This window comes from Hirsutella rhossiliensis, assembly GCF_020360975.1.
Source record: "Hirsutella rhossiliensis strain HR02 chromosome Unknown scaffold00012, whole genome shotgun sequence".
In the NCBI taxonomy this organism is placed as follows: domain Eukaryota; kingdom Fungi; phylum Ascomycota; class Sordariomycetes; order Hypocreales; family Ophiocordycipitaceae; genus Hirsutella; species Hirsutella rhossiliensis.
Genome location: NW_025408678.1, coordinates 2,343,935 through 2,412,887, shown reverse-complemented (window position 1 = coordinate 2,412,887; position 68,953 = coordinate 2,343,935). Strand labels below are relative to the sequence as shown.

The 68,953-nt window shown below is 53.8% G+C and overlaps 12 protein-coding genes and 1 non-coding gene across 13 annotated transcripts; 7 read left to right on the top strand and 6 right to left on the bottom strand.

Moving 5' to 3' along the window:
* Window positions 1–395: 395 nt before the first annotated feature.
* HRG_09486 (uncharacterized protein) lies at window positions 396–1,631 on the top strand (the record flags this gene model as incomplete). The annotated part of the gene is made up of 2 exons (XM_044867957.1): window positions 396–472; window positions 527–1,631. 2 exons carry the CDS (start codon window positions 396–398, stop codon window positions 1,629–1,631), a joined length of 1,182 nt encoding a protein of 393 aa, XP_044717217.1.
* Window positions 1,632–2,972: 1,341 nt separating this feature from the next.
* HRG_09485 (fungal specific transcription factor domain-containing protein) lies at window positions 2,973–5,228 on the bottom strand (the record flags this gene model as incomplete). The annotated part of the gene is made up of 3 exons (XM_044867956.1): window positions 2,973–4,507; window positions 4,561–4,647; window positions 4,715–5,228. The coding sequence occupies 3 exons, from the start codon at window positions 5,226–5,228 to the stop codon at window positions 2,973–2,975; spliced, it is 2,136 nt and encodes a 711-aa protein (XP_044717216.1).
* Window positions 5,229–12,508: 7,280 nt separating this feature from the next.
* On the bottom strand, window positions 12,509–14,719 carry HRG_09484 (uncharacterized protein; the record flags this gene model as incomplete). The annotated part of the gene is made up of 1 exon (XM_044867955.1): window positions 12,509–14,719. One exon carries the CDS (start codon window positions 14,717–14,719, stop codon window positions 12,509–12,511), a length of 2,211 nt encoding a protein of 736 aa, XP_044717215.1.
* A 5,722-nt stretch (window positions 14,720–20,441) lies between these two features.
* HRG_09483 (uncharacterized protein) lies at window positions 20,442–22,892 on the top strand (the record flags this gene model as incomplete). The annotated part of the gene is made up of 2 exons (XM_044867954.1): window positions 20,442–20,947; window positions 22,430–22,892. The coding sequence occupies 2 exons, from the start codon at window positions 20,442–20,444 to the stop codon at window positions 22,890–22,892; spliced, it is 969 nt and encodes a 322-aa protein (XP_044717214.1).
* Window positions 22,893–29,783: 6,891 nt separating this feature from the next.
* HRG_09482 (geminivirus rep catalytic domain-containing protein) lies at window positions 29,784–30,916 on the bottom strand (the record flags this gene model as incomplete). The annotated part of the gene is made up of 2 exons (XM_044867953.1): window positions 29,784–30,113; window positions 30,311–30,916. The coding sequence occupies 2 exons, from the start codon at window positions 30,914–30,916 to the stop codon at window positions 29,784–29,786; spliced, it is 936 nt and encodes a 311-aa protein (XP_044717213.1).
* A 2,162-nt stretch (window positions 30,917–33,078) lies between these two features.
* On the top strand, window positions 33,079–34,582 carry HRG_09481 (AAA ATPase domain-containing protein; the record flags this gene model as incomplete). Its single annotated transcript, XM_044867952.1, has 2 exons — window positions 33,079–34,092; window positions 34,166–34,582. 2 exons carry the CDS (start codon window positions 33,079–33,081, stop codon window positions 34,580–34,582), a joined length of 1,431 nt encoding a protein of 476 aa, XP_044717212.1.
* A 672-nt stretch (window positions 34,583–35,254) lies between these two features.
* On the top strand, window positions 35,255–38,066 carry HRG_09480 (myb-like DNA-binding domain-containing protein; the record flags this gene model as incomplete). Its single annotated transcript, XM_044867951.1, has 2 exons — window positions 35,255–36,619; window positions 36,681–38,066. 2 exons carry the CDS (start codon window positions 35,255–35,257, stop codon window positions 38,064–38,066), a joined length of 2,751 nt encoding a protein of 916 aa, XP_044717211.1.
* Window positions 38,067–38,711: 645 nt separating this feature from the next.
* On the bottom strand, window positions 38,712–40,022 carry HRG_09479 (lysine-specific metallo-endopeptidase domain-containing protein; the record flags this gene model as incomplete). Its single annotated transcript, XM_044867950.1, has 1 exon — window positions 38,712–40,022. One exon carries the CDS (start codon window positions 40,020–40,022, stop codon window positions 38,712–38,714), a length of 1,311 nt encoding a protein of 436 aa, XP_044717210.1.
* Window positions 40,023–44,031: 4,009 nt separating this feature from the next.
* On the top strand, window positions 44,032–45,840 carry HRG_09478 (cytochrome p450 domain-containing protein; the record flags this gene model as incomplete). Its single annotated transcript, XM_044867949.1, has 2 exons — window positions 44,032–45,550; window positions 45,605–45,840. The coding sequence occupies 2 exons, from the start codon at window positions 44,032–44,034 to the stop codon at window positions 45,838–45,840; spliced, it is 1,755 nt and encodes a 584-aa protein (XP_044717209.1).
* A 675-nt stretch (window positions 45,841–46,515) lies between these two features.
* Window positions 46,516–48,568, top strand: HRG_09477 (ABC transporter transmembrane domain-containing protein; the record flags this gene model as incomplete). Its single annotated transcript, XM_044867948.1, has 2 exons — window positions 46,516–48,439; window positions 48,504–48,568. The coding sequence occupies 2 exons, from the start codon at window positions 46,516–46,518 to the stop codon at window positions 48,566–48,568; spliced, it is 1,989 nt and encodes a 662-aa protein (XP_044717208.1).
* A 164-nt stretch (window positions 48,569–48,732) lies between these two features.
* Window positions 48,733–50,043, bottom strand: HRG_09476 (UDP-glucoronosyl and UDP-glucosyl transferase domain-containing protein; the record flags this gene model as incomplete). Its single annotated transcript, XM_044867947.1, has 1 exon — window positions 48,733–50,043. One exon carries the CDS (start codon window positions 50,041–50,043, stop codon window positions 48,733–48,735), a length of 1,311 nt encoding a protein of 436 aa, XP_044717207.1.
* A 1,018-nt stretch (window positions 50,044–51,061) lies between these two features.
* On the top strand, window positions 51,062–51,819 carry HRG_09475 (uncharacterized protein; the record flags this gene model as incomplete). Its single annotated transcript, XM_044867946.1, has 3 exons — window positions 51,062–51,506; window positions 51,577–51,601; window positions 51,672–51,819. The coding sequence occupies 3 exons, from the start codon at window positions 51,062–51,064 to the stop codon at window positions 51,817–51,819; spliced, it is 618 nt and encodes a 205-aa protein (XP_044717206.1).
* Window positions 51,820–64,937: 13,118 nt separating this feature from the next.
* HRG_12122 lies at window positions 64,938–65,008 on the bottom strand. The gene has a single exon. It is a non-coding gene; the product is annotated as a tRNA-Lys (tRNA).
* Window positions 65,009–68,953: the final 3,945 nt, after the last annotated feature.

Genomic DNA, 68,953 nt, shown 5'->3' with positions numbered 1-68,953 from the left:
GCAGCACTTGCTCGCTCACTTTAGGTAATTAGTAGCAGCATCCTCCTCTTTCCCTCACCTCTTGTCCTCCTCCATTGCCTCTTCTCCTCCCCTCTCCCCTCTCCCCTCTCCCCTCCGCATCATCGACGACGAGACATAGCCTCTGCCGCACCCAACTGTCCTAAAAACCGACGCAGACAACCAGCTTCCCCGCCTTGCCTTTGGATGCAAGCCGATTCGCAGCGTCGCATATGCGCGCCGCGTCCTCCCACCCGCCAGTGACGTTGACCAAGCACCTCCAAGCAACAATCCTCGGCTCCATCGCCGCCGTGACAAGACCTGGGACTGAATAGAGCCCGCGACAGCACCCGAAAGACGTCATACCGCCGCCACTCCGTCCTCGCCAACCCGTCGCCATGGCTCAGCCGTCGCACCCGACCCTCATCAACCTCCCGCCCCCGGGCTCCAACCCTGACACGCCGTCTGAGATGCCGTACGTTGCCTCCTTGTGCTGGATCTACATACAAAGGCTGACCGTCCACTGCAGCGGCACCCCAACCAGCACAACAACCTCGCTGTCTGCCCTCTCCACCACCGCCATCAAGGACGGCCACCGCGGCCATTTCCCCCCCGGACCCCTCGGTCGCGGCCATCAGCACAGCCCCTCGGCCACAAGCCTCGAGGCCGAGCGTGCCGATCGCATCTCCCGCCTCGCCGGCCTCGAGCGCGTCTCGACCCTTCGTGCCGCCCCCCAGACGCCCGCCCAGCCCGGCTCCAGCTCCTCCCACCTCTCCCCACAGACAACGCCCACTTCGACCACTGGCTTCCCTGCAAACTTCCCCGCTTCCCAACACCTGACGGCCGCCTACTTCGATAGCAATGGCCAGCCCGTCGCCGTCACCAAGATGAGCACCGTCGGCTCCGCCAGCGCCACGGAGAGCCACGTGGGCGAGGGCGAGGGCGAGGACGCCCGCACCACCGCCGGCGACCGCGACGAGGACATGCTCAGCACCGGCACAAACTACCGCGAGGCCGGCTCCGTCACTAGCATGGCCCAGGACCAAGACCCCATGGACGAGGAGCTGGACGCCCTGGCCGCCCGCTCCCTTGGCGGCTACGACGACCGCATGAGCGACGACGGCTCCGCCTCCCTCGTCGGCTTCGGCGAAGGTGCCGGCAGCACCGTCTCCGGGCCAATTTACCAACGCCGGCCTCCCCCGACCGCCTCGGCCGGCGCCCAGCTTGCCTGGAACCTCGAACGCACCAGCTCGGGCCTCGGAAGCGACGCCCGACGAGACCGTGACACCGTCATGGGAGGAGCTGGTGGCGGCGGTGCACCGGGTGGCGGCGACACGCCAATGAGCGCATCCGCAATTGAGGAGAGCCGCGACGCACGCATGATGGACGGCGTGGCCGCTGAAGCCCCTCATCCGGGACACGGCCACGGCGACGAGGCTTTTGTCGACACGACCTTTCGCGGGCCCATACAGGCTTCAGGGCGGCAACCGAGCAGGGAGACGGCCGAGCGAATCGTGCAGCAGCTGGACCGCGGCGAGCGCAGCGTCGGCTCGACGGCGCTGGGGAGCCCCGGCAGGGGTGGCGAGCCGCTCGGCAAGTTTTACTTCGAGGGCGGAGAGAGGCGAGAGGATTAGGATTGCCCCCCTGCCCAGTGAATGCCACGGCTGCTCTTTGCGGAGCTCCACGGCGGCCGCTAGACTGAAGGAGATGAGTGGATCGGTGGTGGGCTCGCTGGATGGTGTTCTTTACTTGTCCTGTCCTCTTCCGCGAACGTGTTGAGAACTGTAGGGCTCATGGGGGTAACCGAGTCTGTTTTTGTCCTTGTCCGTCATGACCTGTTGGAGAAACTGAGCTGGACTGCCGAGAACATGCGCAAGAGGGAGTGGATGGCGTGGTAGGGGTTGTCTTGTGTGCAGTGCTGGCAAGCTGACGTCGTCAACGGAGCGGCAGAACTGGATGCAACTGCCGAAGCTCGTCCTTATCATGGGATAAAGGGGTTTTGAAGAAAGACAGAAGAAAAAAAAGATGAGAGAGCTGGGAGAAGGTTATAAGCCCGGCTTTTTAAGAAGTTGGGAGTATAAGCCATTGACGCCTCAGGTTATTACATACAGGGATTTCTGTGCGCTGCGCTGTACGATAGTATATGCACATTGGCTGGGCACGCTCGCTCGTGGCGAGAGCCGCCAATACAACCCCCCCTACTGCGACGGTTCTGTCCTGCTGGCAGGAACTCATGGTCTGGCTTCGGAAGCGTCCTCGGGAAGAAGTCACAAGAAGGCGAAGCTAATAGGACGACGGGGAGAGAAAAGGGGCCATGCTACACCATCCCCCTCGTGGTGGTCGAGGAGCGAGAATGCTCCGTCTGCCATGCAACGCCGGGGTCGCCCGCGGGCACTCGAAGCTATATAAATCAACGATAGGAGAAGAAACAGACGAGAAAGCAAGGCCAAAACCACCCAAGATAAGCGGAAGAGCGCACCCCAGGCCACCAAAAGCCGTTACTGGTGCCCGTCTCGAAGAAAACAACCTCCCGCACCAGACATGCCGCCGTCTCCAATCGACCTCGGCTAAAACCGCCTGCAACTCCCTTTTGCCCCATCCCAGCGAGCCCGGCCCAGAACAAAATCAAACACGGGGCCGAAGATTCCCGAGGCTATGCCGTGCTGAAAAACAATCATCTTTCCCGCCCCTTCATAAACGTGGGTGGCACTGCGTTGAGAAGCACCTGAAAGCCTTAGCCGGTGTCATTCAGGGAGGCATCCAAGCCAGTCTGCCCGACGCCCGTGGCTGATATCGCGGGTCCGGCACCTGGGCCGCGGACAACAGTCGAGGCATCAACGCCCCTTCGTGTTCGACTGCGCCCCGTCCCTTGCGATCCTGCTACTGGGCGTCCGGGCTTGTGGCATTAGAGCCGCCGTGATAGATCAAAGCAACATAACGTATAAATGCAGGCCGAGCCGTGGACCGTCGCCGGCTCAAGCGCAGAGGAAATCTAGACCCATCCGTCTCGCCACGCCTTGCCAGTCCCAAACCGAGACCCAGTCGCCCTCGTCCATCAGCGCCCACACCTTCTCCAGGACCTCCCTGACACGGTCACAGTTGCGCAGGCCCGTGTAGCCGCGGACAAGCCTGACTGCAGTGCGAATGCGGTTGCGCTGCGCCGGCTCGAAACACGACGTGCCGATGATCAGGCAGGGCATCAGGAGCAGGGTTTGAGATGGATCCGACGGCTTGAAAGACTCCAGGATGGAGAGCGATTCTTCCACGGCGAGCGTGATGCGCCCATCGTCGTGCGTCGGGCATCGTGTCGGGGGTGGAGATGGAGGACCAGGGCTGCCACATGCTGGAGCCGGGCCGGCTGCCGCTCGCGAGTCCAGCTCATGCATCGAGCTCGTCCGTGAGGGCTTACGAGGCGGCGGAGAGATCTTAGCCAACGGGGAACCTCGAGGCGAGCCGCCGACAGTCGCGTTGGGCGCGGCGACGGCTCTGAACCTCACGCTGGCCGCCATCGAGGCGCGCCGCTGTGGTGCCGACGACGTTGGCGGCGCCACCGGCAGAGCCCCCAGCGTCGAGCGTCGCGGCAGGTTTGTCGACGGCGGATATATGGTCCGGAAGAGATAAACCCACATCATTTGCTTGTACAGCGGCGCCACTCGATCCCGACTATCCCCCGGCGGCCATCGGGGAGACCACTCTCTGATAGCGGCGTCAATGTCGACGGCTTGGAACAGGGTGATGTAGTCCACGAGAGGGACTACCGAAGCATCCATGTTGGCCCGGATCGTGTTTCGAATGTTGGTGATCTGCGAGAGATGCTTGAACAGGCCATCGGCGACCCCGAGCAGGCGAGGCGCTTCGATGGGCACCGACGGCTGCCAGCTCTCAGACGACAATCGCTTGGTCAAGGACTCTGGGTGCCAGAATAGGTCGTCGGCGTAGACGTGGTATTGGAAAAACTCGGTGATAAACGTATAGAAAGCTGTGTCCTCGGGTGGTGACTGCTGAATGAGGCTTTGGTAAGCCTGTAGGTGAAGTCTGTGCTCGCCTCGCGGATTGCCATCGGCTCGAGTCCGGAGGAGGAGGCAAAGTATCTGCCCGTACCTGGCAGCGAGCACGGTCTGGTACTCGGGGTCGTCTTTGCCAATCGACTTCCCAATGTCCTCGCAAAGCCGCTTCAGGGCTTCGCCGTGGTGGAATTCTGCCCGCTGCTGCAAGGACTCCCGGCTTGTGCCCGGGTTGCCCTGGAGAATCCTGACGCCGTAGGGCGAGCCAAAGTCAATGTGTTTGCTGCTCAAAGCGAGCACCGAGTGCATCAGTCCCTGGTGCTGGTTGGCAAGCTGCAGAATGACGTCCTTGAAGGCGTTTTTGGCTTCACCCTCGACGGTCAAAACGTTGCTGAAGTGGTTGACGTAGTGCCGCCAGAATATCCAGTCCTCCTTCGTCTCCACACCCTTGAATATTGGTTGCAAGGTAATGGTGGGTAAGGACTCGAGCCTCAGTCGTTCTGCCTCTGCAATTAGCGATGACCTGCGAGCACCAGTGGGGGGGGGGACAGCATCGTACCCTCTTCCGCCCTTTCCTTTCCGCTCCTCCACAGTTGCTTCTCGTGATATCCTTCGCATACCACAGCGTTCTTCTCACAGTTCATACCTGATGAGACTCGGTCAGCGGCGAATCTCGACGAAGAGGCCGAGAGCGCCTCGAACCACCGACATACATCGCGGCTTAGCCTCGTCGCACTTCTTCTTCCTCTTCCTACAGGTGATGCATCCCGTCTTGGAGCGCCCCTTGGTCACCTTGGTCGCGCTGACCGTCGGGGTGGTCAACGAGTTCTTCCTCGGTCGCCCCCGCGGCCGCTTGTGCTTCGCTTGAGAGCCGCTGGAGACCGGGCTCCGTAATGCAGATGCCGTGCATGGGGCTAGCTTCACCTCACTCAGGTTGACATCATCGTCCGTGGGCTCCAGCTTGGGGATGGCTCGCGCATCTTCCGGAACACGGTCCAAGTGATCCCAGTGGGCATCGTCATCGCCGTCGTCTTGATCCGCATATCCAATACTCCATGAGTCCGTGCAGGACGACGAGGCCGAATGTGCCGTCGTCGGCGCAGAAGAGCCATCCATGGACAGGTCAAGGCCGGAGCTCACCGGCGACAACTGGCCAGTCTGGGCTGATGCCGCCATGGATGGTGCTTTCCAGGCCGGGTCGGTTGGGGAGGGCGATGGCAGGATCATGGCACTCCAGGTTCTGGCGTCGGGCGACATGGCCTTTCTATTAGCAAGCCAGGTCAGGGGTCCTCTTTCGGTTACAAGGGCGAGTGACGGCTCCATGTCGCATTAATAGCGAGGACATGCCCACGCGGGACTGAGCTCGAGGGTCGCAGTGCCTTTATCAGATCCGAAGGGGAGACTCCTGCGAGGACACCTGAGGCGCCTGGCTGGGGTGCAGTTGGCAGAACTTGCCCCCGGAGATCATATGTAAGTCAACGAGGAGGAACAAGCATGCAGGCGAACTGTGGAGCGTCCAGGCAGCATGTGCAGGCAGAGGCGTCCGCTGTCGCCGGGTCCGACTGTCGGCGCGAGCAACGGCGGCTGCGGTATATGGACAAGATACGAGGCTGCGGGGCCAGCCCGGACGAATATCAGGAACGTCTAGAGGCGATGGAAAGGGTCAGGAGAGGGAGTACAGTATGTAAAAGGTCGACATAAAATTGGCCAAGAAAGGATGGTGTGGTGACAAGTCTTATCACGCCGCGAACAAACAGGAGCAACCAGAGGCTGCCAGAGTACTTGGACTCTCCACGTCAGGCCATCGGCGCCGGCCTCTCTGCTCACAGATGGACGAGTGAGAGCGAGCGATCGACGCCCCATGCTTTCGACCGAAGTACACGAGGCATGTATCGTGGACCTCTAAGCAGCCGTCTGGAGCCAGAGAGACCGAGGGCCAGGAGATGGGTGGCTCCGGGGGCGATCAAGCGAAGGGTGCCCGCCAAGAGGGTCTATCGAGCACGTGTGCCCGAGTTATGCCGTAGTTCCCGTGCAGTAACGATGCGTCCGAGGGTGCAACCGTGGAGCCCGAAGGCCTTTGGGCGCCCGTTGTTGGAAGACGGCATCAGAGGGTGAGGTCGAGGCTTGGCGTCCGTCTCCACACCACGAAGCCACGCGGGGGCCACCACTCCATCCCTCCCTTGTCGCCTGCGTATGGGGCCTAGTCCCTGGACGGGTAGACAAGAGTACGGGTACAAGCCTGTACATGCAGTGCAGTACGCGTCCCTGCTGCCATACCCCTGCCCAGACGCATCACCTCGTCCTCTCTCGCGAGCCCTGGATCTGGTCAACTAGACATGGTTTGGGACAACCGAGCCGGCACCGTGGCCAAAGTACTTGAGTCGAGCGGCAAAGGAAGAGACGGAAAGATGGAGAGAGACTTCGAGAGCGAGACAGCAAAGGAGCGCATGTGTGAGCGGCAGCGTGCGCCCGAGTTAGTGGGATGCAGAGACGGTGAGCGGAATAGCCCACGATGCAATATAGAGACGGAGAGAAAGGGAAAAGGGGGACCGTCTGTGCATGCGGTGAGGCGTCGGGAGCTGATTCCACACACACACACTGGAGGTGACCGGCGCCGAAGGTCGTCAGCAGATGGCTCGAGGCGAAGAGAGGGTGTATCGACGAGGTCCCTGGGCCGGAATGTGGCATGTTGCGGGGAAGACATCGGAGCCGCCGCCATGTGCTCGCTCGCAACACTCCCCCCGTCCTCCGCTTCATCTGCACATGACGTGTACAGTAGTGCAGTGCAGTGCATCGCCCGCGCTGTCACTCTTCCCAATGATGGCTCTCCCATTGGAAGCGGACTAGGACCACTGTGGCTGCCTCGGATGCGCTTGCATCCTGTGTCATGATATCATGGCGAAGAGTCTCGCCGCTGGCCGCGCTCGCCATGCGTGCATCAAGCATCTTGTTCCATCGTGTCCCCTCTTTTTTTTTTGGTTCTGCATTCGATTCATTGTGCTTGTTAATATCGAGATGCCGTGCTACCTCATCGGGCACGTCCAACGGGGCGGCCGTTTGGCGTGTCTTTTAAGCCCTGGTCCGTCTTTGGGCACGCACACAGGGACCGGGCTCGAGACGGGACGGCATCGCGACGCTGCGAACCTGACGCCTTGTCAGTCACTCTGGTTGCCAGGGCTTGGACAAGGTCATGCTCGAGGTCAGGTGCAAGGCCCTGGCTGGCTAGCTGCGTCTGGCTGTTCCGGCGAGCCATGCAAGCAGCGACCAGTGAGCTGGCCGGCCCACTTGTTGGCAGGGACATCAAACATCGCCTGGCCTGCCGACTGGCCTGCCGATTCGTGCCGGGGAGATCGACGCGCGGACGGGTTCGAGAGGCAGGACGTACGCGTCGAGGATCGCGAGACCACTCGGACAGCTGGAACAATGTGCAGACCGACGCTCTGCGGGAACTGCTCGACGTCCTCCTGGTCGATCACCTGAGATAGCCCGTCTGTTTGCGCATGCAGGCTGCTCCTGTTGTTGAGAACTTGCATTGCCCTCTGTGACAAGTCACATTGCGGCCCCAACCGGGACGAGGGAAGTGTACAGTGCGGATCCGGGAAGGATGGATCATCAGTCAGGAGCCTCTCGTGGTGTCCGGCTGCCGGCCCCGCGCCCGCTCCAGGGGCGAAGTGAGGCTCATGCAGCGGTGGAAATACAGTTCCCACAAGCACAGCTGCACTGTACGTACCTTGAACCGCCAACGTTCCCAATTTCGGCAATTTCCAAACGACGGCGGGCCTGGTGTCTGGAGACACCAACAGCCAACCGTCATCACCAGGCCGCCGGGAACCAACAGCGGACGACCCGTCGACCATCCAAGAATCAACTCCGTCCTGCAGCGTTGCTGAATAACGTGTCCTGAACCAACCCAGCCATCGACGGATGTCCTCGATGAGCAACTGTCAACGCCCACCGACAACCGAATTATCATGTGAGTTTGCCAACCCGCTACGGGTCTGCGTGATCGGCGAATCCTGGTGGTTGGGTGCCGAATGGTCGATATTGCATTGAGCTTCCAGGGTTGGCCCAGCCTACAGCTTGCCATGAAAGCAAGTGCTCGACTTGCTTCAGAGGTGCTGGTTGGCCCGCCCCTCTACGGCCCCGAGCGGGGGAGAGAAGAGAGATGGTCGTCTCCCAGATTACCTGGCTGTATCAACAAGTTGACAACCCCCAAGAGACAACGCCATCCTTGCTGATAGCTTGGGGGGGGTTGGCTGTTTACCAAGTTGCTGCCGAACGGCATTTTTAAAGGTGGTTGCTGATCATGACGAGTAGATTAAACTCCTTCGCTTTTGACACGACTCATGCGGTGTGTATAACGAGTCATGGTGCCGCTCAGCATGGTGTCAACTGGTGCACCAAGTCTTGACCGCCAAGGATGGGCGACCACCGGCGATCACGGCATCTAAACGTGGGCGTTTTACTGCATCCCGCGCCCGCTAGATCGGACCAGCGAATTCGCTAAACAATAGCCTTCGGACGACGACGATGTGCCTATTGACTGGATCGGAATCGGGATCCTTTTCGACAACATGTCATGCGCATCGGGAAAAGGAGCGGGCTCTTAGTCGTTCTGGATGGACTTCTACTCGCAAATTGTCGGCAAGTCCCGTGCAAAGGAGCGAGCGCATGGGCATCAGCAACATGACTTACACGGCCACGTCGCGGCGGTCCAATTCATGGGACTCTGCTGCTGTCCGGCAGGCAAAGGTAAACGGACAACGAGTGTTGCTTCACGCTGCCCTGCACTGTGGGTAAGGCAGAGCGGTCAACATGCTCGACAGTTGATGATTTGTTTCGCATCTTTCAGCTCGCGGCTGTCGGTGTGCTTAGCAAGTGGTGGAAGTCGGGTCTGTGCAACAGGAGCAATGAGCAGCTGAGTGAAGAGATACAGCCAGCACGAGCATCGTATCCTCAATCCTTGCAACGGCACAAGCCTCCAACGCTTCGACCCCACACCCGCCGTTTCAACGCCGAGGCGGCGCGGAGCCGAATTGTTACCAGTGGCCGCGGTAGGGCACTTGACCAAGTATATAAACAAAGATATTTATCGACGGCCAGTCTTATTTCTGCGGACGTGCAGAGCTCTCCGCATGTACTAAGCACCATAGGTGTCGGGTTTCCCGGATTTGGTTGTGGTTGAATGCCCTCACGTTGAATGCTGAGACGGACACAGTCTTGTCGCCCAGCCGGTAATTGCCAGGCAAGGGAATCCCGGCAGCAGTCATGTTGCTTCGTGGACTAGGTCCGCATTGAGGTGCATCGTCGATGCTTCAACATGATTTCTGCACATGCGAGACTTTCTCGCAAAAGCTTGCACAAGTGGTGCGCTATCCTCGTCGCTTTCTGCCTCGACCAAGATTCGGGGCGACATGCAAAGACCCTTGCAGGGTTTCCCCAACCTGGATGGTACGCATGCATGGACTTGCAGCCATGTCCCCCACGCTGGAGGCCTTGTGGCGCAATAATCAGCATCGAAATCCTCCCCTCTCGGTCTAGCTGCTATCCAGTCTGGACAAGGGACAAAAGATGATAAATGACTTAAGGACGGGGGATTTTACAGAGATGCCTCGTCTGCTGGTCACTCCTCACATCACACAGCTCGCGAAGTGGACGATATCTTCGACGTGTGATGATTCGAGCCCATGCAACACCAAAGATCTTTGCTCCAGCCTTCCCGGCACCAGATCCTGTTCAAGTTGAGAATCGGTGGCTATCTCGAGGCCGCAGCAAGCTATTGAGTCCTCAGCTTTTGATACCTCCGTGCCGTGGCACGCAGGTGGCAGGCGCAGCATGAAAAGCAACTCCGTCCAAGGACGCCAGAGTGTCTGACTATGAAGCACTTGCGGGTTTCCGCTAACCCGGAAAGCCACGAGAGTCTCGCGACGGTCCGCTCAGGTATTTCACCTTTGGTACCGAATACGATGGCGACAGGCTGTCGTCAACAAAGTGGCCCGGCAGGTGAGCTCCGCCCAAAGGAATGCAAGAAACCCTGGCACCGTTTGAAATGCCCGGTGGTCGCGAACCAGGAAATCAGGAGGTTGGCTGTCAGCGCCGGCTGGCAGAACAGGTAACCTCGAGGCGTGATAAAGCCACGCCCTAGAGATGGGTAGCAGTTGGTGCCGCCCGCATGTCGAGGTTGGCACTAGGTTATCGTCGGACAGACGCGGTTGAAAGTGCGGTGAGACAGCGCTACATCACGGCTGGCCGTCACATGTCTACAGCCAATCGACTTTTTACAGGCGACGGAGCTCATTGTCGGACCAAGAGTTTCAACGACTCAATGGTCGGTCAAGAGGGGGCGAGAGTGGAGAGGGAGTGCGGATGAGGTTGACGATACTTTTCTAGATGGAACTTTGCGACGGGATGTCATTCCCATCCCCCCTTCACCACTTCCTCCGCCCCTCTCAACCTCTCTTTACAAGCTACAGGCTGCAAGGGCCGATGGCGCATCAAGTACGTGAGCTTGGGTGAAGAAATGTTGTGAAACGAGGGGAAAACTCCCCGACGACAGCCGGCCAAGACGGCGAGGGCGGAGAGGCGCAAAGGGGGCTTGCCGGAAAACAAGGGTGACAAGGGCTGCCTCTTGGAGCATATGGAGGTCTCGCGTGCCACAGCTCACCACCGAGGCTCTTTTTGGCCGTCTGCAACAGTGGCTCACGGGTTACACACAAAGGGATCGGACGACCGGCGGTGCAGAACAGACCAGTCGGAATGACAGCCCCAGACAAAGTTGCTGAGCCAGCGCATTTTGTCGAATGAGGCCTTTGGGATGGGGAAAGTCGAGAAACCACTCCTCCGATTTCCTGCATTTGGAATGATGTGTGTCTGGCCCCCAGAGATCCAAGGGTCGCCAAACTGACACGCCCCGCCACGATTCTCGGGCCGACGATGGAGGGATCGGATCTTTTGCTCTTGCGAATCTTCCCCTTTCGTCCAGGGATGAAACCTCACTCACGTAAAACCGCTCTCCGGCAACGCCATCGGGCGTCTCTCCCTGCTCTAGAAGGCTCGACGTGCCATCCGAGGCCGAAGCATGGTCGATCGCGACTGCAGGATCAGTGCACTTATACACGTGCAGGATGGAGGGACCAGCACGGTCATAAATCACTTCGAGGTGCTTGAGTACTTTCCGGCAAGGTTACATTTTACCCCAGAGCGGGAGCGGGACCACGATCGGCGCGCCGCTGTGGGGCCGAATGCTTGTTAGAGAGGCCCGAGACAGCCCGTGATGCGCTGACCATGCAGACAAGCGAGTATCCGTACATGTTGGGTACAAATCATGCAACGAGGGGGATGGCAGACGAGTGGGGGCCCCAAAGTTTGGGATAGGTGGTCTCACGGGACCGCCTGCTGCCTTCGCCGCCCCCTCTCATCCTCTTTGTCGGGATCTCGTTGGCTGGATGCGGGCCAGATGGTTTATGAAAGGGGCAGAACGGGCGTCTCTCCCTGGTGACAACAAGACCACTCACAGCAAGCACAAGCACCACGACCGCCGCCGACCACCAAATCCGCACACGTGCGCCCTCGACGTCGAGGCTGAGCCAGAGCTACGTTTGGGGGCACGGCAGCTGGTCGCCGACAGCAGGCATCAGCGGGCCCTTCTGTTTGCCTTCTGTTGCCAGGGGTTGAGCCCACCTAGCAAGGGGGCAAAGGCGACATGTCTTGCTTTGACAGAGCCAGTCATCATGACTTGAAACATTACGTACAGTACGTGCCTTGGCCCCTATGCAAGATTGCACATACACACATATAGTACTTGCACAACGCCATGGCTAGCAAAGTCTCGGTACTTGGCATCATACCTATGCGTCTTCTCCGTACTGCATGTACCCAGTTTGACCGTGGCGCGCTGCTTGACCGTTGTGACGACACGGGGCGGGAACAGGGATCGACGAGCCCCTGTCTTCTGTGCTTGGACCCTCCCCCGGGTTACCTCTTGGAGAAGGATGCTTGGTGGACCGTGTTGCCCGGGAGACTCCTTGTTGGAGAGACAACGTACAGTACATACGGCCGCAACAACGCTGCTCACGATATGTTGGTCGCGCACACGCACACCCCAAGAGACAGCATGAGGCAATCTCGACGAATTGTGACGCGACGTCATGTTGGCACACGGCTGATATGCAACCTTGTTGGCTCTACCAAGTCTAGGCAAAAGGACGGCCCGAGCCTTGAAACCAAGGAAGGGCCTTGGAAAGCAGCGCGAGCCGTCGTCGATCCGTTCAACTACCAGAAGATTGATCGACGCGGACACTCGAGCGAGGCACACAGAACACCTCACTTTGACTCCGGTTCGCTTGCCAATCTGCTATCTCATTGATGACGCACAACACTGGTTGTAGGCTGGTAGACAACTCGACAACAGATGCGACCACGCCCCCTATTTTCTTGCTCGAATCCCAAATTCGGGCTGGCTGCTCCCGGTCCAACCCGGTTCCTGGGGCTTCCGGGAGCCATCGCAATCACTCTTTGTCGTCTGACGCCTGCGGCTTCTTCTTCTCAGTCCCTAGGTCGACTCGAAGCCCGAGCGGCTTTTTCATCTTGTAAGCCGCCTCGAATGGCGATTCTTCCGGCCCGCCCACCGTTGAGGGCAAGGATGGCACGGGCGGCGCTGATGGTGGCCATGGCCGCGACACTTCGTCGATGATGCTTTGGAGGCCCACCAGGCTTGCCGCGCTCGATCGATTTGCTGAAGACGCCGGATTGGCGAGTCCAGACGGGCTGCCAACGTTGCCAATGCTCTTGTGGGAGCCGTCGTCGCCGCCAGAGGGCCTGGCATGACCTGACGGATATCCCTGCTTGACACCTTGGCGCAGTGTATCCGTTGCAGTATTTGGCATTCGCCTGGTACCGGCAGTTCCAGAAGTCCATGGCGAATAGGCCCCCTGGCCCAGCTGCAAAGGCGTGGCACCGCCAAATGACGCCCCGGCCTCCGAGGGTGGCGGCGGGAAAGAAGATGGCGATATCAAGGGAGGCGAGGTTTCTGGGGGAGACCGTCCAAACGCTGGGCTTTCGTGGTCAGACTTGGTGCGGCTGTATTTGCGGAAAAAGTGACCAAACGTTGACGACGGAGTCCGCACTGGTTTGGGCTCGCTGTCCGCGGGAGGCAAAGAAGTCTCCTGCTTGCCGGCTGCGTCGCGTCGGCCGACGGCTGAGGCGAGCCGGGCTGTAGTACTGAGGCGCTGAAAGGCAAGCGGTGCCGAAGCGTGGAAGAGGGCCTTGGCCTTGTCCCTGTGCGTGGCGAGGCGAGGCTTCGCGTCTGGCGAATGGTCAAAGTAGCTTCGGGATGCGCCTTGCTGCGTTATCTGACTGCGGCCGCGGCCCTGGTCGTCGTCACAGGGGGGTGGAGGAGCCTTTGCCCCGAGCTTGGGCAGGATAGTGACCGAGTCCCGATCCTTGGACTTGTCGAGGGCGAAGCTGCTGTACTTTGATTCCAGCATGCTCTGCGGAGCCTGGCCGCCTGGCATGCTGGGTCCGGTGCTGGGCACTCCCCAGTTTGGCCTGTGCACCGGGGTCTTGCCCATGCTGTCCAGAGGCTGGGCCTTGCTCAACGAAGCATAGGCCGCGGAGCCCGAGGGAGCCATCCCATAACTTTCCTTGCCGTGGCGAGCCTGCTGGGCCTTTGGTCTCGGCAAGAACGTCTCTGGGCCACCGCCAAAGTAAGGCCCTTTGCTGGGCAGCGTGGGCGAGTCCGGGAGGGCTGCATGAACGGCGCCGGTCCTGCGGCGTCGCGGCGTGAAGCCCGAGGGCTCCTGGCTGTCTGCTATGGTGAATGGAGGCGCCTGGGGAGTGACTGGAGCAGGAAGACCGGGCACGAGGATGGCCGACGCGGTACGCTGCAGACTGGGCTGCAGTGGTTTAGTAACCCGGGATCCAGGATCGTCTTTGGCTAGTCCAGCAATTCCATCCAGGCTCATATGCCGTACCTTTGTTGTCACCGAGGGCGTCAGCGGGCCACCCAGGGCACTCCTCTCGAGCAACTCGTCATCCAGTCTTGGGTCCTCGCCCAGTTGGCCTAGCTCGGCCATCTTTTCACCAATCTCATCGGACAGGCCCTGCCACATGCGCGAGCATCTCTCCGCCTCCTGGGGCTTCGGCGGCCGCCTCTGCCTTTGAACCCTGAGCGGCGCTGGCCGAAGTTCGACCATGGGTGTGTCATTGGGCCCTGAGTCGCCGGCACGGTTCGAACTCGTGCTATAAGTCAGTCTGGCATGCTGAAGACGCTCGCCACTCGTTTGGCCATGATCGCCGTCGCCGCTGGCCGCAAGGAGCCGCTGGCGCGCCGGCGTAGGCGGTGGTCCGCGAGACGCAGCCGGGCCGGGGGGGCTCGTAAAGCGGGTTGTCGTAGAAAATGACGAAATCGATACTGGGCTATACTCGAGGACGGGCCGCTCCAGAGCCGGGGAGATGAGGGCTGAGCGTGATGGCGTCAAATTGGCCCCCAGGCTCACATTTGAGTGCGAGGGCGTGACGACGGTGCTGTCCGGGAAATCCCCTTGTCCAACGTCGGTATTGCCGACGACAGACTTGGTGCTGCGCTCCGAGTATAGAGATGACGCTTCGGCAAGATCCAGCCCGGCCCTCGTTTCCGCGCGATCGTACGAGACGGCGTGTTTGTGGTCCTGAGAGGCCTTGCCGACCGTCGGTTGCTCATGGGGTTGCTCGTGGGCCATTTCGGCCTTGGCCTGGAAGTTGTCCTTCTGTACCTCTGTTCCGTAACTACGATAGCAATCCCCCGCAGGGGGTGCGACTGAGCCGAAGGTTCAGGCGTGGACAGCAGCGAAGCGTCACATTCACAATCCTCGACCGAGCAATACGTTTACACGCGAGTCCAACCTACCACGGGATGGAGGACCGCGACCGAAGGGGAGCAAGGGACGAGACCAAACACACAAAAGAACCGGAAGGTCACTATTGCACACAAACAGACCGAGCAGCTACATCCAACACTCTCCGTTGGGCCCGCGACTGGAAGGAGCTGGTCGACCGGAGGAGCCCTTGGACGACGGGACGGAGGAAAAGGTACGAGCCTGGAGGGCGAAGTTACTGTGGGTGACGGAGTCACTCACTGCATGTGCCCCCTATTACTTAAGTTTGGTTTATAGGGGGCCATGGCACAACGGCCCAACGTTCTAGAGCAGTGTGTTACTACAAAGTAGATACGCTGCAGTCTTTAGCACGAAAGTGACAGGAAGGAACGAAGTGGGTACTAAGAGCCAATCGAACGGAGGCAGATGGCGCGTCACATGTCTGTTTGCGTAGCTTACATAGACACTCCACACTTGGACGGGCAAGAGTCCGGACACAACTCATCATACGGGAGGTATAAGAAGGGCTGCGATGCCCGCTCCCTTTTTTTCCCCATCCCGCGAGGGATCTCCTTTTCCCTTCATTTTGTGCCGGCAGGGCGGATCACACGTGACCCAACCGGAGTATAAGAGGGGACCCCCTCGCACTTTTCCTGAGTGAGCAAACTCAGGCTTCCCTTTTTCACCTTTGTGTGCAAACAGGACGGAGCCCGCTTTCGAACCGCGAAAGTGCATAGAACCAAGAGTCCAAGTACGAGAGGACGCTTCCCGGGAGGACACAATACCAACAGAGTTCTACTCACGAGAGTAAGTGGAGTGCATGACGGACAGACTCGTTCCGTCTTTTCTTCCCTGATTCGAACGGCCGGAGACAGATTCTTGATTGCGGAGCCACAATGGGTTAACCCTTTCTACACATGGCCCGTGGGTGCGAGCTCACGGCCGGGGACTTCGTCCGTTGGACAATGGACTGATTTCGTCCCTTCGTCTGTGAGACATCCGCTTATCCTTTTGGACTGAATAGCGGTGGAACGGAGTGTTCTGCCTTGGACTTTGTGTTGGCATGGAGCCTACACTCTCTTCTTCACCTGTCGAAGCTGCGTTGACAACTTGTTCATGCTGCACGCATGCATCACGCGCCCCGTTGAGAGACCTTGAATGGTGCCATCGGGGTTTTCTTCGATGGAAGACATCAAACTCTGCTATGTCTTTGGACATGATACGAGAGCTGTGGGAGAATTTGGGCGAACGAGGGTTCCTCATCCAACCGGCGGTTGTCTGGAATACTGGTGCGTATGAGGCGCTTGCAAGGTCGAGCCTAGCGCCAGTGCTCCGGCCATGACATCTTTGCTTTACCCTTCTGCGGAAAGCGCCTTCTTCGACCGTGCAAAGAGCAGAGTGTGGCGTTTGCGATGTTGCTGGGACGCTGTGCAGTGGGACGTGCCGTTCTGGTTAGAAGGCTGTCGGTCGTGTGACGAGAGTGTGGTCCTGGGGGAAACAGATTTGGGAAAGCTTTTGCTTGACGAGATCCGAGAGGCTGCTGAAAGAGGCAAACGAAGTGTGGACGAGCCACCGGGGGAACCATCGTACTTTCCGTTTTAGGTATTCATGACGGCCTCATCCGACTTGATCGCCTTGACGTGGCAACAACGCTAGAATGAGATGATATATGAGAACAGATGATAGTTGACTTGACCTGATCCTCTCCATCAGGAATTCCCGACTACAGACAGATAAAGGGACCTCTGGCTACAGACGAGTGGACTAGAGTGAAGTGATAGCCACACAAACACCGTAGACCTAAGCCCGTTTACAAGTGAATGATACTCCAAGCGCTACCAACCCGAACCTCCAATCCCACTCATGACTACGGAATCCACGCCCGAAGGGTGTGCGCACGGGCCGAAGGACCGGGTGCGAACAGCAGCGAAGCGTCATACTCACAATCATCGATCGAACAAGGCGTTTACAAGATGCTTCACCCAGGAACAAGAGGAGTAGGCGTCCGTGAGGGCGCACGACGGACACTGACATCCACATGCACCACACACACGAGCGGAAGTCACCACCTCACACAAACACCGTTGGGCCACCCCGACCGGAGGGAGGTGCTTGAGCGGAGCGAGAACGGACGACAGGATGGAGGACACTGGTACGAGCAGGCAGCGAGGACCTTGTAGGAGTGAGGGAGTCACTGCTACTCTTGGGCCCCCTATTACTTAAGTTTGGTTTATAGGGGGCCATGGCACAACGGCCCAGCCCATAGAGCAGTGTTTACGTACGAAGTACATTCACTGCAGTCTTTAGCGCGAGAGTGACAAGCAGGAACGGAGCGGGTCATAACAGCCTATCCGAATGGAGGGAGGATGCTGGTCTGTCATTGGACAGCTTGCTTTAGCTTGCGTGTCCCTTTGGCACGGGAGGAGTGACGTGAGAAGCCCGGACAGATATGGAGATTTTGTCGGAAAACCGCTTTCCATTGGTGGAAGCTTCGTTAGCGGAGCTTTCGACCCGCTTTTTTGCCTACGTCGAGGGTTTAGGCCCGCTTGGGCGGCCATACAAGAAGTCTTGCAGTGACTTGAGGAGTCCGCCTTCTCTTCTCAATCCCCTTTCGCAGGGTTATGACACTGAGGCCGCGCCGTGTTTTCTTGGAATCAAAGGCATCGTTGCTGCGTTCAAGGAACCGAAAACTCTATCCCGAATACGTCCAGGGACTCTTTGCCCACTCGGAGCGTGGCTGAGATCTTGCTCAGCATATTTGGGAGGTCGAGGGATCGGCCCACCTAGAGTGGCTTAGTTGCACCTTTTCACCTTTCGAGGTTGCAGGTGGTGGTGCTCACCCCTGTCTTGAGCACAGGTACGTATGAGAGTGTCTTCGGTCGCGATGTTGGCCAGAGGCTGATCGCTTGCATAGCTAGCTGCGCATCCTAGCATCTCTTGGGCGGCCAGGTCACTACTGCCTCTCGACAGGATGTCAGGGACCACGGACACAGCGCCTGCAGCCGATCCGGGGACAGGGTCTCAGTCTTCTGGCAAGCCGGAAGGGTGTCTTTGCGAGGTTGACCGGCTAGAGCCTTACGGTGCGGACGATTTTATCTGGACGTGGAATACGCAATGCCCGGTGGCCATGCTCAGTCACCCCTGGTGTCGACCTTTTTTTCTCGAGGTGCTTCAGAAAGGGCGTGGCTTCGGCATTGACCCCGTGGGGGGCGGCGCGATTATCATAAACGCCGGGGACGTAGGTACTCTTTGTCTCTCTCAATCACCCAGTGTTGGGTACTAACCCGTTTTCCCCTTCTCCCGTTCTTTAGGATCGGAGGAGGTGACTTTGAGCCGGGGGGGTCTGCCCCTTCGCCCTCGGTTGTGAGGCGAACCCGCGATAGCAGTGGCACGCCGTAGCTTTCGCTCGAATTCCTTGCCGTGTGGACGGGTCAGCATTGTCTACATACGTTGTGGTTCAACCACGCGCTAGATTGTTAAGGTCGCAGCACGACTTGAGGTCAGATTTGTCTGGGCCATATTTTACCGGTACTACTTAATGGAGGAGAACTTACCCGTCTGGGACAGTACGATAGCCTCCCGCCCGGGTTGAGGTGAGGTTATCGATAGAGAGTGAGAACAAAGTGGCTATACACCCCTTGCACTCTGATTCCAGACCGCTTCTACAAGCGATTTCATCTTACGCCTCACCGACTACCAACATATATCATAAAGGTTACAAGTAGACCTCACTACGTTTACAAGATGAAACACTCATTCACTTCACTCCTAGGATAAGCCCCGCAGGGCACATCACGACTATGGTCATTACACCCGAAGGGTGTGCAGACGTGCCGAAGGTACGGCTGTGAAGAGCCACACTGACGGGACTTCAACTGAGTACAGCGTTCACAAGGAAATACACACCGGTCAGGAGGAGTGAGTGTCCCGTAGGGGCGCACGACGGACACACAACCACATACACACCGCAAAACAAACGCAAGTCACTTCACCACCCACTCACACTGACCAGCTACAACCCCAATACACAACCCGTTGGGCCCGCGACTGGAAGGAGCTGGTCGACCGGAGGGAGCCCTTGGACGACGGGACGGAGGAAAAGGTACGAGCCTGGAGGGCGAAGTTACTGTGGGTGACGGAGTCACTCACTGCATGTGCCCCCTATTACTTAAGTTTGGTTTATAGGGTGGATGGTAGAGTGAAGGAATGTATTCTCGGTAGACCCGTGTAGGAGGCACCTGTGTTCCAGTGCTGTTCTTTCCTAATCGAGTAGTCACGATGCCCTCACCCTCACTTTGATATCCCTGCGTGAGTCTGTGTCTAGGGCTGTATCCAGCGCCCACCTCCTTCAGGCTTGACATCACAGTGTACAAGATACTCTGTAGACTTGTTGATCAACTCGTCACCGACAGACATCACCCCGGCTGTAGAGTGGAGACCTTTTTTTCCTTTCACAAAGCGTTTACAAGAGAGCGACATCGAATAGCATACTAAACCCGTTTACAAGGAACAGACTTGAAATCCCCAATCCCTTCTGAGATACGAACACAACCCCCCCGAAGGGGGGTGCACACGCGCCGTAGGTGCGGGTGTGAAGATCCACACTGAAGAATCTTCAATCAAGTACAGCGTTCACACGACAGTAGATACAGGACAAAGAGGAGCGAGCATCCGTGAGGGTGCGCGACGGACAGACATCAAACACCTCTCCAGTCCAAACCTCAGCCAAGTACCACCCACACACAAAACACACCCAAGCACAACCCGTTGGGCCCGCGACTGGAAGGAGCCTTGTCTGAGCGGAGCGAGATCTGACGAGTGGAACGAGGTCAGAGGTACACGACAGGAAGGAGTGGACACAAAGGGACGGGAAGTCACTTTGACCCATGTGCCCCCTATTACTTAAGTTTGGTTTATAGGGGGCCATGGCACAACGGCCCAACGTTCTAGAGCAGTGTGTTACTACAAAGTAGATACGCTGCAGTGCATAGCGCGGGAGTGACAAGGGGGGAACGGAGCGAGTCATAGCAGCTGACCGACCGGGGGGGGAGGGCGCGGGTCCAACGAGACAGTTGCCGGCACGGCTTACTTGACTCCACCAACGTCCGGGACAGACACCCGGACACATGAGATACGAGAAGTATAAAACCCGGGGGGGCGCCCACCCACGTAGGCCCAAACGGGCTTGATCGTTTCACACTCCAGGCAGTGAGTTTTACGGAAGTAAATCTAAGAGACACGTTCGCCACTCTTCGACAACCGGCCGAGAGACGGTTTGCCCTTCCCACATCAGGCGGTGTGGGGGCTTTGACACGAGGCGGGTTTCTTCGTCCTCTTGGCTCGGGAGCCACTCTACCTCGTTGGAAGTTTGAGTGGAACGGGAACACGTTATTGATGCAACCGGGCTCAGGCGGGCGGAGGTCTCTCTGCCACTTGGGTGTGCAGATACAGCTTGGTAAGAGGGCGTGAGCCTTGCTGTTGCTGTTGCTGTTGGACCGGAGGAATCTTGGAGACAGGGTTGTGTCTCTTCCGCGACGAGATCATACGCCGTGAAGTATCAGCCCCAGTGGGCGGATCTGTTCTCATCATGGTCTTTCTGTCACTCGACAAGAGCCCGGCTGGCTCTTTCCCATCTTCTAGCGCATCGGACATGGACGCTCGAGTGAGCGAGGGGGCTGTCGGTCCCCCGTGCATCAACCCGGCCTTGCTACGGCTGTGGTACAACATGTGTTGCTGCTGGTTCGACACGACCCAGTACGAGTGCTGGGAGCAGTCCTTTCGCCACCTCTTTAGCCCCTTCCCGGGCATGTTTCGGCTCACACGTCTTGCGAGGGTCAATGACTGTGTCATGTACGGTGTCGTTGCAGTCACTCCCAGACGGGGGGACGTGGCCCTGGTCAAGTTTCCCGAGTGGGTAAACGTCATTCAGCCCATCGGACCTGAGGATGAGCGCGAGTTTTTCTCGTGGGCGCAAGGTGAGGTCTTGCGAAGTCATGTGGAGGCCTTGTCCGGCTACTCGGTCAGAGATCTTTTATCGCCTGGAGTTGACCGTTCCGCCTTGACAGTCCGTGCGGAAGAAGACGATGGATTCTCGTAATGTCTGAGGTAGATTCCCCGGTGGGTCTTGGCGTTGGCTTTAGCCACTGTAGGTGGTTCGCGGAAGTGAATACAAGGGCCGCAGTCATGACAGGCAGGACTCTTTCCCTACTCCGGTGGCCACGGACACCGTTCCAACTTCGTCGTCGGAGCAAACAGCGCATGTGAAGTAGAACATTTAGCCTTGACACGGCAACTCAATTCGATCCCTGCCCACGCGCCTCGATAAACACCAGAAATAATCGTGACAGTAGACATACACCCTTCACGCCCTTTTCTCCACAGCGTTTACAAGTGAACCACACAAGATACCTAGCCAACCCCGTTTATAAGAGATAGACTCCTTGTTCACCTCCGGAGGACTCCCTGATGACTATGGAATCAATCCCCCCGAAGGGGGGTGCAGGCGAGCCGAAGGTTCGACTGTGAAGAGCCACGTTGACGTTCTTCAATCGAGTAAAGCGTTTACAAGAGGTAAACACGAGGAGAGGAGCGAGCATCCGGAAGGGTGCGCGACGGACACTACACAGAATGTGCAAGACAGTACTCTTGACTGAGCAAGTGCAACGAGCAAAGGAAGAGTGTGGAGGACACACAGACGGGAGTCACTGGCACGTACATTGCCAGTACAAACTGTACACATGGGCCACGACCGGAGGGAGGAACTGACCTTGACCGGAGGGAAAAGGTACCGCAGCTGGAGGCGAGGATTGTATGTGACGGGAGGTCACTTACCCCAAAGGCCCCCTATTACTTAAGTTTGGTTTATAGGGGGCCATGGCACAACGGCCCAGCACATAGAGCAGCTTGAACGCACGTGATTGCATGCAGTCATAGAGCGAAAGTGACCAGCGGGAGGGAAGCTAGTACTAAGAGGCAGTGGAGGGACTGAACACGCCGCGTCCAATCACAGACAGTTTGCTGGCACAGCTTACATGGATGGATCCACTACTGGCCGGGCAAGAGTCCCGGACGGAAATGGGGGACCTTAACATACGGAGGACTATAAAGCGGGCAAGGTGCCCACCTTCCTGAACCTGGGAATGGTTCTTCTCTTTTCTTCTCTTCTTTCTTCAAATGGTGCTGCGCACCTACAATGTCCTGCGGACGGCCCTTTCACCCTCGCCTGCGGCTCGATACAGTGACTGTGCCGACTGACTAGTCCACGCGTTCCCGCCGCAGCCCTTGGCCGGGCTACGCTCCACTTGTTCCCGTCGAAGGGAATCAGATGCGTTCAACAACCCCTGCGGGTGTTTCGCTCGAAAGGTCGACAATGACAAGTCACCTGGCTTGGATGGTGCAAGCATGGCGTATACTGTTGATGGCGAGAGCCTCTCCTTGCGAGATGTGCAGGTGGAAGCGAGTGCATGCTGGTGTGGAAACCCGCTTTCTTGACAGGCCTAGAGACAGGCCTAGAGGGCTTCTCTCCTCTTCTCCTCTTTCCTTTCCCGGTGGGAATGCTCGCGGCCTTGTTGGAAGTCTCTGGTTCACCGTCGTCTTTGCAGACTTGGATCTGCGTCGGGCGGATCGTGTCATTGACGATATCGGCCTGGCCTTTCCTCCTGACTCGTGGTATTATGGTTGTCGCGAGGATCATCTCCGCGTGCTAGAGTACGGCCGTGAGATGGTGCACTCCTGCCTCGTGATCCTTGTTGGCTGTGCCTCTCCCCACGGAGTGGAAGTCATTCGCAACGGCGTGCAGAAGCTGATCGGCCTGCAGATGGCGCACGCAGCCACCGTCACCCCTTGCCCCCCCCATGTGTCGGAGCACACAGGCTTGAGATTTTCGGTGATAGCTTCGTGGGTGCAGGCCCGCATTGCATTCATCAACGCCGCCGGGAAGGGTGCTTCAGAGCATGGACTGAAGCGAGGCGTCTTCGGCTATGGCGGCATCTTGGCGGTCTTGAGGTTCCAGTTCGGCTCCGCGTCCGTGCCCTGGTAACGGAGATGGCACTTGCCAAACAAATATCCGACGAGGAGGATGGCATCATATGCGGTGGCTTTGCCCCCATGCTTGTAGACTCGGATGGAACAAGAGGGACGATCTACGTGGCAACATCAGATCATTCTTCGCTTGGGTCTGTTTAGCCGTTACGATGCCCTCACTTGTAAACATGTAGCGACACTGTACAAGACGAGCACGTATTATTTCTTCGTCCAATTGAATGCACACGTAACGTGACACCGCCTCACCCTCCACGTAGACCATCACGATGCGTATACAAGAATATTGTAAAAGATGGCGTACCCACAACGTTTACAAGGGACAGCCTCGAAGATCACCTCCGGAGGACCCAGGCAGGACTATGGAAAATACTGGACTGGGCGTGGAGAGTCACACTTGCAATCTTCAATTGAGTGACGCGTTCACAAGGGAATCCACCTCGACAAGAGGAGCGAATGTCCGACAGGGCATGCGACGGACTAAACACAACACACCAGACACTGACAGTCTTGAACAAAGTCACGCCAACACCCGAAACACATACAAACAGTACCCGTTGGGCCACCCCGACCGGAGGGAGGTGCTTGAGCGGAGCGAGATCTGACGACTGGAGGGAAGTCAGAGGTACCGAGCAGGCGGCGAGGGACTAGTAAAGGGACGGAGTCACTTCTACTCTTGGGCCCCCTATTACTTAAGTTTGGTTTATAGGGGGCCATGGCACAACGGCCCAGCCCCAGTACATAGGAACGAAGATCCTTGCAAAAGGGACGCAGAGAAGTACTAGACCGAAGGGACGGGAAGGAGCGAAGGTAGTGCTAAGAGCCAGGCGACCAGGGGGGGAGACGGCCGTTACTGATTGGATAGTTTGCCCGCAGGGCTTACGTATCCACCACTCCACAACTGGACGGGTTCAGAACCCGGACACTGTACGCGTCGGAGACAAATAAGAAGAGGGCTTCGCCCACTTCCAGGAACCGAGGATGGTTTTTCGTTTTCTCATTTTCCCGGAGGGCAGTCAGCGGAGTGATTTGATTCCTGCGGAATCACCTTTGCCTGTTCCCGACTCTTTGAAGGAGTCCACACGCAACGCTCTGCCCACCCGGCATCCGAGCCCAAGCGGGAGAGACACGTCACACAGGATTGTGCAACCGGTGGAGGTTTTTCGCCATGGGTTTTCACTTGTGCTGGAGCACAGCTCTTGTTACTTCTTATCCAGCGATCGAGTAGCGCCGGCTAGGTCTGACATCGCACCCACGGAGTCTCGCTTTGGACGGGAGTCTTTCCTCCCTTGGTCAGTGGGGGGAGGCAGCATGGAACTGCCACCTTTGCACGCGACATGTCCTGCGGACGATCTTTCTGGCTTCATGCCGAGGCCCTGGCTTTGTTACTGCTGCAGTCACCGGTCTTGCTCTGCCTCCCGAGCCCAAAGCCGAAGGTTTGGGCGTGGAGAGCCGCACTTACAATCTTCAATCGAGTAAGGCGTTTACAAGGAGGTCGATACACCACAAGAGGAGCGAGTGTCCCGTTAGGGCACGCGACGGACTGAGAACACACCCTGGCACTGATAGTCTTGAACAAAGTCACTTCACCACCCGAGACACATACAGACACTACCCGTTGGGCCACCCCGACCGGAGGGAGGTGCTTGAGCGGAGCGAGAACGGACGACAGGATGGAGGACACTGGTACGAGCAGGCAGCGAGGACCTTGTAGGAGTGAGGGAGTCACTGCTACTCTTGGGCCCCCTATTACTTAAGTTTGGTTTATAGGGGGCCATGGCACAACGGCCCAGCCCATAGACAGCTTACGTTAGTATGACTGTAGTACTAGCACGGATTGACAGGGGGGAAAGAAGTGAGTCATAAGAACCAATGGAGCGGAGAGAACATGGTACGTCACACTTGGTCGGGTTGCGCAGCTTCCACGACTGCTCCACACATGGCCGGGTTGGTGCAACCCGGACAACAACTCACGGGAGGTATAAAGAAGGGTCGAGGCGCCCGCTCATTTTCCATCAAACCTGAGAAAGGTTTCTTCTTTGTTGTAAGGTATTTTACGAAGTGCCGCACAGAAGCACGGACGAAGCGACGAATTCTCAGTGGAATCGTACCTTGAACTCGTCTTATCGAGTTGATCTGCGTGGGAGCGTTCTGGTCAAGGGACCACCCGACTTTTCTCCCTGGAAACATTGCTCTTGGCTGAGCTTGCCTTAGTCTCCATAGAACAGGACGCGGTCCGGTGGAGACTCATCATGGACTCGTGGCAGTCTTTCTACTCGCAGACCGAGCCGACGGGATGTGCATCGCCCGCCTCATTGCCTTGGGAGGACAAGGTGTTATTCCCATCTAAGTATGCGGATCTGGACTGCGTCGCCTGCGCTTGCCAGTGCTGCGGCTCATCCCTCCCGTCTGATTGCCTCTTATGACTCAGTATCTCCCCTCCAGTCCAACACTGCTAGGACCACAGTCAATCACGTGCGTTCATGCTGTCTATGGGCTGGGCCGTTGTGCCATGGCCCCTATAAACCAAACTTAAGTAATAGGGGCCTGGGTGTCCGAGTGACTCCGTCCTCTCACAATCCTCGCCTCCAGCTGCGGTACCTTTGACTCCTCCAGTCGTGCAAAGACTCGCTCCGCTCAGACATGCTCCGTCCCGTCGCGGGCCCAGTGTGTATTTTGTCCGTGTGCTTGTATGGCGGAGTGACCTGGGTGTGTGTGAGCAGGTGTAGATGTGTGGTGTGTCTTGTTCCATCGCGCGCCCGGTGGACGCTTGCTCCGTCAAGAGTGCTCGTCTTGTGTCGATGTTCTTGTAAACGTCTCACTCAATTGAAGAGTCGTGAGTATCTCATCCACACCCGCCCCTACGGCGCGTGCGCACCCCCCTTCGGGGGGGTTGTGTTCGTATCTCGGAAGGGGATTGGAGATGGTTGTCTGTAGCCGGGGCAGTGACTACTACTTGTAAACGTATTGGGAATACTTGTAAACGAGGGTGGGAGTCTACGATGTTTGTCCGTGGGTGTTGATGCGTAGCCGGGTGAGTGGGATACAGTACGTGGGGTGGCTCTCTTGTCAACGCATGGAGAAGTTCACCACATCACTTCACCGTGAGGGATCAGTCGGTAGCCTGGTGACCTCATCCAGGTCAAATCAATTATCTTCGTGCACTGCTACTATACTCCTTGCGTTCTTGCCGTCACTTGCTTGGTCTACAATGTATGTCCAAGGGCTTGTTGCTCATCCTGCACGGTTGAGTCTACCTGTGCACAAGGAAGTGAAGCTATCCCAGCACTGGTTTAGGCAGGCGGGGTGTCAAAGATGCGATGTGGCCGGACCAATGCGCTGCTGCATGTATCTGTTGCGTGGTGGGTGTCTCCGTGCTTGGGTGGGAGGGTTGTACAAACAATGACCGAGTACTTCGTAAGAGTACGCCCCAAGGCAATCCAGTCCTCCGCGGCTTTGACTCTCGTGCCCCTCCGGGCGTCCAAGCGGTCATTGACCAGAGCCTCCGCTGCTTCGCGCTTCACCGTTCCGCGGAACATAGACAAAGCATATCGAATGTAAGTCGAGCAAGGAAGCCTTTACCGCCTCGTAAAGAGAAGTGCGACAAGGGCCGTTGCCTTGAAACCCTCACGGGTCAAAAGAATATCCGTCATGAGATCGACTCCATGGTCTCTGTCCGTGGTGACGCCGTCAGTGAGACACCCTTGCGGTGTTGAACGCATGTTCAAGAATTTTCCCCGGGAGCAAACGGTAAACGGAGCCCGTGCAGGGCGCAGTGGGAGTGCAGTGGACACTTGTCCAGCCCTTTTCTCACGAGAAGGCTTCCGAGCGAGGCGCAGCCGAGGACCCAAAGGGCCGCCGGCAGGGTATCACCTCCCCTGTTTCCCGTCTCCTTTTCCCTTTTTGCTTCTCCTGTCGCTTCATTCCGACTGTTCCTTCCCAGTCACGTACTGCTTTGCTTTGCCGTTTGACGAACACGGTTCGCCTGAAAAGGACAGAACCAATCTGTCCATATCCAGCCTGGATACCAATACATACCCTCTCCGGGAATGACAGAGCGAGTGCAGCGCGCAGCGTGCACGTAGTGGAGGAGTGGACCACTCTCCTAGATCCGTGGGTGCTATTCCATCGTGTCCGTGCTTAGACAAGCGAATGTCAACCGCTGGGTTGAGTGTGTAGGTGGAAAGCAGAACAATCCAGTGTCCTGTGTGTGGGCGAGGCCCCTCTTTATACCTCTGGTGTCTGTTGTGTCCGGGTGCAGCACCCGTCCAAGTGTGGGGTGCAAGGAAACTACGTAACCAGCACTTTGTGACGTACCATCCTTCGTCCCTCTGATTGGTGCTTATGACGATTGAGCTTCCCCCGGTCGCTTCAATTTAGTACTACACTCAATCACGTGCGTGAAAGGTGTCTAAAGACTGGGCCATGGAGCAGAGGCCCCCTATAAACCAAACTTAAGTAATAGGGGGCCGAAGCACAGAGTGACCTCCGTCACATACAATCCTCGCGTCCGCTGCGGTACCTTTCCTCCGGTCAAGGGGTCGACTCGTCCCTCGTCGTGGCCCATTTGTGTTGGGGAGGTACTGTTTGTATTGCTTGTATGCGTGCCAGTGACTTTCAGAAAGCTGTTCATCTTGCTTACACATTATTCTTTGTCCGTCGCGCACCCTCACGGATGCTCGCTCCTCTTTGTCCTGTATCTACTGTCGTGTGAACGCTGTACTTGATTGAAGATTCTTCAGTGTGGATCTTCACACCCGCCCCGGCGCGTGCGCACCTTCGGGGTTGTGTTCGTATCCATGAAGGGATTGAGGGTGAGAGGTGGTAGCGCTTGGAGTATCATTCCCTTGTAAACGGATTGGGTGTTCTTGTAAACGTGTGGAGATATATCTAGGATACAGTACAATCACAGATTCATGCGTCCCGTACGCAAATCAAGTCTCTATTGTCTACGCATACATCTTGAACCCAAGCGATGGCATCGTCACTCAAGTGTCGTATCCAGCACTCCAGCCTCTTGTCTCGTGCATAGCATAGTCTGTTCTTGACCGACCGCGTAGAAGGTGATGCTATTCTGAGGTCTCGATTAGGCAGGTGGGGGGCTTCCCCACGCGTTGTCCGCCGTTCTCAGAGAGGAAAACACTTCACCCGCCATGTTTGGATGGTGCTCACGAAAGAAAGCTCAGCTGGACGGGAGGACAGACAGAGGCTGTAAAAGACGCGAAGCCTAGGGACTAACGCTGTATGATCGTGTAGCCCGGGACCCACAGACCTTCCTGGTCAATATCACGGTGCAGCTCCCCGCTCAATGTCGTGTCCCCAAAGACGACCTCATCGATGCCGTCTCTTACAGCAAGCATCCATGCCTTCGCGTCCCACTTGATAGAATCTTCGCAACAGGCCATACACCATGCACGGCTCAGCCTGAAGTCGAATTCGACGTCCCCCCGGTCGGGCAAAAGCGTCGATGCCGAGTCCAATCCCCCCTCGGACTCTACTCTTATCAGGATATCATAGACGCCCGTACCACTGCGGGAGGCACAGAAGCGAAACCCGTGTTTCTTCAGACGTGCGCGTAAGCGTTGCACCATCTCCGAAGGCATTGCATGATCCGATGCCACCCATCGGACAAAGAACCAGTGGCGACACCACTGACGCCCCTTCAAGCGGGCGCACGCTGGATGAGGACAGCAAAAGCAGGTTGCAGACCCTGCCTTGGGAGAAGACGAAGCCGAGGATGGAGAGGGCTCCATGCCCGCTACTCCGTGCTTTGACAACGAAATGCAAGGTCCACTCCGTTATGCTCTGCATCAGCAGTAAGCAAAGATCTCTGGCACAAGAGAGCTGGCGACTCTCGGTCTAACCAAAGGGAATCCCCTCCCGTGTCTCCGTGCGGTGCACTGCACTTGGGAAATGTAATCAGGAGGATCGGACCTTACCAGTGTCCCTGAGGAATCACGTCTCGTGATAGATCGGGTCGATGTTGCCAATGTGCCCATTTGCGTTGCTCCTCAACGACCAACCAGTGGAACTCTGTGTACGAGTTGAGAAGAAGAAACCTTGCCAGGTTTTGTCGAAAGAAGGTGGGCGGGCATCAAGCCCTTTAAACACTCCGTTCTCTGTGGGGTCCCCACCCATGTCCGGGTTGCCACCCCGTCCATCTCTGCAACTGGCTATGCAACCACTACGTGGAAGCTATCCAATCGAAACGTGACCCTCTCCCCCCTGTCGAGCTGTCTCTTATGACTCACTTCTTCCCGTCCCGTCCATCCGTGCTAGTACCACACTCAATCACGTGCGTGAAAGGTGTCTATGGGCTGGGCCGTTGTGCCATGGCCCCCTATAAACCAAACTTAAGGATATAGGGGGCCCAAGAGTAGAAGTGACTCCGTCCCTTTACTAGTCCCTCGCCGCCTGCTCGGTACCTCTGACTTCCCTCCAGTCGTCAATCTCGCCTCCGGCTCAGACAGAACTCGCTCCGCTCGTGGCCTCCCGTCACACAGTCCACCCGCCCTCCAGGCGTGTACCCTTTCGTTCCACTCAAGGGCAGTTCCTCCCTCCGGTCGTCTCAACTCGCTCCGCTCGTGGGCCCAGCATGTGTTTGGGGTTTGTGTGTGCAAGTTGTCGTGTTTGTGTCCGTCGCCCTTCGGTTGCTCCTCCTGTCGCGTGAAGACCGGCTTGTAAACGTGTCTACTGAATCGAAGATGGTTGAGCGTGGCTCTCCACGCCCGAACCTTCGGCTCGGTCGCACCCCCTGCGGGGGATTGATTCCATAGTCATGAGTGGGTTGGAGATGAAGGGTGGTAGCCGGGGCAATGTGGTGAGCTTGTAAACGATTTTGATCTACGATGCTGGCGGTGTCACAACAATGCATCTTCTCGATTTGTATCTACTTCCCATACAACATCTTCCCCTTTGGCACACGATAAATCACGGCTGTCTCAAGCAAATACTGACCAATATCCTTGTCCTTGGTAACATCATTGTCCTCATTACAAGTCCAGATGACTGGTATACCCATGCGAATGGTCCGCTGCTCGCGGTACTTGCCTGTGGCGGTGATGTACTCCTGACAGCCAGCAAGGTCACGCTTGTAGGGAAAAGCCCTCAACTTGATATCGTTGAGGACAACATGTGTAATGTCCGGCTTCATGAGTTCATCCATATTCCACTCACCCGTCATGTGAGCTGGACGACCAAAGGAAAGAGCCCACTCGGTCTTGCCAGAGCGGGCCGACCGCCGTGGACGAGACATGTCGGACGACCAAGCCGGGCCACGTCAAAGTTCTTTTGCCGCCACTGAAGCAACCTTCTCGGCACCTTCCAGGGTAAGGGAGGAAAGGAAGGCGCATGGGGTTTGGCAGAAGGACCCTTCTTGGTCCTCAAGAAAGCCTGGCAATTCGCATGGTTACGTACCCACCAGGACTTGAAATGCGTCTTGAGCAGCGTCTCCGCCTCCTCGCGGGACTCCGTCTCAACCGCCTGCTCCAAGTACTTGTCTTTTTCCGACGCCGTCGTCGTCTTGGGACCGATCCACTCGCCAAAGACGTCGCCACCCTTGGCGATATAAGCCTGCACGCACTGCAGGAAGTACGCAGGCGTCTCGTTCTCCGGCTTCTTGTGAATGTTGATCGACGTCGTGTCCACCTCACGACCATCCTTTACATCAATCCAGACCCTGAACTTTTCACGGGCGTTCCTCCAGTGCACGCGGGGCTCGAACTTGAGCATCACATGATAGTGGGGAGTGCCATCCTCATGCAGTTCCTTGCAGCCGTAGACCTGTACTGTTCCTGCCTGTCCAGTCCTGCGGTTAACCCGTGGCAGGCTCGGCGCCAGCGACTCTCGTAGATACCTGTGGAACTCCTCTGGGTCTTCGACCCGGCTGCGGGTGTAGGTGACAAACGCCATGTTTGCATGGAACACAAAGTCTTGATGCTTCTCGGTCACTCCGGGGATCTCGCGAGCATCCCTCTCGACAGACTCATAACCGCTATCACTAGCAGGAGGATCAACCTCCATGGTGGAAGACATCGTTCCTCTCTCTCTATCTCTCTCGCTCTCTTTTGCCACGCAGGAAACGAGACTCAAGGGAGACAACTCATCCGAGTTCAACATTGGGGCACCTTGCCCGCTTTATACCCTCCGGTGTCATTCTGTCCGGGCGTCTGCCCCGGCCAGTAGTGGATACATGCAAGTTACGCAAGCTACACAAGCTGTCTTTCCATGGACGGCGTGATCCCTCTAGGCTCATTCGCTCTTAGCACTGCGTCGCTCCCCCCGTCGCTTCCGCCTATGACTGCAGTAAATCACGTGCGTTCAATCTGCCTAGTGACTGGGCCGTTGTGCCATGGCCCCCTATAAACCAAACTTAAGGATATAGGGGGCGCGGGGGTATGCGTGACCTCCCGTCACACACCGACTTCGCCCTCCAGGCTCGTACCAGTGTCCTCCCTCCAGTCGTCCAGTTCCTCGTTCCACTCGTCAGATCTCGCTCCGCTCATACAAAACTCCCTCCGGTCGTGGCCCAGGCTGTGATTGGTTGTTGTTGTCGTGTGGTGAACAGTACGTGTTGGGACTGAGTGGCTGGGTGAGGTTGTGTTGTGTGTCTATGCCACTCAATCCGTCTGTGTACTTTGTCTGTCGGTGAGTTGCTGCATTGTGTTGATTGTCCGTCGCGTGCCCGTTGGACACGTGCTCCTCTTCACTTTGTCGAGTGCTCTTGTGAACGTAGTTGCTCGATTGAAGAGTCGTAAGTGTGACATCCACGCCTCGACCTTCGGCCTCGTCGCACCCCCCTTCGGGGGGGTTGTTTTCCGTAGTCCTGCTTGGGTCCTCCGGAGGTGATCACTCAGAGTTGGTAGCGCTTGAAGTATATTACAATCAACGCCGACGGGAGACCCACTGGTTCGTTGTCGAGTGCGCTAACTGCATCGGGCAACCGTCTAAGGTTGCCCAAAAGGACTGCTCGCCGTCGACAGGACGGGCAGCAAACACGCAAGAGATTGACGCCGTGCCTGGTGGTGTGTCAGTAGCCAGCTCATCAGGCTGTCAGCCATGGCAAGCCTCGTCGGCGCCTGAGCCTCTCTCTCGCACACTGGTGCGCCCGAGGCAGCTACACCATGTGGCCGAGGACAGCGACAGCGACAGCGACAACGACAGCGACAAGTCGAGATAGTTGGCAGCTCGTGAGCTTGGCACGCACGATATCCGGTTTTCGCATCTGCTGTGTCGCTCGTTCCGCCGACGGTGTCCAGCCACGATGACCTCTGGAGACGGTGCTTCGTTCTGTCGGGGTCGGGGTCATCGGCTGGTTCACGTGACTGCAGACCGAAATGAAGAGGCCAGCAAGGTACAGCAATTTCGCAGCTAAATTGTCCCTCATCTCCACAAAGCAATGAGCAAGCCTAACGGTACCAAAACAAGAGTTGCGTCATTTACGGTCCCAGGGAAAGCGCGACCTGTGCACACGCCAGAACCAGATACGTAGCTGTTTTGTTTGCGTGTAACTACTGTACGCTCCAGACCTGGACGCCATCGAACAAAGCCGAACAGCTCTCGTCTTCTTTGCTTGGCCAAACGTCCATCGCCTTTGCCTCCTTTTCTCCTTCCATTCTCTACTCGAGGGCCCGACACCGGGAGAGATGCGGCCATGATGATGCTGCGGCCACTCCACCAGGGCGCGTGTCGCATTCATGTTGCCCGCGCTGGCATCGCATTGCCAAGGCGTTTCACATGCGGCCGCTGCCTCTTGTCGCAGACAACCGAAAGCAGCAACGGTAAGCTCGTGCTCAGACGTGGTCCTGCGAAACCTTCATCCTCCAGCAGTTGCTGCCGCCGCGAATGTGCATGCGCCCTCTGTCACACTGGGAACGCGTGGACAGAAGCCCATGCCGTGACGACGTCTGCGGGTTGGCCTAAACAGCAGCTTCCTGCTTCGGATCCGTTGGCTGTCGGTCCCCGCTCATGTTTGCTGCTCTGGGGTCGTCGTCTTGATACCCATGTGTATCTCATCTTATATGCACAAACTCACACTCACTCGCACCGTGGTGGAATGACACATCCGCAATCAATAGTCCAAACCGACGAGAACCCGCCGACTGACAGCAAGGGGCACAGAAAACGAGCCTCGAAATGGCCCAGCCCGCGACCCAAAGTCGGCACAGCCGTCTCTCCTGGCCAGGATGGGCGAGGCCGCCGCCACCACGTTTGCCTCGATCCTCGTGCTCGGGGTTGGCTTCGCCGCCGCCGGCTACCTCTACCACAAGAGCTACAAGATGCTCGTCCTTGAGAAAATGACGGGCGCCTTTGAGCCTGGAGACCCCGTCCTCGAGCTGGCCGCCATCGGCAAAGACGCCCCCCACGCCCACAAGTCGGCCGACGAGCACTGGGTCGAGCGTCCCGAGCAGCGCCACGTCGACGACATTGTGAGCGGCCGCGAGGTCGGCCACTACTACCTCATCATCGGCGACAAGGGCACCGGCAAGAGCAGCATGATCATCGAGGCCATGCGCAAGGTCGACGGCGACGGCATCTCCATGATCGAGGCCCACGCCGACCTCGAAATTGTCCGCATCCGCCTTGGCAAAGCCCTCGACTACGAGTTCCACGAGGACTACATTGGCGGCTACTTTAGCGAGCGAGGCCCCCGCGACACCACGGCCCTGCTCGACATTGAGCGTGCCCTCAACAAGCTCGAAAAGGTGGCCATGCGCATGCTGCGCACCCGCCGCAAGCCCCTCATCGTCATCTTCAACCAGATGCACCTCCTCCGCAACGACGATGACGGCAGAGACCTCATCGAGCTGCTCCAGCAACGCGCCGAGCAGTGGGCCGCCGCTAACCTCGTCACAATGGTCTTCAACTCGGACGACTACTGGGTCTACGAGCGCTTCAAGCAGCTCGCCACCCGCATGGAGGTGCTGCCCGTCACTGACCTGCCCAAGCAGCAGGCCATCACCGCCCTGCGCAAGTATCGCCGGCGCTATTTTTGCGAGAACCCTTCCCAGTCCTTGCTCGAGGAGGTCTACGACCGGGTCGGTGGGCGGCTGAGCTTCCTCAACCGCGTGGCTAAGAGCAAGAACATGCTGGCCATCTGCGACAACATCATCGACACGGAGAAGAAGTGGTTGCTCAACCAATGCTGGATCCTCGGCTCCGAAATGGACGACGACGTCATGGACCAGCAAAAGTGGGCGGTAAGAAACAACCCCGTCCCTTGCAAAGGGGCTTGCTGACGGCGGCGGGCGAAACCGCGCGTGGGATATACAGGCGGCGGCCATGGTGCTGGCTCAGGCCCTCGTGGACAGGGAGTCGAAAATGGCCAAGACGTACGATGATGTGGGCGGTCATATCCTGCCGTCCTTCCCGTTCCACATTGCGCAGCAGCTCATGACGAGGTGCGACTTTATCCGCAAGCTGGACAGCCTTAACCTCTTCAGCATCACCAGCCATGCCGAGGTCCGCGCCAGCAGCGTGCCCATGCACCGCGCGTTGCGGGACATTTGCGGCGAGCCCGGGTTCCGACAGCATCTCGAGTACACGATCCAGAGAATCGCGGACATTGAGAGCTTGGGTCGCACGAGGGAGCTGGTGGCCAAGGATCTGGTGCTGGGAGGGCAGTACGACGTAAGCCAGGGCCGGGGCGGCTTGACCCTCAAGCTGAAGCAGGCCGAGGAGGACAAGTAGCTGTTGCTCTCTTTCTCACGAGATGGAAGCAGGATATGTGCCAAGGAGGGGTGCGCAGGAAACATTTGGCTCGGGCGGGCTCTCTTGAGCGATTTGGGGCGAATTTGAGGACAGGCGCACGGAGGAGAACGCTGGCGAGCGACGGTACGGGATAGACTCGGGTCGAATAGAATTCGCCTTTTTGGTGACGGTTCCTTAACCTGCACGAGCAGTCGAGTGCATGCAAGGGACCGTTCTCAAGCGTGACGCGGCCATAATAAAAGAGCAGGTGCTCGTAAGAAGCCTCGTTTGTTGAAGCGGCGACATGTGCATCGAGGCTCGAGCTCGGGCTTGGTATTGGTTGGTGCCTTACTAATCAAGCGTCTACTTCGTAGCGGGTACGGATACCGTACCCCGGGTCCGGCAACCCGCCTCGTCAATCGGCGAATCTCTTTGCAGCTGCGGCGACGCGCCTCATATTAAATTTCTGCGCCCCGCTGCCACCTTCAAGCAATCTGCAATCTCGCTGGAGCCCGCTCATTTCCAGATGGCCCTGTCTTTCGACCACGCCATCGTCCAAGGCATTGCAATCCCGCGGGTCTGAAGGAGCAAATATCCATCACCGCCCGCCCCCTCTGCCTCGACCGCTGAGCAGGGCGCCGCGTTTCACGACCGGCTTAGCACCAGCCGACAATGAGCGAACCGCCGCCTGTGATGCCGGACGGCATCGCCGACTTCCCCAGCGACATCGACGATGCCGATTTCGGGGCCCTCGAAATGTTCGACAGCAACTCGATGCCCCCTCCCTTCTCCTCGCAGGCCAACGCCCTGCCCATTGCGTCAAGCGGACAGGTTCCCGAAGCCGTCATGGCGGAGGAGGCAATGCCGCCGCCCTCGCCCAAGAATCACAGGCGCGGCAAGAGCGCATCTGAGCATGCCGTTGAATCGTCTTTGCCCTCGCCCGACGGCCGTTCCAAGAAGAAGCACAAGTCAAAGAAGGACAAACGATCCGACCACCAAGTCCCCGATAGCCAGGCCATCCCCGACGAATACCAAACTACGGACAATCCGATGCCATCAACTGACACGCCCTCGGAGCTGAACGGCGGCGGGGCCGAGGCGGCGCTTCTGTCGACCAAATCCAACAAGAAGCGCAAATTCTCCGACTCCGCACATGGCAAGCGGCGAAAGAAGCGGCGCTCGCACGGCCATCACGATACTCAGGAGCAAGGCGGGGCCGAGGCTCGGGCTGCCGCCGCCGATTTCTTGCGCAAAAGCAACGATGCAGGCATCCCATCAGCGAGTGCCGTCGACGACAACGTGGAAGGGTCTGACCCGCAGAAATCGCCCACCGTCGCCCACCTCCGACGTCGCAGCCAGTCTCGCGAGGCCCGGTCGAGGGAGAATAGCGTTCCCCCGCCAGAGGCCGATGGCATGGAGGTCGACCCGCCGGCCGGCCAGGGCGCGCCTGTGGACGCGATTGCGAACCATGGCGTCCCCGTTGACGCCGACGTGGAGGCTCTTGCACGAGAGGCTTGGAACGAGCATCGAAACGGCCAAGGCTCTATTGTCAATACCCAAGAAACCAACGGAACCGCCGTTGATGCTCAACCCGCAGAACCCTCCGACCCTTCTTCATCCAAGCGGCGATCGACTCGCAAAAAGGCCAAGCCCACCTTCTTCGAGCAGCCCCCAGCAGAAGTCTCCAATGACGAGGCCAATGCCGCTCGCGACGCCCTGGCCGAATTGCCGTCGCCAACAGCCGTGACACCCAATCCTCGAGGCAGAGCCAAGACTGCTGCGAAGAAGACGGCTAAGGGAAAGAAGCCAAAGCGGGAAAAGGCTGAGAAAGCAACGCCGCCCCCGCCCACGCATGGCGGATTTGATGAATACGGCGCTGGGGAGGGACATGGAGAGGACGAAGCAGGTCGAGCGCGACGAAACCGCTTGGTCGGCTTCACCCAAGGGCGGTTTTCAGACGACGAACTCGCACGCATCGCGAGGGCTGTGGAGAGCTTTCGAGCCGACAATGACCTGACGCAGGAGCAGGTCAACCAGGTAAGCACCCGGAACTGCCGATGTGACGGCGTGAGCAATGGCTGACATGCGGTACGCTCAGATGATTCATGTGCCGGGCGGGACTACTGCTGGCGAAGACCACGCCCAGCTCTGGGTCCGCATCTTTGCTGAATGCCCGGATCGGCATCGGCAAAAGGTCATCAACATTACTCGCAAAAAGTTCCACAACTTTGTCGCGCGCGGCACCTGGACCCTCGAGCAGGACATCGAGTTGTCCGACCTCATCGGCGTCCACGGCACCAAGTGGTCCAAGATTGCCGCCATTATCAATCGCCACCCCGAGGACCTCCGAGATCGATACCGCAATTACCTGGTCTGCGGCCAGAACCAGCGCAAGGATGCTTGGACTGAGGCCGAGGAAGCGCAGCTGACCCAATACGTCATTGACGCCATGGATGCCATTGACGAACTGAGGACGTCGGCGCCGAATCCTTCGCTCCTCGACATGTCGTATGAGGAGCTCATTGACTGGCAGAACATTAGCGAGAGGATGGGCCGGACCAGAAGCCGGCTCCAGTGCATCACCAAGTGGAAGTCGCTCAACATCCGGACGCACGGCAAGGACAAGCTCATCTCTGGGGAGCCCGACGCCCAGATTTCCTTTCGCCTGGAAAAGGCCCGTCGGCAGATTGCTGCGATGCCAGAGGAGGAGAAGTTTCGACTGGTGCTGGCCATTCAGGCCACCGCCGTTGGCAAAGACGCTAAGATCCCTTGGCAACGGCTGGTGGACAAGCAGTTCCGTAACCAGTGGCACCGCCCGACCCAGATGCTCCTTTGGCGAAGGCTGAGGCAGACCCTTCCCGGCTGGGAAGCCAAGACGACGCGCGACTGCGCCCTGGAGCTAGTCGAGCGGTACAATCATTCCGGAGAGTTGCCCGATGTCAATGGTGACGGATACGACGACACGCAGGAGATGGAGTATGTCCAGGGCATCCGGGCAGCCTCTTTTGTGACCAACATGGTGCCTGGAGTGAGGCAGCATGGGAACATGAGCGCAGAGTTCATCACAGACTCGGACATGGAGGAGGCCAACGGAGCAGCTGCCGGCAACGACGACGAGGGAGCAGAGGACGACGACGACCTCAATATTGACCCTGCACTCATCGAGACGCCCGCACCCGCCAAGAAGGCGACTACGGCGAAAAGAACCGGAACCGGAAAGCCTCCCTCGAGGAAGAAGTCCAAGAAGGCGCCCACGGCCAATATGGATCCCATTGAGGACGTCGGCCCGAGCCAGGAGCAGCCGGCCGACGGCCAGGACGGCGATTCCGAGGTGGAGGTGCCGCCGTCTCGGCAGAAGAAAACGCCCAAGCAGTTCAAGTCGCCGCAGGACAAGAGAAAGGTCCAGCTTGTTTCGCCTCGCAGCGCGGGTTCCGAGACCGGCATGGAGGACATGGAGGACTTGCCGGCGAAGCTTCCTGCTTAGCGTACGCATGGGGGACGAGGTTGTGATTTTGCTTGCTGCTGGTATGTGCAGGCTTGGCCTGGCGTTGTGGAGCTCGCTTTCGGCCGTGGTTCCGTGGAGTTGCGTGCCGAGCACCGTCTCCTTCTTATTGTTCCCTCTCTGTCCCTCTCACACACTCTTCCACAAAAACTCCTTGTTTGTCAGTCATGTTTCTCGCCCGTGTGTCGGCGCACAAAGACAGCATTCAATGCAACGGCTACACATACCTGGAGCATCCAGACTACAGCGAAGCATGTATGTGGGCTCATGCTCTTGACCCAGGTTGGCTTTTATGAAAGAATTGTACGTCTGATGGCGCGTTTCACAGTTTCTCGCTCTGGCTGCTGGGTATGTTGGAAAAGACAGAGACTCATGAAAAGCTATGTGCTATGATAGAAGTAGAAACGGCACCTAGGCCCGACTTTGGACTCTAGATGCGAGTACACATGGCCACCTGAGGGCAATTTGAGGCTGGGACCTGAACCCTGACTGATGATAACCACAGTGGCTCCAGCTCGGGTTCAATCCCAGTATCCAACTCATTCTCGTTTGCCTTTTTCAAAAAGGCCAAGCTTTGGAGGGATGCCTTCTAATTGAAGTTCTTCTCCATGGCCTCGTCGAGGTCATTCATGCCCTGTTCCAGGACGGGCTTGGTGGCAGGTTCCAACGCTCGTTCTGCTTGGTTTGCTGGGTCTCTGGCTGGAAACCGGTGCCCTCCTCCACAGGGTCCTCTGCAGGACCCTCCGCAGGAGGCCGGGTCTCAGGGCGGGGGGCCTGGGGCGGCTGCTGCTGGGGAATGCGAGGTCCCGGGCCCTTTGTTCCTTGCGTGGGGACGCGAACGCGAGTCTTTTGCGGCGGAGCGGTGGTCGTTCGCTGAGGGCGCTGGCCGCCGGAGACTCCGGTGCCCTGCTCAGGAGCAGCCGAACCAGGCTGTGTCTCGGTCGAATTGACCTTGTTGCCATACAGACCGGCGGGGACGCCGGCCTCCGGGGCCCTTCCGGATCTCAGGTCGTCCGTGGAGCAGTTGAGGGCGGCGGCGTGGGCGAAGAGGGCATAGGTATCGGCGTGCTCGAGATTCTGGTCGGCTGAGAGGTTCTGGACATCCTGCAGGCCGTAAGAGCCCTGGCCATTTGTCTTTTTCATGTCCGTCGTCCCGATGACGGCATGGCTCATCTCGTGCAGCATGACGCCGGGGGAGTCGAGGGAGCCGCAGGCCGGCTGGGAGCCGGCTTGACGGCCGAAGACACCGGAGTTGGCGTCGTCATCACCCGGGTTGCCATCGCCCCTGTTGCCAGTGCCCGCATTGCCAGTGCCCGCGCTCTCCGGGTTCAGCTTGAAGAACATATCGCAGAGGCTGATCTTGGGCTTGGGGCGACCCGAGTCCACCTGGTCGGGCGGTCCAAACGACGTGGTGACGGCAACGGTCCCCGGCCCGCACTGGTTCCGACTCGGGGCGCAGGTGACGGTCGTGTTGCTGCTGGCGAACCGGGCCTGGCACTCCTTGGCCATCTTGACGAAGTTCCCTGCGACTGTCTTGCGGACATCCGGCGAGTCGGTCTTGAAAAAGGTCATCATCATCTGGGAGTTTGTGTCCTGAGCCGCCTTCTGGCCGGCGCGAGCGCGGGCGACACAGTCGGCGAGGGACTGGTCGACGAATTGCTGCTTGCCGCCGCTGCTGCAGTCGTTTTCGACGGTGGCTCGCTTCTGCTCCTTGCCGGCACCGCTGGCCGGGGCAGCGCCGTGGGAGATGACGGTCACTCCAGGGTCCAGGGAGTCTCCCATGCGTGGAGCTGGGGCTCGCTTCGTATGGCCCTGGCCGTCGGAGACGACGGTCATGCCAGGCTTCATCGAGTCGCCCAGGGCAGGGGAGCGCGCGTTGAGGGACGGGGCTGCGGCGGCCGCCCAGGCGAGCGCGGTGACGGTTGCGAGACACTTCATGGCTAAAGATTGACGAACCGAAAAGAGGAAAGAGAAAGAGGGAGAAGGAAACGAGTCAAGGTCAAGACTCGGAGAGAAGCAGAACAGTGAATGAGAGTGGTCTTGTTGGAAAAGAGCGAAATGTCCAGCACGGGGCTCTGATCACTGACCAGGGGATCTGACTGAACGAAAAGGCGGTGCAATGAAGGGGATGAGGATGATGTCGAGAGTTGGTTGGGGGACACGAGACTCTTTAAATCCTGTCCGTGTCCCCCTTTCTTCTCCAACCCGGGCTCGTGGGCCGAACGCTCTGATCAGAGGACTGCATGAGGGCTCGAGATGGATCCATGTGGAATTGACGAGACTGGATGCCGGGCTAGGCAAGCTTGGATACACAGTATCCCTGCCGCCAAAGCTCGTCGTCTTGAATCGTGCCCGGCTCCATCACCGGCAGTGTGATATGAGCAGGGGACCTTGGGTCATGGCGTTGGACTCTGCTGATCCTTGGCGTGTCCTGATGGCGTTTATGCGCGGGCTACCCTTCACCAAACAGGCCAAGAGCCGACTCAGGACGGGAGCCGGGGTTGACGGGCCAAGTAACGTGAAAGGTAAACGCCATCATGGGGCTTAGTTACATGTAACGCTGGGTCCAACGTCCGAGGTATCCAGGCAAGTTCATCCATTGTCTTGAAGGCCGCACTCGGATCCCGCCAAGACAACATGTTTCATCCGACAATGGGGGATTGCGAGCTGTGAGCCGTGGTGAAGGCACGCACGGATGACGGGTGGCTGATCACGGCTGCGAAGATCTCTGCTGGACCAAGCCCCTTTTCGTCCGACATAAGCCACCCAACAACCGAACTCACGAGTCACCTGCTCCCCAGGGGTCTGATCTTTCGTCCTCCCAGTGAGACAGGGCGGTTCATGCAGGCAAGCAGAAGAGGTGCTGCCGGCCAGTTCAGTTCTCGGCCCGAGGGGAACAAAGGAGGGATCGAGTGCCGACTCGTGGAGAGCGCACAATGGGCATGGAGCACGACCATGTCTAAGCGGAGACCTGGTCAGGTCCGCGATATGGCCAAGGCAGCTTCTCTCATGCGGACTTGATATGAGAGTTGAGATGCATGTTATGTGAAACGTGAAACGGCTCCTGGTGATTCAGTGTCCGCCAACCAACCAGCCACACTCCACTCTGAACGTGGGACAAAGAAAGGTTAGCGCAAACCACAAAGAACCTTAAGGTCTGAAACGCCGACCTTGTAGTCTCTTTTCCCCCCTCCGGGGTGCAGAACATGTTCTGACGCCGGAGTGTTTGAGTTGGACCGAGCTAGTTGGGATGGCCGACACGTCGTCTTATGCGCCTGGCCTCGGCAAGAACGCCGAAGCTGCCGAGCAGTTTGCCTTGGAATAAGCTTAATCATTTGCCCCCCTTCTTACATGATTCGAGTGAAGCTTGGTGTGACGGATATGTCAACGACATTGGTGACAGGGCCGTGTATTCCGACTGCAGGAGCCAGCTAAACGTTGCCAACTTGTGCAGTGACATCGTTACTTGCACCTGCGAGTTCCACGTGTTGCTCCCTGGCTACCTTTCTCTGAAGCCGGAGAACTGGCGTTGCCCGAAGAGGCATTCTCGGCCGGGATATCACCGAGCAAACGAACGTGGGTCAAGTGAGACGGCCCAGGGCCGAGCGCAGGGATGCCTCAAGTCTGCTATGGAATTAAAGATGGGGGAGTGGCAGGGCATCTGCAAATCTGCAACAAGAGGCGCGGATTGCCTCCTCGAGCTGGACGAATCATGGACAATGGCGACTCACGCGGTACGCGTAGGTCTTGTTTCTGATACAGCACGCACATATGTTTATGGGCGGGCCTGGTGCTTTTTATGTAGGTGCCGTACGCTGAGCCCTGGCGGTGGTTCGGCGCAGGTCCTTCGGATACGGGCTTAGGGGGTTCGATTCCTTCGGAATGAGCGCCATGCACACAGTAGCGACCATGTGCTCTTGCTCATGCCCAGCTTCTCAAGCTCAGAGTAGGCCCGAGACCTCAGCCCTGGAGAGGAAAGGACGTGGGGGGTTGGATGTCTTCTAAACTCCCCTTGGCAGCTATTAACAACGATTGCTATGATAACCAGCTTCAACCCCTCTCGACTCTTGCCATTCAATACATCGTGTTTGGAAGATCAATGTCCTCGACCGTGGGGAGTGGGTGCTGGGTCTGCCGACCTCTCGGTCTCGCGTCTCGTCGAGAGGTCGGCAGACGGCGCCGATACAGGAGAAATTTCCAAGGAGATTCATTCAGCGGGCCCATGGCTGCGCCTCTGGGCCCTTTGTTTGCTTGATGGATTACATGCGCCCGCAACGAGTGGCTCAGGTCATCGGTTCGGCTCTTATCGAGAGGTCATCAACGACGGAAGCGTCGCCATGCTCGACGGCAGACAAGGCCCATCCATGAACGACTGCCCAGGAGATCCCTCAACAGACCAAACCTGCACTTTCGAGCCTCTGTTTTGTTTGCTGGCTCTCGTTGCCAGCGCACCGCCCAGCCGTTCCTCGTACCCCCTCAGCATGCTTGCGACCACCCCAATGTTGGGCATGACGGGGAGCGGGGAGGCCAGCGCTCGACTGCCGCCGCAGGTCTGATCTGTAAGTTGCCTGTCAACGTGTTGGTGTGTGACACCAATGCCCCGTTTCGGGGCCGCGCCCGCTCACTCGCCGGAGCGGGGGCGCCGTATAGAGACGGGAGGGGAGGAGCTGCAGCTGAGGGGCAGCCATATACCATGAAAAGTACATCGACTTGCCCAATTACCTATGGATCATTCTGAGAGCAGGCCGGCTGATCATTGGCGTGACTTCAGTCTCGAGCGCGGTGATTCTTCTTGTTGAACGATCGATGCCGGTGCCTTGATGGCCGGCTCCGGTTCCAGTGCCGGGGCGGCTCCATTTTTGCCGGACTCGGAGCGGAGTATCTTGATTAGGGAAGACGTCCGGGACATATATACACGTACGGAGTAACTTACAAGCAAGCACGTTTCAGAGCCAGCCCCGAGGCCTCCCTGCCTCCTGTCACCGCCTCTTCCGCGATGCAGGGCTCAAATCCGGGCTCACCAGTCATGCTGTAAGCCCAGATGGCTGTTCTGGTGCAACGAGCGTGGGAGCAGGAGGGACAACCAGACTTGGAGGCTGGCTAGTTGGCTGCTGGTCGTCGACATGCAATACATAGCTAGCTGCTTGGACGCGCATGCATATGCTTCCGAAGTTGGCGCACAAAACGTGGGGTTTCGGGCTCCGTCATGGAACCAACAACAGGTGGACCGACGCCCAGCCAATGGACAGTGCGCGCGCGTCTGGTTGGTTGTTGGCAGCCTGAACAACACAGCCTCCCAGTTCCCACCAATTCACGCCACCATGGGCATGAGCATTGGGAAAAAGACAAAGTGAATGGACAAGCTTGGGCGGTGATGAAGGGCAAAAGGGCGGGTCTAGGGTAGCGGAGATTGTAAACAGGCGGGGGTTTCGGAGAGCCCCTCCCCCTCTAACGTGCACCCCCAAGACCCCCCACCGAGAGCCCAGCTGAGCCACTCCGAAACCCCTGTCCTACCGTCCGTCAACCCGCATTGGCAAACGCTCGCGCATGCACAAGAAGCAGCCTTTCCCCCCCTTGTCCGTCTCCCACCAGGCGGAATACGGCTCCGATCGCCCTGCGCGCCGACGACAAGGGTGCTCAGCGGCTGGGCCGAATCGGAGCATCCCAGCACGGCCATCTTCGGCAGGGCGAGGGAGGGTCCAGAAAAGCATCCATTTGTTGGACCTCTGCTGCTTTCTCCCCCCACTCGACGGCCAACTGCTTCTTCTCTCTCCATCCAGTCCGGGCAGGAGGAAAGGAAAGAACAAGTGGGCGGGGCGAGCGCAAGATCAGCAAGCGAGGGACAGGATAAAGAGAGCAGACTGAACCGCAGAGACGAGGGAGGCCGTCACCACCTCCGTCTCCTCTCCAACGCGTCCTCCCGCCGCTCCTCTCCTCCTTCGGCGTCATGGAGTCGCAAACTTCTCCGCCCCCCGGCGCCGGCTCCGGCTTCATCGCCACCTACCTCCAACAGCCCGCCGCCCTCGCCGCCCTCGTCACCCTGCTCGTCATGGTCGCCGCCGTCCGCGCCGTCCTGTCCGGCCCGCAACCCCCGGCATCCAGCCCCGGGCCCGGGTGCAAGTCGAGCCCGCCCAAGGTCCCCTTCTGGGTCCCCTTCTTCGGCCATGCGCCCCAGATGCTCCTCAACACGGACGGATTCCTCGCCCGCCTGCGCGACCGGTACCCCGAGGGCGTCTTCTCGCTGCGCCTGTGCGGCAACCTGCATCACATTGTCCACGGCCCTTCCATGGTCACCACGCTGCTCAACCGGCCCAAGACGGCTGCCGAGACGCCCTCGAGCAGAGTCCTCGTCTCCATCTTTGGCTGCAGCAAGCAGGACCAGGCCCATCACGCCACCATGGCCAACGAGACCCTGTCCCACTTCAAGCACCTGCTGTCCGAGCCCGGCCTGAGCGAGCTCGTCTCCGCCACGGTCATCCACGTCAAGCAGCACATTGCCGACCTCGTCACCTTCAACTCCAGCCCCGCCGACCAGGCCGACTGGGAGAGGATGGCCGGCGCCGACGTCGTCGAGGGCCCGCAAGGCGACGGGTTTGTCGAGGCCGATCTGACGGAGCTGACGCGCAACTTCATCGCAAAGACGGCCAACTGCGCCCTCTACGGCACCGACTTTGTCGACAACTTCCCCGACCTGTGGTCGCTCCTGTGGATCTTTGACGACGCATTCCTCCTGCTGGCCGCCAGGATCCCCGCCTGGGTGCCGTGGCCGCGGCTGCAGCGGGCCAGGCTTGCGCAGCGACGCACCCTCGGCTTCACGCACGAGTTCAACGTGGCCATGGATAAGCATCTCCGCGGCGAGGACCCGGGCGTCAAGTGGCAGGACCTGGACAACGTGAGCGCCGTGGTGCGCGCCAGGCTCGAGACCTTCCAGAGGCACGGCCTGTCCATGAAGGCCCGCGCCAGCTGCGACCTGGCTCTGCTGTGGGCCATGAACGCCAACGCCAACCAGCTCATCCCGTGGATGCTGTTTGAGCTGTACCGAGACCCCGTCCTGCTCGAGCAGGTCCGCGAGGAGATTTTGCCCTACGTCCAGGTGACGCAGCCCGAGAATGACTTTGGCAAGGGCGTCTGGCTGCCGGCGGTCCTGGAGCACCTCGACCTCGAAGGCCTCGTGCACAAGTGCCCGATGCTCAAGGCGGCCTACATCGAGACGCTGCGCGTGTACACGGGCACCTGGACCATGCGGCGGCTCAACGAGGACGTGACGCTGGACGACAGGGGCAAGGCGGAGCCGTTTTTGCTGGGAAAGGGCACGTACGCTCACATCGCCCAGGAGATGCACCAGATGGACCCCGAGTACTTTCCTGACCCCGGGGAGTGGCGTCACGAGAGACACCTGAGAGAGCACGAGGACGAAAAGGGCGTCAAGACGCTCGTGGCCGACATGGGCACCGTGAGGCCATATGGTAAGCGAGATTCCTTTCCTCTGCTGCGAGTTCATGCGCTGACACCTGATTCAGGCGGCGGCCCGGCCATGTGCAAGGGGAGAACGTTTGCGCTGCGCGAAATGCTCCTGTACTCGGCCATCATCATCACTTTTTACGACATGCAGCCACCCAAGGGCCAGTCGTGGGAGGCGCCCAAGACTTACAAGCCAATGGCCACGAGGCATCCCAAGACGCCCATCAAGGTGTGGATCAAGAGGCGAGAGCAGCCGTCTGGTCGGCAAGCGGAGGGGGAAGAGGCGAGGACGTAGGCCCTAACTCTCGGGCACAAGACGATGACCTTAGTGATGCATTTCTGTAATGTCTTTTAGAGGAGTTTTGCTTTACCTGGTTGCCTGCTTTCGAGGCGGGCCGCTCAAGGCCCTCGAAGACGGATGCGATGACGACCTTTATTCTCGAGTCTCGAGTGTTAATTATGTGCTGTGATTGCCCCGTCTGCAGGAAAATGGAGCAGTAGTTGGAGGTGGCATAATTGAGACAAGGGAGGCGGTACCTGATGATTTTCCGGTGCCCGAGGCATTACATTGGACGGCGTCGATTGGCAGGCGCGGGCCTCGCCTTGTCCCGAGCTGCAAGCAGAGGGGGAAACGTGCTCGCGACACCAATCTTGGGAGCTTCAAGCGTATATACTCGCCGTCTCTCGGGAGAGCGCTAGGGGAAAGGCTCCATCTCGGCGATACGACGGCGCCGGCCGAGATAGCACGTCCAATCCACGCCCAACGTCGCCCCGGCCATCAGCCTCGCATCGTCCCGAGTCCGACGGTGACGAGTGAAGCAAAGGCATCCAATGTGGCCTCCGAAGTGAACCGAACCGCGCGACAATGGCATCCCGCTTGCTCTCCCGGCCGCCGCTACTGTGCCCGCCATGTAGCTTCGCCAATGCCCACAGCCGCCCGCTCTCGCCGTGGGCGCTGGCATCCTCGCCAATGCGCCAGCCTCTCCGGACGTCGGCCGTCTCGCAGACGCTGCGCAAGTTGAGCGACAATGTGAAGCCGAGCGCGGCCCCGAAGACGAGCGAGTCGAGCCCAAAGACGGCCAAGAACAACAGCGATCCCCTTGCCGCCGTTGACAAGTCGGCGACGGAGCAGCGCAAGGCCGACTGGGCCATCATGAAGGAAATGTCGCGCTACCTTTGGCCCAAGGACAACCTCGGCACCAAGTTCCGCGTCGGCCTCGCCGTCTCCCTGCTGGTCGGGTCCAAAGTGCTCAACGTGCAGGTGCCCTTTTACTTCAAGAGCATCGTCGACTCCATGAACATCGACGTTGCTGCCGTCGGCGGCACCGCCACGGCCATTGCCGGCAGCATGATTGTCGCCTATGGCGCCGCCAGAATAGGAGCCGTTGTCTTCCAGGAGCTGCGAAACGCCGTCTTCGCATCCGTTGCCCAAAAGGCCATCCGCAAGGTGGCCGGCAACGTCTTCGACCACCTGCTGCGCCTCGACCTGAGCTTTCACCTCTCCAAGCAGACGGGCGGCCTGACCCGGGCCATTGACAGGGGCACCAAGGGCATCAGCTTCCTGCTGACGAGCATGGTCTTCCACGTCCTGCCCACGGCGCTCGAGATCAGCATGGTCTGCGGCATCCTGACCTGGCAGTACGGCGCCAAGTTTGCCGCCATCACCGCCCTCACCATGGTCGGCTACACGGCCTTTACAATCTGGACGACGGCCTGGAGGACAAAGTTCCGCAGGCAGGCCAACGCCGCCGACAACAAGGCCTCGACTGTCGCCGTCGACTCCCTCATCAACTACGAGGCCGTCAAGTACTTCAACAACGAAAGGTTCGAGGTGTCGCGCTACGACCGGGCGCTCAAGGAGTACGAAAAGAGCTCCATCAAGATTGCCACGTCGCTGGCCCTGCTCAACAGCGGCCAAAACATCATCTTCTCCACCGCCTTGACGGCCATGATGTACCTGGCCGCCGACGGCGTCGCTGCCGGCACCCTCACCGTCGGCGACCTCGTCATGGTCAACCAGCTCGTCTTCCAGCTCTCCGTCCCGCTCAACTTTCTCGGCTCCGTCTACCGCGAGCTGCGGCAGTCCCTGCTCGACATGGAGACGCTCTTCAGCCTGCAAAAGGTCAACGTGAGCGTCGTCGACAAGCCCGGCGCGAAGCCCCTGGCCCTGACCAAGGGCGGCGAGATTAGATTCGACAACGTCTCGTTCGGCTACCACCCCGACCGGTCCATCCTGCAGAACCTGTCGCTGACCATCCCCGCCGGCAAGAAGGTTGCCGTGGTCGGGCCCAGCGGCTGCGGCAAGTCGACGTTGCTGCGGCTGCTCTTCCGCTACTACGACGTGCACGGCGGGCGCATCTTGATTGACGACCAGGACGTCCGCGACGTCACCCTCGACTCCCTGCGCAGATCCATTGGCGTCGTGCCGCAGGAGACGCCCCTGTTCAACGACACGGTGGAGCACAACATCCGGTACGGCCGCATCGACGCGACGCACGAGCAGGTCGTGGCCGCCGCCAAGCGAGCCCGCATCCACGGCATCATCGAAAAGTTTCCCGACGGCTACGGCACAAAGGTCGGAGAGCGCGGCATGATGATATCTGGGGGCGAGAAGCAGCGCCTGGCCGTGAGCCGGCTGCTGCTCAAGGACCCGCCGCTCCTCTTCTTTGACGAGGCGACGAGCGCCCTGGACACACACACGGAGCAGGCGCTGCTGATGAACATCAATGGCATCTTGCGCGACAAGGGCCGCACCAGCGTCTTTGTGGCGCACCGGCTGCGGACCATTTTCGACTCGGACCTCATCATTGTTCTCAAAGAGGGCAGGGTTGCGGAGATGGGCACGCATCGCGAGCTCGTCGACCGGGCAGGGGTGTACTCGGAGCTCTGGAGCGGTATGTCAGCATCGGCGAATGCATTTCCTACCCCGTTATTTACATGCGCTGACCACTTGCGCAGCACAGGAGATCCTTTTCAACGAGGACGGCACCGAGAGGACGGAGAACATAGACAGGGAGCTGTGAAGCAGGTTGTCACGAAGTGGTCGACGGGGAACGCCGAGCTTCATTGGGAGTTGTTGTTGGGGCAAGTCGCTTGTAGATCAACTCATAATATGCAGGCCGAGATGGCGCTGAGCACGAGAAGACATGCACGCACATGATGCATGGTTTGGCCGCCGCTACGCAATTTAATCGGCTGTTGACATTCTCACCAACTCTTCCAGCAAGTCGCAAGCCCGATCCGCGCCACCAAGGGCATTGAGCTCGCTCCCAAGCATCCGGGCTCTCGCCTGGTAGCTATCGTCATGGAAAATCTCGCGAGCTGCCGCTCTGACCTGATCTGGAGACGGGCTGTCTGTTTGGAGGTCGACCCCAACGCCGGACCAGACGACCCTGGCAGCCGTATCCCGCTTGTCTTCCGACTGGCCGGCGCACAGGAGGGGGACACCGTGCGAGAGCGCTTGGGTAATGCTGCCGTAGCCGCCGTTGGTAATGAGGAGACAAAGTTGGGGCAAGAGGACGTGGTACGGCAGCCACTCAGCAAAGCGCACATTGGGTGGACTACCAACGCGAGACTCAATCTCCTTTGCGTGAGGTGAGACGACGACGAGAAGAGTCCCCGGCTCATGTTGGAGCGCTTGAATGGATGGAATGATGAGCGACGTGGGGTCCATGGCCAAGGTTCCTTGGGTGATGCCCACGACGCGCTCGTGGGAGATGACTTGGGGCCACCATGACGGCAACTGCGGATTGGAGGAGACATTTGGTCGGGTGACGAGAGGGCCTACAAAGGCAGTGTTTTTGTTGTGCTGCCGGGGCCTGGGTAGTTGATTGAACTCGAGCGTTGGCGAGGAGGCCTGCAGATGCAGATGGCCGCTGTACGAGAAGTACTCGGCGGGCTCACCGTAGGGCAAGCTGTCGAGGCCGAGCGCGGCTCTTTGCAGATTGATGACACGTCTGAGACGTAGCGGCAGCAATGCCCACTGGTTCCAGGCGTGGCGAAGGGCGCCGACGGCAATACGCAGCCAGGAGGTCAGCGAATGCGAAGCAGGGGCCTGGCCGGAGGCGGGAAGAGGAGCAGAGGCGTTGGAAGTGTAGAGGGGAACGACGCCGAGGGTGGCGTAGACGGGAATCTCGGCGAGGTCACACAGAGCGCGAGCGCCATGAGGCAGGACGTCGACGACGAGGACATGGGGCGCAAAGCCGGCAGCGAGGACGGCGCGATAGTCGGCGACCTGGGCGGCGAGGCGGCGGTCGAGCAAAAGGCGGGGCTCCTCGGTGAAGAGACCGGTGACGTGGACGCGGGCCAGCGGGGCGTCGAGGTCGGCGAGGGCACGGGCGGCGACGAAGAGGGCCCCCGGGACGGCGCGGACGCGGGCCTCGTTGTCCGGGCTCGTCAGCCAGACGACGGCGTGGCCGCGGGCGACGAGGGCCTGGGCCAGGGCCTGCATGGGGTAGGCATGGCCGGCTGGGAAGTGGGAGTGGAGGAGGAACTTCATTGCTTCTTGGCCTCCCCTTTTGTTGGGCGACGGCGGCGGCAGCGGTGTTGGCTGTGGTCGCCGGCTGAGACCGGGTACTTGAGTGGGAGGTTGAGATGGCGCGCGATAACAGGCGGTGAGTGACCGACCCCGGTTGTTTGGCGCACCGAGCTAGACAGTAATTAAGCATCACGAGTTCCCGAAGCCCAGCAAGAGGAGGATATTGTCGAAGTAACTCGACTATATGATAGAGTTGGGATTTACAGCCGGTGGAATATAGCAGCCATGGACTTGTTGGTCATGTTGGACGTTTAGTTTACTCGAGCACGACAGCAAGACACCGAGTTTCGACTGGAGCCGGGCATTGCACACCCGACAACGGGCTCTATACCGTGATTCATGTCATGCCGCTGCAGACTTGCGCGTCCATCAGGCAGGGATATGCGAATCTTCTAGCAGTCGCGATATCATGACGCAACTGTGCGGGGCCGGTTGGAGCCGAAACGGGGCTTAAGCAGGCACCTATAAAGCAAGTACGAAGAGAAGCTTGGTGTGCTGCATTCTGCCGATCAGGCGCCAAGTCCTAACTTTACCCAGAAAAGGCTTCTTCTTCAGCCAGTGAAGAGACCGCTGACTAAGTCACGCTCGGTCAATCGATGGCAATGGCGCATGAACAGCGGGTTACGCTTCCAGGCAGGACCGAGCCCAACGATATCCGGGCCGTTTGCTCCCGTCCGCCTCTCACCACGTTTCACCATGGTCCAAACAGCCGTCGTATTACCACGGCAATCCTTGATGATGTCAGTCCTCCGCTGCGAGCCCAACCCCGATCTGCTGTCCTGGCGCCGAGCCTTCCGGCCCCGTCTCAGTGACTATACTCGGAGTGGGCGGGACCACCAAGTCTTTTATTGTCGGTTGTGGGCTCCACGTGCCGGGCCTCGCTGTAGCCTATCCGTCCCAAGTCGCGCGTCTCAGCTCGGCTACTCTCATTCATCATCCGCGGCCCATGGACGACTTGACTAACTCCAAGACATTAACTATGGGCCACATGGATAGCCCAGGACCGCCTCGGGCCGGGCCCCTATACGACAAGGAGCCTGCCTTCCCGCCGAGCCGCAGCCTTGCCTCCGCAACCTCGACCGAGTCCGGCACAGTCTCCGTCTCGGGAAACGAAAAGCCCTGCCCACTCAAATCGCGGTCAGAATTCTCTCGAGACAGACCGGCCGAGGATGAAGAGGCCGGCGAGCCGCGCAGTGTTGGGGCGTCGAGCGGCAAGGAACCCATCTGCAGCCCCGACGGCAAGCGAATCATGACTGAGGATGACTGTTACGACACCCTGGGGTATTCGTGGCCGGCCTGGAAAAAGTGGATGCTGCTGTCGTCCATCTTTGCCGTTCAGGTTTCCATGAACTTCAACACCAACGTCTACCCCAGTGTTGTCACGCCCCTGAGCGAGCATTTTGGCGTCAGCGAACAAGCCGCTCGTGCCGGACAATGCGCTTTTCTTGTCTTGTATGCCTTTGGCTGCGAGTTGTGGGCACCCTGGAGTGAAAGAATTTGGCCGGTGGCCGATTTTGCAGCATGTCAAAGTGCCATGTCATTAGGATACAAAAATCGGCCGGCTAACACCTCATTTCCTTTCCACGCAGGAGTTCTCTGTTTCTTGTCAACATTTGGCAGATCCTTGCGGCTCTTGCTCCCGACTTTGGCAGCATCATTCGTTGCACGAGCTCTGGTACGTTCTCCCTCTGGCGGGTGTTCGAGAAAGCCCCTCCCAACCCAACCTCTTGGTACTGAGTCTGGTCGACAGGGTGGCCTTATTACAAACTTAAAACCACGATGCGGGTGCTCTCGGGCAAGGGATGGATGGCACTGGCACTACCATGCGGAATTTGTGGTGGAATGGACCCTCTGCACGCTTTGCATCATGCTCATAGGTGTAAGAAATATAGAAAAGTGTTTGATTTGGTCGAAAGAAGTGAAATGGCCCCCTTCGAGAAATTAAAGCTGAAGGCATATGATCGGCGGCCAACTCTTCCTTGCGCCTCGAAACACAGCCTCCGGCCCCTCCTTTCAGGCAACTTCATATCGCCCGCAATGCACAGTCCGTTGCTCGCGGTACATGTAATCGAAAGACGGCGTTTAGTTTCCAGAGTCACGCCAACGACTGGGGTCAGGTTGGTATAATGCGTGCTTTTATGTACCAACGGCCGTCGTCCATTGCCTATAACCCAGCACTTCGTAACATCCAGTGCAGCTGCAGGCTGATGCAGTGCCACAAAAAGGCCTGCTTTGAGGACTCGCATGAACGCGAGATGACCTGCAGCCTGGATCGTCCCCTTTGACAGTGTGGTTGCAGTTTTGAATCTCTTCGCCCTCGACGCCTAGACTTCGCTTGACCTTGTATCGCCGCACAAAGAGGTGGCCTGTAGGAGGCTGACTCTACATCACTTGGTTAGGCTAAGGAAGGGGCCAGTGAGGGTATAATCAATAGTGTTTCCTGCCTGGCAGCTGCTGGCAATCAGGTGACATGTAGGGCGCTCCGAATCTTGACATGTACCTATCCGAAACTCTCTTCGTAATCCGCCCTCCTCTCGACTTCTCTATTCAAGAATCATCAACATGGCCTCGACCTACCAATACGCCGCTATTGCCGCCCCACGCACTATCCGCAGGCAATGGATCCAATCCCAGTCACCCTTTCCATCATCACATCAGCGCTCGATGCTACCGTCTACTTCGAGGCCATCTCGTACTGCTGGGGCGACGCGCCGGACCAGCGTCAGGTAGAATGTAACGGCGCTGTGCTCTCCATCACCAACAGCCTCTTCCATTTAATAAAAGTAAGAATGTAAGTCTAAGTGATCTTGAGTACTATAGCGCTCTAAATAATATCAATATAAGGACCTTTTAGGGCCTTGTATTATTATCCGCTATTTAGTGATAAGTCTATATACGTCGTATATACCTACTCGCTTCCCTCTTATTCCCTTTATTCTCTCCCGGTTTACTACCTAGCCATACTCAATACTCCCTCCTATCCTTTGACTCTACGATACCACTCTTCATTGCTCTCGAATGGCTAGTGACTGGGGAGGAGCCACACTGGTGCGTGGTTCTAGGTTCCCCGGTTTATAGGGGGCACATGGTCCAACGGCCCACAGCCCAGCCATAGGAACAGAATGTCCGGAAGGGCAGAAGTCATGTACCAGCAGTCTCGCACTGAAAGGAAGAGGCTGAGTGCTAGGAAGGTACTCCCCGGAGGGAGAATGCCGCGTCACACGTATAGATTACTGTCAGGACAAGAAAAGGGCCTATAATACGCGTTAGTAACACCTCTATTGGGGGTGCCCTCGTTTTGCATGGTGTAGGGGTATTTTACCAGCTTGACAGTTACCGCCAGTTTCCATACACGTCCATGCAGATAGACGGGCTGGAGAACCGGACACTAGTGGGGAGCACAGCAACGGAGAGGTTTATGCGTAGAGGGGGGGTGCCCCTCTCTACACACATCGGAACCTGGCCGGTTCTCTTCCTCTTCCGCTTCCTCTTCCTCTTTTCTATTTGCTTGTCAAAACACACGGAGTAGGCGCACGCAGACTTTGCCTAATTCCAGTTGTCGCGAGACACGGTTATACACCTTCACAAAAGGTGCAAGGGGACTTTTCTCAACTGGTCAAGATAAACATCTCATGACCACACGAGAGTATATTAGGCAGCTGGGTGCTCTTCTCACGAAGGAGCTCGTAACGGGAACGGAGTGCTTAATCCGGTCGTCTCTTCTTGCGGAGGTGCACCAGGCGTACGCGCGAGTGGCTTGCTCTTGTCGAGCATTGCATCTTTATCTTAACACGGGAATGTAGACGGGAGTCCGACATGGATGGCGGGACCATCACACGAGTCTTCTCCTTCTCCGCTTTCTCTGGAGGGGAGCAGGGTTTAGACCATGATCTAGGAGGGACCCACGGGCGCGAGGCACTACCTGGCCGCCGACTTCTTCGACCGCTGTCGACGCTGGATAGAGGATATATTAAATAGGGGTTTGATGGATGACGATTACGTCAAGTACCCTCGTCTAGGGAAATATCTACGCATGCTGGTGCCCTTGCTGGTCGAGTTTCTTAGTCACGTTGACTGCTCCAGAGGGTGCATATATATCCGCTACGAGCGGGGTCTAGGCCCTTGGCCCTCGTGGGTTTTCTATCCGTCTTCTTATAAAGGAACCCTTCTTCGGCGCTAAGCAAGGGAGGCAGTCCCTTTACCCTAGGAGGGTGCGTTATATACGGAAACGACGAGAGCAAGGATTGCCTATCGCATCGCCGTGAAGCTTTTCTCTCCCTGTTGCCCAAAAGGACTTTGCTAAGACTCGGCCGTATTAGCTTTCACACTACCGGAGGGACAAGGTGACTCTTTTTTTTACACGGAGACCCCCAGTTAGACTCTATACCCTCCTAAACACAATTACGCAATTTCACGATGCCCTCATTTCCCTATATAGATATATCTCCACTCCCAGATAAAGCTCTACAAGGATAGAGTAACCCTTATTCATAAGGGATAGGGTAGAGTAGGCAAGATGGTTATAACTACGTCACTCCGCTGTAGAATAAGAATAAGGATATGCCTCTTACCTAAATAAATGCACGTATGATTGGACGCTATTCTGCTTATTGTCACTCTACGTCGATAAGAGAGTAAATAAAACAATAGATACGTAAAGCGGTTATAAGAACGCCACTTAATATAGGATACCCTACACCGTTTATAAGAGCACTCGTTGCAAGTAATCCATATTATCGATCACCTCCGGAGAACTCCTCTATAACTATGGAAATTACCTCCGAAGGAGGTGCAGGTGAGCCGAAGGTTCGACTGTGAAGGAACACGCTGCAATCACTATACACCGAGCAGCACGTTTACAAGAACGCCGAAGAAGAGAAGCACTCCTGACTAAGCGAGGGAGCCAACCACGGGAACGACACTATAGAACATACCAACCAGAAACCGAAGTCACCACGCCATGCAAACATACTATTGACAATACACCATTGGGCCGCGACTGGAAGGAGCATTGTCTGAGCCGGAGGCGAGAATGACGACTGGAGGGAGCTAAAGGTACGAGCAGGTGGCGAGGATTGATGTGACCGGAGGTCACTTACTCCCCATGCCCCCGAATACCTAAGTTTGATTTATAGGGGCATATGGTCCAACGGCCCACAGCCCAGCTCTAGACACCATGCGCAGCTTGAGTGTGGTCCTAGCAGTTCCGGAGAGGATAGAAGGGATCAAAACCTATATATTGCGGAGCTAGAGGCGATTGCCACGGCTCTGCGATATATGCCAGCGCGACTCGAGCAAAGAGAGCTAGTCTTTATTATAAGCAATAGATCGGCTATATAGGCGATTGGCCAACCGCGCTAGTAGTCGGGCCAATATATTATCTAAGAAATCTATAAGCATATTAAGCTCTTCCGGCAACGGGGTATTTCGATTCGTATAATATAGGCCCCGGTAGGAGCTAAAGGGTTTACGTTAGGGGCAAAAGCAAAGGCAGCAGCGCGGAAAGCGACACGCGAGGGGCGTATCTAGGAGAACTCGCTATTTTAAGCCCGCTCGATTGCTCTCTAGACTATAATAGCAAAGACTAGAAATTCCTATAAGAGTAGGAAGATACTCGAAAAGAATTAACACGGCGTTACTAGGTAGATATATGCGAACGATCTATAACTTACTTAGTAGGAAAGAAGCGAGAGTACTTACGTAACTTCGTATAGGTAAATCGAGACTTAATAGTTACCTTTATAGAATATAGGCGGTAGAAAGCGACCTATATAGCTATAGTTAAGTAATCGAGATAGTAAAGCACTTCCTCTTTCGATATAAGGTATAGATCTTTAAAAGAGAAAGTATAATAAAATATAATTAAACTAAGATAGGAAATCTATCTTTCTTCTTAAGAGGGAAGTCGATATCCGGTAGTAATAAATAGAAGCCGAACCTACTAGTAGTACGCGCTACGATTAAATTCGCGATAGTAACTAAGAGACTAAATATAGACTAATAATAATAGTACTAGTAAACTAAAGTATATAGTACTAGCACTATATAGCCTCTTATTAATAGCCCGGGCTTTAGCTACTAAGAATAAGATATTAAATACTTAGAGAAATAGGCCTTTAAGTAGGCTTATTAACGGCGAAATTAAAGGCTAAAATATATAGATAGGAGTAAAATATAGGGCTTCTAGGTATTATAGTCGAAAGTAAAGGATCTATAAATAGCTTAGTATCGCGGCCCTCTAGGGTTAGTCCCTCTAGGAGGAATAAATTATATTATATTATATCGGTCGCCTACTATTACCTACTAGGCAACCGCTAAGTTAGTATACCTAGCTTCCGGCACCCCTTACTTCCGGTACCCTTCGTAGTACTAAGGTAGGCATATTCTAAATATAATTAAAGCCGTATTTTAATATTACGATAATTAAATTTAGTGTTTCTAGCTACTCTAGCTACTAGCTATTATAAAGAGCTTTAAATCCTACGTTCTAATTAGCTATAGCAGCGGCAGCTAGCTTAAGCGTGCGCTCGAGCTATTTCTTTGTCTTTATAACTTATTTAATCTATACGAACCGCCTATTAGGGTCCTAAGGGACCTTTTTTATTTTTAAGGCTATAGACAATATAATTAATACTCTAGCTATTATATTCGAAGCTAGGAGGCTATAAGCTACTAATTTTGCTTATTAAGGCTACGGCTAACCTTACTAAAGAGTAGTCGGATCGTACGGTTAACTTAACCGTAGTTTTCTAGCCCTATAATAAGGCGACGGACTTCTTATAATCGTTTAGGCGTTTTAAGGGCATTATAAATAGCTAGGGTACTAGAATTCTTTCTTTTTAACGGCGTTAATAGCGTTAACGGCTATAGTAAGATAAACCGGCTTAGTAAGGGCTTTGCTATATTAACTAGCTATAGTCCTAACCTATACTACCCGCCCTTAATATTCTTTTCGGTTAGACTAGCCTACCGGGCTTAATAATATACTTAGAGGAAGGTAGCCTTACTAATTAGCGCTATATCGTCGAAAGATACGATTTTTTTAAGTTAACGTTAGTAGGTAGCCTTAATCGGCGAGAAAACTAAGATATTAAGAGGTTAGAGGACGTAGGAGGAGTATACTAATAAAAAAAGAAGATAAATACGATTCTTAAAGCATTTATATATAAAATCGTCGGTTTAATAGCTCTTATAGCTATTAATAATAAGGAGAACGTTCCCCTATAAGTAGCGCCTTATTTAAGGGATAAATACCTACTTAAGCTATTAAATAGCGATAGAATCGCTTATCTAGCCTTTTAGGGAAGTAACGAAGTCCTAATCCTTTAAAAAATCGAGTTCGTTAAGGAACTATTACTATTAAAGGTCCTAGCCCTTAAAGATTATAAGGGGGGTTAAGGCCTAGCTTATTATAGAGACGTATTTAATAATTATAGTTTAATAACGCGATCTAAGCTACTTTTTAATAGCCTCCTTCTTCTCTAAGTTCCTTAGTACTAGCCTATTATACCTAAGGCCCTTAAGGATACCTATTTCGTCTATATTAAAGCGTAATTCTAGTAGGATTACCTATATAGCTAGTAGCTTAAGTAATTAGAACTATTCCTTAATCCTACTAATAGAGGCGCCGTTAATATAAGTAGAATTAAGAGATTTACCTTTAATTATACTAATATTATATACTAGTCCCTTAGTATAGGGCTAGTACGTTAACCTTACTATCTACCTAGATCCGGTATAAGTTTAATAGGTAATTAAACGGACTAGCTACTATACGTAATTAAACGTATTATATAAACTAGCTACTATACGTTATTACGCGTATTAAATATAGACTAGCTACCGGTCTTATAAGTTAAAGTAAGAGTAGTAATAACTATTTATATTCTTCTCTACCCGCTTAAGATCTAGCAGGTTCTCTATCTTCTATATATACTATAGCGAGCGTAAGACCTTACTTAGGGCTTTAACTAAGTAATATCTTAACCTTATAATTATATAATAGTATTATAGGCTACGCCCGTAGAAGGCTAAGGTTATACTATAGCGACCGTACCGAAGTTAGGCCGAAGTAGACCTACGCACGGGCAGAGCTCGACCCGAACTTAGGCTAAATAGCACCCGAATATAGGACGAGCTAGGGACTAAGGAAGACGGATAACTATCGCGACTAAGATAGAGTTTTCCTCCTTTCTCCTTAGCTTTAGATAAATAATTATTCGGCCTTATACTACTATACTAAGTATACGCCGGCCCCTAATATATCTAAAGCTCCTTTTAGATAAGGCTATAAAGCCCAGAGAGAGATCGGACTAAAAGGATATAATATAGATATCCCGATAACTTAGAGGAGGGAGAATAGGCCTAAGGACGGTAGGGAGTAGTAACGGGAGGGCTAGACGCTTAGCTAACGATAAAGTAAGCGATACTCTTACTATAGGTAAGAGAGGTAGAGATAAGGCATTAAGTAATATAAAGCTAACTATAGATATAGGAACTAATCGGCTAGATTAAGAGGATATATTAAAGGATAGATAAACCGATATAGATAGGTATATAAGAGGGGGCTAGGGGCGGAGTAGGTAGTTTAATGCCGCCCTTAGGGGCGACGGGGGGGGCAGCGACGCCTACGACTAAGGGGTAGGTAGTAAGGAAGAATAGCTATAGGAAACCTCTCCTAAGCCTAGGAAAATTCGACGGATAACGACGGTACTATACCCTATAGGTATAATATATATAAGAGAAGTACGAGATCGATAAAGAATTCTTCTTAAGCTTAAGGGAAATCTTCTACCTTATCTATAACTACCTAGACGCTAGGCTATAATAAACGGTCGCTATATACTATAGAATAGGGGCGAAGAGGGGCTATAATTAAAAGGAATTCTTAAAGTACCTCGACTTAATCTACCTTAATATAGATATCTAGTTATACGCGGCGGCAGCGATCTAGATAATAAAATAAGGGGAAAGTTAGACGTTTATAGCGTTCCTCCTAAAGTTTAAGTAGAGACTCTTTAAGGCCGGGGGCGGGTCCTAGCTATACGACGTTTAGATCGTCTTCCTAGAGGGGGCTCTAAGAATCTAGCTCCGCGAGGCGTTAGCTATAGTCGACCTCCTTATATTAAGCTTCGCCGCCTATATTAATCGGGTAGCGTAAATAGCGGCTAAGCTAAAAAGGGTCTAGTAAATAAGATAACCCCCCTTAAACTAAAGAAGACTAATAGATATATACCCCTAAGAAAGGAAGGATAAAGATAAGGATACCTTAATAACCGGTATTAACGCCTTAAATAGATAAAGGGAGGGGTAGAGCTAGCTAGAGAACTAGACGTACTTTAACTATAGAGTTAGAGGATATATCGCGCTCTATTATAAGAAGAGGAGATAGGAACCTTAGAGGGCGGGCGTAATAAAGGAAGAGAGGGACGCCGAGGATAATAACGACTCGGAAAAAGGGGAACCTTAGCGTAAAGTTAGGCGCTAAGGGTAAAAGAGAAATAGTAAGAAGCTTAGAAGTTAATAAGGGACTATCTTACGCTAAGCCTAGTAACGCTAAGGGTAAGTATTAATAGAAAGAAGGGACTTAACGCGCTTATAAATACTAGCTATAATTACTATATTATAGTAAGCGAGAGGGTAGTAAAGAAGCTATAAATACCTCTTACTAATAAGAGGAGAAGATAACTAAGGCTATTCTTAAAAGATACTCTAGCCCTATAGATAAAAAGAATCGTAGTATTTAAGATAAATATTAACGGCTATATAGAGTAGACCTTTATATATATAGTCCCTAGGCTAAGCTACGACGTATTCCTAGGAAGGCTATAGATAAAGAAGAACTAAGTAATATACGATATAGCGGGGGATCGGATTTAGTATAGTAAGGCTAAGATCTAGATTAGCCTATAAGGATCGGAAGTAGTAAGAAGGGTAAAATAGATCTAAGGGGTAAAGATTATTAGCGCGGTAGTATTTATAGCGGAATATTAAAGGGAGAGGGTAGTAAGGGATAATAAGGGAAGGTAGAGGATAGTCGATATCTAAGCGATTACGATAAAGGATATAAAAAGAGCACTCTAGCTAAAGATAGCGGTAGACCTAGTAAACTATATCTTAAAGTAAGCGCTAGATATATACCTAGACCTCTTCGTACTAAAAAAGGCTTTAGAGATGCCCCTATATAGGCTAGGGGTAGACTATAAGATTAACTTAATACTAGATAAAGATAGGGTAGAGCCCCCCTTACTATAGGAACCCCTCTACGATATATTAAGGGAGGAACTCTTAGTACTAAGGAAGACCCTAAGCGAGCTAATAGAGGTAAACCTAATCCGCCTAAGTAGCTCCTTAGCCGCGGCCTTAGTACTCTTTACCTAAAAGTTAGACGGTCGCTTACGATTTTACTATAACTACTAGGCCCTAAACGCAATTATAAAAAGGGATAGGTACGCGCTACCCTTAATTATAGAGATACTATAGATACTTATAAAGGTAAAGTAGTTTATAAAGCTTAACGTTATAGCGGCGTTCTATAAGATCTAGATAATAAAGGGCTATAAGTTTAAGATAGCCTTTTAAATAAGGTTTAGATTATTTAAGTAATAGGTATACTTATTTAGCTTAATAGGGACGCCGGCTACCTTTTAATAATATATTAAAAAGGTACTAAGGGAGTACCTATATAAGTTCGTTATAGCGTATATAAATAATATCTTAATCTACTTATTAGGGTCTTTATAGGACTACTAAGAGAAGGTAGTAAGGGTACTTTAAAAGCTATAAAAAGCAGGCTTAATATTAAACCTAAGGAAGTATAACTTTATAATAAATAAGGTTAAGTACCTAGGCTTTATTATATAAGTAGGGGGTAAGGTTTAATATAACTTAGAGAAGATCTAGGTAATATAGATATAGTAGGTACCCTAGAACGTAAGAGGAGTCTAGAGCTTCCTTAGCTTTGCGAACTACTACTAGGCTTTTATACTACTCTACGTAGAGGCATCGGTATACTTAGACGGCCTTTATAAGAAAGGCGCGATCTTTAAGTAAATAAATAAGTACTAAGTAGCGTTTAAGTTTATCTAGAACGCCTTTTATAACGCCCTAGTACTATAACTCTATAACTTAGAGAGAGAAATATACCTAGAGGCGGACTATTCTAGATACGCGATAGGAGGGGCGCTAACGTAAATAGGGCTAGACGGTATATAATACCTAGTAGGATTCTTCTTAAAGAGACTAAACCTAGTAGAGTATAACTACTTAATCTACGATAAGGAGATACTTATAATTATATAGTGCTTAGACTTTTAAGGAGTAGAACTCTAGAATATACCTACCTTTATAGTACTAACCGACTATAATAACCTAAGGTACTTTATAATAAAAAAGAAGTTAAATAAGAGATAAAGCTAATAAGCGATAGAGCTTATATCCTATAACTTTATACTAAAGTTTTAGCTAGGGAGGCTAGTAGCGGTGCCCGATACGCTATCCCGCTAAGAGTAAGATTGGCTAGTAGGCGAAATAAATAAAAGGGAAATAGGGCGGGTAGTTTAGATAATTCCGGAGACTATATACCTACGGGGCCGCTTAGTCCCCGCTAAGGGCCGATACGCTAACTTACCGGGACGCTTAGCCCGAGATAGGGCGGTAGTAGCGGCGCTATAGGTAGGTAGAGGAGGGGTAAGCGCGATAGCGTATATCGGCGGAGCGAGGGGGCCCGTTAAACGACCTAAGGAGGAGGCGAAGAGGGGCGATAACTAACTAAAACTCGACCTAAACTTAGGCCGAAATATACCCTAGGAATAGGCTAACCTTATACTAGTATTTAATAACTAAGAGCTATAAAAGAAATAGATAAAGGCGCTAAGGAAAGATAAGGAATACTAAGCGGTATTTTAAGTAGTATATAAAGGGGAGAGATTGCTAATACCGAAATAATAGCTAAAGGTATAGCTAAGTAAATATATAATCGACGTTAAGAGATAGTTACGCTTTTAAGAGAGGCTATAAGTACTAGGGAAAACTAAAGTATAATAAAGGAGAGGGGGGTAAGGAATAAGATATACTTTAAGTATAGATAGCTTAATAGATATATAACTTAATAGCGGTAGGATACCTAGGGAGAGAGGGGACCCTAGCGATACTAGCCTAAGAATTCTTCTAGCCTAGCTAGTCGGCGACGGTAAGGCGGCTTATCGCGAACTATAGACTATATAAGAGGAGGTATATATAGAGGTAACTCCGAAAGGGACTCTTAAAGCCCCTACTACCGCTATCTTAACTATTTATATACTTATCGATAGACTTTATAGTTAAACTACCGCTAACTAAGATAAAAGGCGCGAGGTACCTTTAGGTAATTATAGACCGGCTAATAAAGGCAGTAATACTTAAAGCGATACTAACGATAGGGGTAGTAGTATATATAATAAGATTCCTTTAAGCTTACTTTTACTTTTATAAGATACTAAGGTCGATTATATTAAATAAAGGGATAAACTAAATAAGAAGCTTTTAGAGGGAGTTCTATAGATAAATAAGAGTATAGAGGAAGTTAAGTTTAGTATACTACCTATAGACGGATAGGTCGACCGAGCGCGCGAACTAAGAAGTATAAGCGTACCTTTAGGCATATATCTACTATAGCTAGGACGACTAAGGAGCATAGCTACTATACGTATAAGCCATACTAAATAACCGCGTAGCGTTAATAATAGGTATAAGCCCGTTCTTTACGACGTATAGATATAATATCGAGCCGGTTTAAATAGCGAGGGAGGAGGGGCCGCTAGCGCTAAAAGTAAGGGGGGCGAGGGAGCTCGCTTAAAGGATAAAAGAGATAACCGACTTCCTATAAACCGCTATTATCGCGGCGTAGGTAAGATAAGAAGAAACGGCGAACTAAAGGAGAGCCTTAGTAGAGAGGTTTAAGGTAGGCGATAAGGTATAGGTAGATATAGCTAAATATATAACTAACCGGCTATATAAGAAGCTCGACTAGCTATACTAAAAGTATACTATAATAAAGGTAGTAAGCCTATATATAGTAGAGCTTAATATACTAGGGAGGGTATATAAAAGGCTCTATATAGAATTCCTTTACTAAGCGGTAGAGAACCTATTACCTAGATAGGTAGTTAACGACTACTAACCGCTATTAGTAATTAAGGAGGATAATAAGCCTAAATATATCGTCGAAGAGATTTAGTAAGCGCGGTAGAAGTAAAAGGGGAGGGGCAGATAGTAATAGGTACTCGTAAAATAGTAAGGGTATATAAACCTATTATAGTACCCGCTAGATAACTTCTAAGAAACGTAAGCCCTAAAGGGATTCGAGAGATAGTAAGGAAACGTAAGGGAGAATAATAAAGGAGGGGTAAGAAAAAGGGATAAAGAGGAGGGCGGAGGATAAGGAAGGGGAAATAAAGAATAAAAAGGGGAAAAAGAAAAGGAGGTAGGAGATAAGAAACGCTCGTTAAAGAATAAGGAAAGGATAAAGAAGAACTATAGTACTAAAGGGAAATAATAGAGGATAGATAGGGGATAGATATAGGACGGATAGCGATAAAGGATAAATAAGGATAAGGATAAGGGTAAGATATAATAAGATAAGATATAGATATAGTAGGATATACTAAGGATACCGACTTAATTTTAACTAACTATAGACGCCCCTTAACTACCGCTTAATTACTCTAAGATATTAAGGTACGTTTAGGCCTAGCGCGTAGATATAGCGGCGCGGGTAAGCTTAGTATACTAAAATAATAGTTAGAAATAAATAGTAGGATAAGGTTAAAGGGGGAATAGAGTATATATATAAAGGTCGCTTTAGTAGTTATCGAACGTCCTTTAAGATATATAGTCCTAGAGGGCGTTAGTAGTAGCGATTATATCCCTAATATACTACTATCGTATTAGCGTCCTATTAAATAAAGTTAAGGGAGAGTAATAGATAGGAAGGTAGTATAATCTAGTATAGGTATAAGCGAAGTAGTTACGAGTACGCGGCGACGCTTAATTTTAGTAGGCACTATACTACGTCTCGACGCTTAGCGATATTATTCGGCCTATATAAGCGAGATAAGGTAGCCGCCGTATAGTAGTACTATAGGTCGCGCTATACTTACTAAGAGACGTAGGCAGACGCGTTAACTAGCGTAAAGGCGGTAAAGTATAGTCGCCTAGCGTGCTAGGAAGTAAGGTACCGCTACGCGGAGTAGAGAAGCCGGCGGGCATACGAGGGCCTATAGTAGTTATAATATAGCGCGGCGCGGCGATAGAAGTTAGGTAAAGTAGGGGCGCGCGCGCGGAGGGAGTAAAGCTTAAAGAAGGAAAAAAAAAAGAAGAGGGAGAGGGGATAAAAAAGGGGTATTTATACGCGGCGGGGCACGCGTATAGTTAGTAAGGTATAGGGGTATATATATAGAGGAGGGAAGGAGAGGGTAGAACGGGCGTATAAAAGGGCGGGGTATAAAGGGATAGGGCGAGCGTAAGGCGGAAGGAAGCAACCGCGCGCGCCGAGAAAAAAGGGATAGCGATAACGGAAAGGCGGTAGGAGAGGAATAGGAGTACTACCGATAAGAGGGGGAGAGCAAGGGTAGTATTATAGGCTACGCCCGTAGAAGGCTAAGGTTATATTATAGCGACTATACCGAAGTCGGGCTAAAGTAGACCTATATATAAGTAAAGCTCGACCTAAACTTAGGCTAAATAGCACTTAAATATATAATTAATAGACTATTTATTATTAATAGCGTAGCCTTACTTCGTAATATAAATACTAGGGAATAAGTACTAAAGTAAAGTAGTATTCCTAGCTATACTTTACTAGTATAAGGAACGCTAGCCTTATCTTAGAATTAAACTAAGATCGTAATATTAAAAGTATTATACTTTACTATTAAGCTAATAAGACTTAAAATATCCTATCTATAATATAAATAAGGAATATTTTAATTTAGGGTAGATATATTATAAGTAGTTATTTTATAAATTATTAAGTAATAGGACGAGCTAGGGACTAAAGAAGATAGATAACTATCGCGACTAAGATAGAGTTTTCCTCCTTTCTCCTTAGCTTTAGATAAATAATTATTCGGCCCTATACTACTATACTAAGTATACGCTAGCCCTTAATAGATAGTAGTATAGCGTATTAACGGTATTTCCTAGTATTTTCCTTAGGTAAGTATAGCTATTTCTTTATAATTTCCCTATTATATTCTTATAGTAACTTATTAAGGAAATATTAATATAATCCTTAAGGAGCTATTATTACTTAGGAAATCATAGTATATTCCCTATATAATATATCCTTAAGGGAAATCTCTATAAAATATCTATATAATCCGCTTAGTTATTATTTCTAGGATTTCTAGGTAATTTCCTAGAGTTTACTTAGTAGCTTCTAAGTTCCTTCTTTTATAAGGAGCCTTAAGGAGTTAAGGGTAACTTCCTTAAAGGAAGCTAATATCGTTATAAGTACTTAGATTATCGATTATAGGGTATCTTATAATAAATACCTAAGGCGAAAGAATTAACTAACGTCCTTATTAGTCTCTTATAGTATTTAAGTAAGAGTCGCGCTAATAGGGAATCGTAGTAAAGTTATATAGATTTCTAAGGTTAGTATAAAGAATAACTTATATTTTATCTAGGACGTAACCTAGTATAACTAATACTAAGGGCGTAAGGTAGCTAATCTAAAAGTAAAATACTACTAAAACTAAGGGCGCTAAGTAGCTAAGCTAAGGTAATAAATAAGTAGGGCTAAGGGCATAGTATAGCTAAGCTAGGAAAAACTAATTATAACTAAGGGCGCTCTATAGCTAAGCTAGTAGAAAAAAATAAATAAGACTAAGGATATAATAAGGCTAAACTAGTAACCGACCGTCTTACGCTATAGGGGTAAAGGTAAGGCGGGGAATCTCCTCCTTAGCTTCTTCCTTTATTAGATCCTTAGGGCCTACTAGTACGTCGTCTAGGGTATCCTATATATTAGAGGCTCTATAAATAGGCACGCTATAAGCGTTATTTAAGGCCGGTTCTATTAAGAGTATTATAGCTAGTCTATTATAAGAGGCTAGAACTTAGTTATAGATTACTACTACTAATACCTATATAGTTAGGCCTAGGTTCTAGAACCTACCTAAGTATATATCGGTAAACTTTTAGTTTAATAAGTTAAAGTAAGCTATTATATTAGCCGTATAAGGGCGGGCCGCTACTAGTATATAAAGGGGGCTATAGGCCGCTCTTTAGTATACCGCGGCGAGCTTAAGCGAGTTATCTAAGAGGTAGGCGGCGAAAGCGAACTAATAAATAAAGCTAGCGGGCACTTTAACGAGGGCGGCGTACTAGCTAAGTAAGAGGTTAGCGTCGGCCTCCTTATAAATAGCAGCGAATAGATTTACTTAAATTACGGCCGCGTTTAAGGCTCTATAAACTAGCGCTTTTAGCCTAAAGTAAATAATACTTATATAGCTATTTATATTAGCTAGGTTATTATAGTATACTATAAAAGGTATAATAAGGAATAGTCTAGGTTTTCTATAGCTTAGAACTTAGAAGAGGTTAAGCTTTTATTAGATTAGTATTAGGGCTTATTTCTTAGTAAATAGGTTAGCCCGTTTAAAGAAAGTAAAGGGCGGAGCTATAGTAGCGGTAAGTAAGCGTTTAGTAAATAGGTTCCTTAATAGCTCGTTAAAGGTAAGGTCTACTATACTAGATCCTTTAAGTTTAGCTAAGGTACGCTTAAGGCTCTCCTTAAACTTATAGGTTCTTAGTATACTAATAGCCTTACGCTCCTTTATAGCGGCGGCCTTAAATATCTTTAGATAGGTAAGGAGGTACTTTACGCTAGTAATAGTAATAATAATCTTAAGTATCTTAGCGTTTATAAAGGCAACCTATCTAGATAGGAGCTTATTAACGACGTTAGCTAAGATAATAGCGATCTACGCGGTTTTAAGGGCGCTAGTTATTATCTTAGTTTTATTAAGGAAGATAGCCCTATCTAGGTTATATAGCGATAAAGGGAGAAGCTTATCCTTATTAAAAGATAGGGCGAACTACCTATAGGCGTTATAGGGGGTACTAAGGGTTTTTCCTATAATACCTAAAACTAATAATAGTAAGTCGCTAAATAAATTACTAAAGCTTAATAGCGATAGGGTATAATTATCGAAGTAAATATATAAAGGAGTATTAAGATCGTAGTAATAAGAAGCGCTAACTTACTATAGTTAGATAGTTAACGTTATATTCCTATTAGTTTAGGTAGTTATAGGAGTTATAGTAGTATTACGATAGGTAGCGGCGCTATAAAGTATAAAGAAGTATAGCTAGTTATAGTTATATAGGTTATAGGCTTTAAATAAAGGAAGAAATAAAGGGGCGTTATATATACCGTTTTCTATTAGGGCTATATTAAGATTATATCCTTCTTTAGTAAAGAGGTCGCGGTAGTTAGTATATATACTATAAATATCTTATTTCTACTTAGTAAAAGTAGCTATATTAAACTTAAGGTTTTAAAGAAGCTCTACCTTATTCCTATATAATTAAACTACTTATTAGAATCCCTTAAAGCTTAGGCGTAGTAGTTAGCGGTAGATTTAGTTAAAGAAATACTAGCGAAATACTAAGTCCTTACTATAATACTTATAGCCTTAGATAGTAGGAACCTTAAATATAAGTATAAGAGGGGCGCGGTTTAGTATAAAAAGGGGAGCGTAAAAGGATAAGGAAATTAAGTTCCTAAAATAAAAATAAATATAAGTATTAAAATATAGTATTAGATTACTATTTACCGCGGGCGGCTTATTAATACTTATTAGCTAGTTAACCTATCCTTAGACTTCTAAGAGAATAAATAGTAATAGCGCGTACTATATACTATTATTTCTCCCTTAGCTATAGCGGCTTATACTATTATATAGCGCGCGCTTAGAGCTTTTAAGTATAGGTAATATAACCTTATAATACTCCTTACTATACGTTAAATTCTTCGATAAGGTCTTTAGCGATAATATCCTTAGCGGCTACCTAGGAATTATAGCTACTTAGCTAGCCTTTCTAGCTAATAAGGTATTTTATATAAGCGGTCCCTTAGCTATATTTATAAGTTTTAAAGTTAAGGATTCTTTTAACTTCCTAGTAGTTAGTATTAAGTTCTAGGCTAGGTTAGGCGTCTAGTCGTTTAGCTAGCTATAGCTATATAATAGAAATAACGTTATAAATATTTAAGGATCTAGCTAGGTTAAGGTAGTAGGCTAGATAGCTAATCCGTTTAAGGACTTTAAACGGTCCTATATAGCGTTCCTTTAACTTCGCTACCTATCTATTAGCTACGCTATATCCTTTCCCTAGCTAGAGCTATACTTAATCCCTAGGCTTAAACTCTAACGCTTAGTACTTTACGTTATACTACTTTTTTATTCCTACCTAGGCTAGAGCGATCGAGATCCTAGCTTAGTCTTAGAGTATCTCCCTATCTATCTATAAGGGGCTTTCCTTAAGGTATCGCCTACTATTATCTATCTATATCCTAGTTAATAGCTTACTTAGAGATATACTAATTACTAAGGAGTAAGAGTTATTAAAGGTAAATTAAAATAATAGTAACGCGTTAACCTATCGATAGGATAAGAAGTTAGTTATAAAAAACTAAAGTATAGTTTTAACTAATTAATTACGTTATTCTAATAAGCTATTAGTCTAAGGATACTAAGCTATAAATACTAGTAACTTAGACTTATATACTATTTATAGTCCCTTTTAAAACGCTAAAAGGAATTTAAGGTCTTAGTTAGAAATAATCTAAGTAGTAATCCCTTAGTTATAGTATATTAACTTAGTA